Genomic DNA, 72,089 nt, shown 5'->3' with positions numbered 1-72,089 from the left:
CTATTGAGGGTCTAGAGACCCGAGTGGACCTATTGTTGCTTTGTATGGTAGACTTCGATGTGATATTGGCCATGGATTGGTTATCTCCGTGTTGTGCTATTTTGGACTGTCATGCTAAGACAGTGACATTGGCTATGTCGGGTGTGCCACAGATTGAGTGGCGAGATTCGACAGATTTTGTCCCGAGTAGGGTGATTTCGTTCTTGAAGGCCCGACGGATGGTTGGGAAGGGTTGTATTTCATACTTAGCCTTTGTGAGGGATGTCGGTGAAGAGACTCCTAGTATTGATTCTGTTCCTATTGTAAGGGATTTTCTCGAAGTGTTTCCTACAGACCTGCTGGGCATGCCACCAGACAGGGATATTGACTTTGGTATTGATCTGATGCCGGACACTCAGTCCATTTCTATTCCATCATATCGTATGGCACCGACAAAGTTGAAGGAGTTGAAGGAACAGCTTTAGGAACTCCTTGATAAGGGGTTTATTTGGCCTAGTGTATCGCATTGGGGTGTGCATGTTCTATTTGTGAAGAAGAAAGATGGCACGATGAGGATGTGCATTGATTACAGGTAGTTGAACAAAGTAACAATCAAGAACAAGTATCCTTTGCCTCGTATCGATGATTTATTTGACCAGCTTTAGGGAGCAAGATTGATCTCCGTTCAGGTTATCACCAGTTGAAGATCAGGGACTTGGATATCCTTAAGACACCTTTCAGGACCCAATATGATCATTATAAGTTCCTGGTGATATCTTTCAGTTGAATAATGCCCCAGCAGCATTCATGTATTTGAAGAGAAACGTGTTTTGGCCTTATCTCGACTCATTTGTCATAGTGTTCATTGATGATATTCTGGTGTATTCGCATAGTCAGGAGGAGCACGAGGAGCATTTGAGAGTTGTGTTGCAGAGATTGAGGGAGGAGAAACTTTATGCAAAGTTCTCCAAATATGAGTTTTGGCTTAGTTCAGTGGCTTTCTTGGGGCACGTGGTGTGCAGTGAGGGTATTCAGGTTGATCCGAAGAAGATAGAGGCGGTTTAGAGTTGGCCCAGACCGTCCTCAGCCATAGAGATTCGCAGCTTTCTTGGTTTGGCAGGTTATTACCGTCGGTTTGTGCAGGGATTTCATCTATCACATCACTTTTGACCAAGTTAACTCAAAAGTGTGCTCCATTCAGATGGCCGGATGAGTGTGAGGAGAGCTTTCAGAAGCTCAAGACTGCCTTGACCACAACTCTAATTTTTAGTTTTGCCATCAGCTTCAGGTTCATATACAGTGTATTGTGATGCTTTGAGAGTTGGTATTAGATATGTGTTGATGTAGGAGGGTAGAGTTATTGCTTATGCTTTTTGTCAATTGAAGCCCCATGAGAAGAACTACCCTGTTCATGATTTGGAGTTGGCTACCATTGTTCACGCGTTGAAGATTTGGAGGCATTATTTGTATAGTGTGTCCTGTGAGGTGTTTACTGATCATCGTAGCCTCCAGCACTTGTTCAAGCAGAAGGATCTCAATTTGAGGTAGCGAAGGTGGTTGGAGCTGCTAAAGGACTATGGTATCACTATTTTGTACCATCCGAGGAAGGCCAATGTGGTGGCTGATGCCTTGAGTAGGAAGGAGGTGAGTATGGGAAGCTTGGCGTATATTCTTGTTAGGGAGAGACCTCTTGCAATTGATGTTCAGGCCTTGGCCAATCAATTCGCGAGGTTGGATATTTCAGAGCCCAATCGGATATTGGCTTGTGTGGTTTCTCGGTCTTCCTTAATAGATCGCATCAGAGAGGGCCAGTATGATTATCCTTATTTGCTTGTCCTTAAGGACAGAGTTCAGCACGACGATGCCAGAGATATGACTATTGGTGATGATGGAGTGTTGAGGATGCAGAGGCGGATATGTGTGCCTAATGTAGATGGGCTTCGGGAGTTAATTCTAGAAGAGGCCCATAGCTCGCAGTATTCCATTCATTTGGGTGATGTGAAGATGTATAAGGATCTGAGACAGCATTATTGGTGGAGGAGAATGAAGAAGGACATTGTGGGATTTGTAACTCGGTATCTCAATTGTCAGCAGGTGAAATATGAGCATCAGAGACCGGGTGGCTTGCTTCAGCAGATGGATATCCCAGAGTGGAAGTGGGAGCAGATCACCATGGACTTTGTAGTTGGGCTCCCACAGACTTTGAAGAAGTTCGATTCTATTTGGGTGATTGTGGATCGGCTGACCGAGTCCGCGCACTTCGTTCCTATGTGTACTACTTATTCTTCAAAGTGGTTGGCAGAGATCTATATCTGGGAGATTGTTCGTTTGCATAGTGTCCCAATTTCCATCATCTCAGATAGAGGTACTCAGTTTACTTCACAGTTTTGGAGAGCCGTGCAGAGGGAGTTGGGTACTCAGGTTGAGTTGACCACAACTTTTCACTCTCAGATGGATGGGCAGTCCGAGTGCACTATTCAGATATTGGATGACATGTTGCGCGCTTGTGTCATTGATTTTGGAGGGTTATGGGATCAGTTTCTACCGCTCGCAGAGTTTGCTTATAACAATAGTTATCAGTCGAGTATTCAGATGACTCCATATGAGGCTTTGTATGAGAGACAGTGTAGATCTACGGTCGGTCTGTTTGAGCTGGGTGAGGCTAGGTTTTTGGGTACAGACTTGGTGCAGGATGCTTTAGACAAGGTGAAGGTGATCCAGGAGTGGCTTCGTACAGCGCAGTCGAGACAAAAGAGTGATGCTGACAGAAAGGTTCGAGATGTATCCTACATGGTTGGGGAGAAGGTTCTATTGAAGGTTTCACCCATGAAGGGTGTTATGAGATTTGGAAAGAAGGGTAAATTAAGTCCTCGGTTCATTGAACCTTTTAAGGTGCTTCGGAGGATTGGGGAGGTGGCTTATGAGCTTGCTTTGCCACCCATCTTATCGAGTGTGCATCCGATATTTCATGTTTCTATGCTCCGGAAGTATATTGGCGATTCGTCTCATGTTTTGGATTTCAGCACAGTTCATTTAGATGGTGATTGACTTATGATGTGGAGCCAGTTGCTATTTTGGAGCGTCAGGTTCGAAAGTTAAAGTCAAAGGATATAACTTTAGTGAAAATGCAGTGGAGAGGTTGGCACGTGGAGGAGACTACCTGGGAGACCGAGCGGGAGATGCGGAGCAGATATCCTCACCTGTTTGAGACTTCAGGTATGTTTCTTGACCCGTTCGAGAACGAAAGTTTGTTTAAGAGGGGAAGGATGTAACGACCCGGCCGGTCGTTTCATGAGTTACCACTCTGTTTCCCCCATTTCTGCTTCTTATTGTCTTGTTCAGCTGTATTATATGATATCGAGTTGGTTGGTTCGGGTTCAGAGAGGTTTTGGAAAGGAATGAGACACTTAGTCTTTTTTTAGTAAGCTTAGGTTAGAATTGTCAGCCGGATATTAACTTATGTGAAAAAGGGCCGAATGTGAATTCTAATAGTTTGGATAGCTTTGGGAGGTGATTTGGGACTTAGAAGCGTGATCAAAATGTGTTTTGGAGGTCCGGAGTAGATTTAGGTTTGAATTGGCGAAATTGGAATTTTGTCATTTTTTAGTTGATTGGGGAGATTTTGATATAGGGGTCGGAATGGAATTTCAGAAGTTGCAGTAGGTCCGCTGTGTCATATGTGATATGTGTGCAAATTTTCAGGTCATTCGGATGAGGTTTGAGAGACTTTTTGATCAAAGCAGAATTTGGAAGTTTTTGGAAACCTTAGGCTTGAATCCGATGTTATTTTGTTGATTCGATGTTGTTTTAGGTGTCTTGAAGGTTGGTATAATTTTGGATGGTGGTATATGACTTGTTCGTACTTTTGGTTGAGTCCCGGGGGCCTCTGGGTGATTTCGGATAGTTGACGGGAAGTTTGGAGTTGGAAATTTGCAGTTGAAGCTGCTGAATTACTGTCATAACCACACCTGCGGATTGGGGACCGCAGGTGCGGGCCCGCAGAAACGGAAGAGTGGATGCAGATGCAGAATTGGGCGAGATGGTCTAGAGGCGCAAGTGCGGAAGTTTCAGCGCACCTGCAAGACCGCAGGTGCGGAAGGTTATGCGCAAGTGCGGTTCCAGGGGTTTAAGTGAAAACCGCATGAGCAGTTTGGTTGACTGCAGAAGCGGCTTCGCATATGTGGAAAAGGTACTGCAGGTGCGAAAACCCTGGGCCAGAAAATATATAAACCCTCTTTCGCTATTTTTGAGTTGTTCTTCACCATTTTCATTCGGGTTTGAGCTTGAGGGGGCAATTTGAAGAGGGATTTCAAGGGGATTTCGTGGAGTAAGATTTTTGGACCCTAAACTTGTTTCTATGATGGTTTTTGACTAATTATGCTTGAAATCTATGGAAATTAGTAGCTAATATCAGGGGTTTAGGGCTTGAAAATTAAAGACTTTAATCTAGGGATTTGAGGGGCTATTTATGGTCGGATTTTGGTATTCTTGATATTTATGAACTCGTGAGAGTGTAAGGATTCTAGTTTTGTAAATTTTATCGGAATCTGAGACATGGGCCCGGGGGTCGAGTTTGACCAATTTCGGGGTTTTTGGATGTAAATTGTATATTTTCGAGTGGGCTTTGTTCCCTTCACATATTTTGATGGTATAAATCTATTTTTGGTTAGATTGGAGCATCCGGAGGCCGCATTGAGAGGCAAAGACATTGCGGGCTAGAGTTTGGATCGGATAGAGGTAAGTAATGATTGTAAATGTTGTCCTGAGGGTATGAAACCCTGGATTTCACATCATTGTGCTGCTTTGAGGTGACGCACACGCTAGATGACGAGCGTGGGGTTGTGCACCATTGGGGATTATTACTTAGTCCGTCCTGTATGACTGTTAAATCGCGTATTTGATTGAAAACTATTTGATATCATTGTGTTTTTGGAAAGTATTACCTTGTTTTGGGCCGAATGTCATATTTGGGCCTCTTGCCAACTGTTTTGGACCCTTAGGGGGATTTTTACTACTATTCCTCACTATTTTGACTTCATATTTGTACTCAGTCATGTTGTATTCTATTGTTTTCATAACTCCGCTATATTTACTCTGTTTTGATATTTTAAATGATATTCTGGGCTGAGCATCATGTTTTACTGTTGCCCGAGTGGCTTGAGATATTTCTGATTGAGTGGGGCTGAGGGCCTGTGTTGTGAGGATATTTTGGGATCGGGTTGTGCACCATAACAGTGTTGTACTGATTCATGGTTATGAGGCCGGGGGCTAATTTGTTACGCCACGAGGTGACTTGTTATGAGGTCGAGGGCCAGTTTGATTATGCCACGAGATGGCTTGTTATAGCGCTTGGGCTGTAAGAGCTCCTTCGGAGTCTGCACACCCCTAGTGAGCGCGGGTACCCAGTGTGAGATGTGATATTGCCCCAGGGGCTATTGTTGTTTCATGTTATTGATCGAGGGGCTGATACGAGTGATTGTGAGGTAGCCTGAGGGGCTGGTTCTGCTGATGTTATAACTGATAGGCGGTTGTGGTATATGTTTTGCCCGAAGGGCTATTTATGATTCTATCTTTTTTCTCACTATTTTCATCACTCGTTTAAACTACTGAAAGATGTTTTAAAAAGGTTTTTACTGAACTGAGATGTTTTTACGAGTTTTACCGCTTTACTGCATCTATTCTGGACTCATACTATTTTGTTGTAGCATTTTGCTGTAGTTTACGTGTTTTCTTACTGCTTAACTGCCTTTACTTTTATTACTTACTGAGTTGGCATACTCACATTACTCCCTGCACTCTGTGTGCAGATTCAAGAGTCTCGGATCATGCTAGCGAGTGCTGATTGTCTTCCAGCAGGCTTTTGGAGTTGACTAGGTAGTTGCTTGGCGTTCGCAGCCCAGTGCTTCTCCTTCCTATCTTTATTCTGTTTTTTATTAGCTTGATTCAGACTATGTTGCCTTTTTATATTTCTAGACGAGTCGTAGTTGCTCATGACTGGTGACACCCCGATGTCGGGCTGTGTTTTGTTTTCGCACTGTTTTATCCTACCTTATACTATGGGATTTTAGCTTATTAATGTCTTTAAATGACTTATTATAATGTTTTGGTTGGTTTTGAGGGTTTGTGTCGGCTGACCTAGTTTCACGATAGACGACATCATGACCAGGTCCGTTTTGGGGTCGTGATAGTGAAAATGTTCGTACTTGCTTTCCTTCCCACAAGTCGTGTAAGCAGAAGGAAAAGGGGGTTAATTTAGCCGGTATAAACGTACAAGAAAAAAAAAGGGGGGGACACTGGAAGTTTATAGAACAAAACATATTGCCTTGGCTACATGTAATTGCTCAAGAGAAGAGTAAGGCAACTCTTTTCTTTAATAATTTTCATGGCTAACACACCCATGGTGGGTGATTTTCAAGATACCACATCTATTATAACTAATAAATATTGAAAGCAATTTTTACACGACTTGAAGATATCAGTCAATGTGCATACATTTCATCATGCAGTTTTTACTTTTAATTTTGTCTTTGTCTTTGTTCTTTTGCATATTCGAATTTTAGTATACATTATCATGAAAATTGTTAATAGGATTTGATTTCTTAGTTGCTATGTAAAGTAAATCTACATTAGAATTTATTCTATATATTTCTAAAGGGAAGATGGTCGACCAAGGATAGGAGAGTCATTTCGTTCAACCATAAAAGTGTTTACCTGTTGTAACTATGTTATTGAGCTTTTCAGCCAACCCCAATCTTCATATTCTTTTCTTACCTGCTTTTCAGTTCTCTTCATATTCTTTTCGTACCTATTTTTCAGTTCTATTTTCTCTTAAGTGTGGTGCTAGATTTTCAGGTTAGCTATTCTTTTAATTTTTGCCCAAATCTTCCTCTTTTTTTCAAATCTATATAAGGTTTTTAAAAAATCTTATAGTATGACTCTTCGTAGGAAATAATGGTAAACTTCACATTATGGGTTTTGAAAAATAATTTTTTGGCGAAATCTTAACTCATTTTTCCTTCAATCTGTCAAATTCTTTATGCTTATCATATCTGATTTAAATTTTGTCTTTTTTTAAGTTTCGATTGGGATTTGAAAGTAAGGCATGAGGGAGAAGAACTCCCTCAATTTGTTTGATGCTCTGTCTGTTTAAGTGAATACAATCTAATCTTCAATTGGCTTTCATGGGAGAAATGCAATTTACTACGAAGAAACCTATCTACTTTGGTTATAATAAGTTATAGTGACAATTCATTTTTGTCTCATTACCGAACTTCCCACTATTCAATTTCTTATGAGAGGCATATTCAGAAGGTGAGTATTTAATTTACTTCAATAACATTACATTATTGGCGTAGTATTATTGTTGTGCTTAGAAAGATTGAAAAAGCATATGTTTTGTCTCCTGACACAACCCAAGGTAAGCAAGAAATAATACCTCTCTTTTTTATGTCTCAACTGCATGTCCATTACTGCTTTATTTGGTGATGTAAAATTTCGCCTTCTTCCGACTTTTTGTTTGGGAATGTCTATTACTGATGTTTTTATTACTTTGTTTTGTTTCCTCTTGTTTACTTTAGCCTTTTGCTCTTTGTTGTGGTGGTTGTACGTTTGTTTGTCTGTTTAGCATTTCGGAGCCCGACAAATATTGTTCTTTTATTGGCTTTCATTTTTTCTTAGTTTCTTCATATTGAGGAGTCAAAATGATTCTGTTTGTATATTTGTATGTATGATTATGTCATGCTTATATAATAGGTACTACATGTCTTATGTTATCTATTAAAAGACCAAATATCTATTTTCTTTACATACTAAAGTGCAATAAATTGCAGATATTGTGACAAAGTTCATTGAGGGACTTATCGAGACCTATTCCAGGTTGCAATATCATAATGATTTCTCCGAGGTGATCTATCTTTAGTTGCTTCATTCACTTTTTTTGTTCACATATAACTCTGTTGAGATAATAAGAGTTCTAAGGTTTAATTCTAATATGTTATCTTTTGTGTTGAACGTTAGGTTAAGGTTGTCTTGAGTGCTAATATTTTTGGTGAAAAAGTATACCAAGATAGTGTTAATATCAAGTCTTCCATTTGAACTATGTCCCATCTGTCTATTTCAACACTTGAATTTTCTTTTCATTAGTAGCACTAACAACTGTGTATTCAAAGCTCCATACATAAGTTGGAAATGATTGAAGCTTGATAGATTAGTTTAATTTGTATATTGATGAAACTAGAAAGCTTCTTATAATGAGTTACACTACACTACGGGTCTCTTCTGCGTAGCTTGCTTACCTCTTTCGAAAGAAAATAATAATTTTTATGAGATCCTCTGCAGTTTTGCGCCTAAAACTAAATACAATTTTTAGTAGTTCTTTAATATGCGATGACTAATCATTTTTATTTGATAGAGATGGAAAATTGTCAGTATAGAAGCAGCATACAAAAGTACTATAGAGCCTTAAAAAATTGGATCTCTACAAATAACACCCAAATATCTATATTGATCAAGTCCTAATAAGTGCACCAAAATTTCACTAGATATAAAAAACATGCCCTCATATGCACAAAATTATTGTCCACAACTTCAAGGCTTTCTTATTCATTTTCCTTCAAAGTACGCACATAATACTCAAGGAATTACATCCAATGGAGCAAGACTTTAGGTTTCATGTCTTTTATCTAATGCTTAGGTTTGAAGATCTATATTTGAGGTTCAAAATGAACGATAATATTTATTTTTTGGTATAGTCAGTCTTCTTGAAGATTGCACTTTTGAAAGATGTAGCTTTATTCAGTTGAATCAAAATTGAGTGAACTGCTAAAAGGAACCTTCTTGATAAAAATAGATGCATGGGGATGAAAGATTTATATGTCAGTTTTATCTTAGTTATATTTTATTATTTTTAGTTCGCAGGATGCTAAACCTTAGAAACCAAAATAGTCAGAACAAATCGATTGCATGAAACTGACACATTATGCTTAACATCGTGTCTGTCTGAGACATGTTGCTTACAGCTTATTCAAGGATATAGAATATAACCTTGATCTTAAATATCTATATGATTTTTTGCCGAAAGGTGCAGGACTAAATATCAAAGGACGAAAAGCCTGAAATTTTTTCTTTTGATCATCTTGGTCTAGCTTTAGCTTAAATGTTCGTGTTTGTCCCTCAATGTGTAAATTCTCTTCCTTCCCACCCGGAGTGGGAGAGGTGGGAGGACCATGACCCAAAAAATTAATCCTGGAATTATGATATCCTTATTATCAATATTTTCCAACTCATAGAAACTTTCGTCTTATGCACTAGAATATAGCGCGAAGCTTTGTTGTGATGACCCAAAAGATCATCGCTCGTTTTAAAAGTAAATTCTGTGTTCCGAGGCCTTCAAAATCTCTTTTTGTCTCACCTCGATTTGTGTGTGCAGTCCGGGCGCGTTTCCAGAAAGCTTTTATGTGAAAACTAAGTAAAATAAGGAAATTGACTTTTAAAATTGAATAAAGTTGACTTTGGTCAACATTCTTGGTAAATGGATCTGGACCCGTGATCCGACAGTCTCATAGGGTCAGTGGTAAAATATGGGACTTGGGCGTATGTCCGAAATCGAATTCCGTGGTCTCAAGCCCGAGAAATGAATTTTTAAAGAAAATTATTTTCTAGAAAATATAAAGGTTTTTAGAAGTGAATTGATGTATTTTCTTGATGGTTTCGGGCCCGTATCTTAGTTCCGAAGCCCAGTACAGGTTTGAAATAATAATTAAGTTGAATTTGTAAAATTTGGTAAAGATCGAAATTGGTTTGGTATAAAACGGACCTATAGTTGAGAAAATAGTAATTTTGATGTTCTTAGTGATTTCATGAATTTGAGATTTAATTCATAGTTGTTGATATTATTTTGATGATTTGATTGCACGAGCAAGTCCATATGGTATTTTTGGACTTGCGTGCATGTTTGGTTTGGAGCCCCGAGGGCTCGGGTGAGTTTTGGATAGGCCACGAAGTGAAATTGGACTTAAGAAAACTACTGTTGTGTTGCAGGTCTGCAGGCTTTGTAATTGCGAAGCATGGCTCGCAAATGCGAGCTCGCATTTGCGAAGAAACATCGCAATTGCGATGATGGGCTAGGGCAGGGAAACTTCGCTTTGCGAGGCTTATGTTGCAAATGAGACCTTAGCAGGCACCGCAATTGCGAACAGTTGTTCGCATTTGCGAAGAAAGCAGAGGCATGTCTTCCTTTGCAATTGCGAAGCTTCGGCCGCAATTTGCGAGTTCCCATTTGCAAACATGACTTCGCAAATGCGATATTTGCGCCTGTGCAAATTAGAACTTAGCCGAAAATTCTTTATTTTTCAAATTCCCTCAAACCCTAAGCTCTCTTGGGCGATTTTTCAAAGAAAAATTCTTCTCTAAATTGATTATAAGTCATTTCTAACTTATTTTCTTTAATATATAACATCTTTTCACATGATTTCAATTCAAAATCAAGGGTTTTCATGAGGGAAATTGGGTGTTTTGGGTAGAACTTAGGATTTTTAAATTTTGGGGTCCGATTTCAAAACAAATTATATATTTGAGTTCGTGGGGGAATGGATAATCGGGTTTTGGTTCGAATCTCGGGTTTTGACCATGTGGGTCCGGGGTCGATTTTTTACTTTTTGGGGAAATCTTTAGAAAACCTATTTTCATGCATTAGAATTGATTCATTTAGCATTTATTGATGTCGTTAAGTAAATTATGGCTAGATACAAGCAAATTGATGGTGGAAATAAGAGGTAAAGTGATAGTTGGGGCTTGAATTGTATTCATGGCATTGAGGTAAGTGTTTGATCCAACCTTAGCTTGAGGGATTAGGAGTTGTATCCTATTTGCTATGTGTTAATTGTTGAGTATGACGTATAGGTGTGGTGATGAGAATCTATACGTCAGTGTCAAGCATGCCCGTGAGTCTTATACTATGATTAACGTGACTCTGTTTCGTATTGTTCATGCTTTATATGATAATTTCTACTGTTGAATAAGGCTTGTGGAAGTATTATTGGTAATTGAACATTGTAGAGTGTTGGCTCAAGTTAAGAATTGAGTTGTGAAGTAATTGTGGAAAAGAGAAGAGGTTTATGATATTGTCTCCCTTGCCGGGATGTTATTGTTTTTGATGTTATCTCTCTTGCCGGGATGTTATTACTCATGATATTGTTTCCCTTACCGGGATATTGTTGTTATGTTATTGTTCCCTTGCCGGGATTTTATTGTGATATTATTGATTCTCTTGCCCAAATTGCTTTGTGATTGTTGCTTGGGTGAGGAAGAGTGTAAAGCACGAAAGGTGATTCCGTGCATGATTTTGAGAGTGTTAATGCACGAATGGTGATGTCATGCCAATATTGTGAGGTAAAAGCATGAAGGGTGATGCCGTGACGCACGATGTACAATGACATGCCATGATATGAGTGATAATGCACGAAGGATCATTTCGTGCCATGATTATGTGAGGTAAAAGCACGAAGGGTGATGCCGTGCCGATTGTATTGATTCTTATGGTGAGTACGAGAGTAAAAACACGAAGGGTGATGTCGTGCACTTGTCTTTGATTTCCTTATTCTTGCTTACAGTTGAATTTTTGTATTCCTTTCACTTCTTTACTAAGATTTGGTTGTACATGATGTTCCCCGCAACATGTTTTCCCTCCCCATCTTTAACTGCTAGTTTCTGTCATTATTACTTGTTTTATATGATATAATTGCACAGGTTTATTTGGTAGTCTTGTCCTAACCTCGTCACTACTTCGCCGAAGTTAGGCTAGGCACTTTCCAGCACATGGAGTCGGTTATGCTGATACTACACTCTGCACTGTGTGCAGATCCCGGTGCTGCAGCTTTTGAACCACAGCGAGGTTGCTGCCTTTAATCCATCAGGTGACCCGAGGTAGTCCTGCAGGAGTCCGCAGGCCTTGGCGTCCCCTTCCTATCTAGTTTTCTTTTGTTCTTTACTATTTTAGAGATAGGCATATATCTATTTTGTTCAGACCCTGTTTGTAGTATTCTTAGATAGTCTGTGAGATTGTGACACCAGTTCTAAGTAGCTTGTGTTTATGGATTGGTATCGGTATTATTATTAAATTGTTACATTTTATTCTTTCGCTTTATTATTTCCGATGTTTATATAATTTTAATTCACAACTGTTAAAGGATTAAAAATGGAAAAGGTAAAATATTTGGAATGATTAGTTTGCCTAGCTTTCACTAGTAGGCGTTATCACGACTTCCGAGGGTGAAAAATGCGGGTCGCGACATTTGTGATTTGAGGATTTACACTGCTAGAATACTTAGGTTGAACCCTCCACTAGAGCTTCGGTCTAGTTGCATTATTCAAAATGGGACATATACGAAACTATGTTACTCGTTTAGATATCTTAGATCAGAAATGCTTGAGATTTTTTCGGTAAGAAGATTTTAATGGTAACTAATTGAGATGTGAATTATTTTAATCAGTTCAACTTTGCAAAATTAGATATGTGCGTTCGTATTATTGGCAATTCATATCTTTGCTCACAGGGACAACTTACATTTCTTCAACTACACTCTAATATGCCTTATAAAATGGTCATGCTCAATAACTAACTAATATTAAGTTTATCCAAGAAATAGACAAAGTAATCTCCGCCAACTAGCTCAACCTTGCCAACCTGCAGTTTTAACCACACAACTCACTTACTTGATCTATTATTAATCTTTGGTAAAAGTGAGCAATTAATTAGGCGTTTAGACATAAAGAATTGTAAAATTCAAAAAAATTGTGAAAAAATTTTCAAGTGAAAATGGTATTTGAAATTTATAGTTATGTTTGGACATAAATTTCTATTTGGGTTGTTTTTGAAGTTTTGTGAGTGATTTGAGTGAAAATTTTGAAAAACAACTTTTTGCAGTTTTTCAAATTTTCGAAAATTTCCAAAATGTATCTTCAAGTGAAAATTGGAAATTTTATGAACAAACGCTGATTTCGAAACAAAATGAATTTTTTTTTTTTGGAAAAATCTTCCATCAAATTTTATGTCCAAACGGGCACTAACCATATTGACATAATCTTGTATCTCTCCGAACTTATGTTCATATGCTTATTGTTCTTCAATTAACATTCCAATCTGACATATGTCATCATCTATCGCAATGTCAATCTTGCTATGGATAAACAATGTTGAAGAAGCGATTTTGGTTTAAAAAAATAGTTTTTCTTCTCAATGTTTTCTAGAAAGGCTGGTTAGAAAGCTAATCACTTTGCTAAAAAGGTAAAATTGTACAAATCAGTATTTGAATAGAGTATGGAAAGAACACAATATTTGAATGAGGAAAAGTTGGTTTTCGCATTGATGCATAGCTCCTTTGCTTTTCTTTCCCCTACAAATATTCTCCATGCACAATTCATGTAAATGACAAAAAAAAAAAACAATGCTTTAATTTTCATAGCTAAACATTTAATGTGACACGAATAGACATTTGATGAGAAATTTACTATCCATATTGTAGTTCATAGTATTTCACTTAATTTATACATAAGTTGATAACTCTATAGCTTTTGTCAATTATTTACTGCCTATTTTATGTTGCATTATAGTGCACATATCATAATAAATATTCTGCCACCGGTGAAAACTTTTTTCCCCATTTAAATATTGATTTCGGATTGATTAAATTAGGAGAAGACTTGATATAGATCCTTTGTGGAATGAAAATTGGCCAATTTATGCTGGAATAATAGAACTTTTGAAGATGCTCTCCCTATTTTTAAAGGAAAAATTTCACATAAGAACAATTTGGCTCCCTACTTTTTAATTTTATAGCTCATATTTCAATCTACAACCAACTAGCCCAAAAATAATAGGCTAAGATTCAACATCCAACTCCAATAGGTTCTCAAAATTATTATTTAATTTTTAAAAAGGATTGCTCAAGCTTTTAAGTTAATTTTCGAATCAATAACTATGACCTAAATATTAGTTCAACAAACCAAATCCTTTTGGGTGGTAAAAATTAGATTTTTAACAAGCTTAAATATGTGGGTTTAAATTCCGAATTTGATTTTGTGAGAAATTTGGAGCGGGTGTTATTTAAACTTGTTAGAAATAACTAGTTTCTCGACACGTGCGTGCACGTGTATGTCAAGTCATACAGTATACAATATTTTGTATAGGCTAAATAGATATGCGTGAAAAAAAGTATAGGTTATGTGGCTGACTTGTTTGTCGAGATCAAGATAATTGGTTACTGTCCAAACCTACAAAGATGAATAATCGAAGTTTAATTAGATAAATGTGATTTGTTTTTCTCATTTTATTTTTATGAGGTACAGACATATATACAATAAAATGCATCTAACCTAATACTTCCTTATAAATGACATTCCTAGTGTAAGTTCATGTCTTGATTGCGTTTTGTTTAATCGAGCAATACTTTGCTTCAAATAAACTATTAAAATCAATAGTTGATATCCAAATTTATGAAAATAATGAATCATCTAACTAAACAAATATAATAACATAGAATTGATCATTTCATTATACTTATAGTATGTATGACGTTGACGTCTTTTTTGAATGAATAATAATTTTTATATGAAAATATTGGTAGATTAAATATTTGTGAAAATCAATAGAGAATAAAAGCATTAGAATAATTATGGATCAAAATGATGAAAGGGATCGTTTTGTCTCAATCAATTAAGAATGTCTTAACCGGATAAATTCACTTATTTCACATTGTATCTAGAAAGCAAGAGTAAAAAATTAAATTTTGAGTACTATGCCAACTTAAGTTACTTTTATATGAGCAAAAATGCTAAAATTGATATTTAAATTGACACACAAATTATTAAATTAGATTCTAAGGCTAACATGATTATTAAATTAGACCTAGAAAAGGTCTTCGATGTCTGGAACAGTCATTTATTTATAGAACTCTTGTATACTTCAAATTCCCCCCAAAAATCACCAATCTTATTATGAATTGTATTACCACTAGTAACATTGCAATTCTCATCAACGGCACTAGCACAAACTATTTCAAGCCTACTAGAGGCATTCGTGAAGGAGACCCACTTTTCCCTTATATTTTCGTCCTTTGCATTGACATGTTATCCAAATATATAAATTACCAAGTTGATTGTGCTAATTGGGACCCCATTAAATTAAACCCAAAAGTTTCAAATCTATCTCATGTTTTCTTTGTAGACTACCTTACTTTGATGGCCAACGTTAATAACAAAACATGTGCCACGATCTCTAATACTCTCTCTACTTTTTGTAATTTATCGGGACAGAAAATCAACAACAAAAAATCAAAGATCCTTTTTTCAACAACTATCCTAAATATTTTCTAGAAAAAAATTTCAAAATTCTTAACATTTCAATAAGCAATAATTTTGGTAAATACTTATATTTTTCAATTATTGATAAATCTCCTAAGCCTAAGGACTTCCTTTATATTCTTGATAACATGAGAACAAAGCTTGCAAACTGAAAAATTAATTGCCTAAACCTTGTTGGGTGAACAATTTTAATATAATCCACTCTTAGTAATATTTCAAATCACGTCATGCAATACTTTCAACTACCCAAACAAACCCTTAAACACATCAAAGAAATTTCCTATGGGGCACTACTCAGGAAAGAAAAATTTCTTCACCTTATAAATTGGGATACTGTTGCCACTCCTAAGTAGAAAGGGGGAATTGGTTTAGTCAAAGCTAACATAAAAAAACAAACACTATTAGCTAGCCTTACATGGCGCCTTTATAGTAATATAATGGCCCCGGAGCTAAGGTTCTTATTAACCAATACTCCACTAAAACAACCCAAGGAATTCATCTTTTATATGAAAAAATATTGTGCATGGATGGAGCCTATGCAGCAAAGGTCTTGCATGGAATATAGGTAAAGGAGATCTTATTAACCTTTGGAACAATAGATGGATCCCTAACCTCCCCCCTCTGAGAACTCTAATCCAAGGCTCCCTTCCCATTAAAGAAGAAAACATGCTAGTAAGGAATATCCTTGTCCACCACAACTGGAAATTTGATGATCTTTCCTTTTCCATCCCTAGTGATATCAAGGATGCTATACAAAACATTCATATAAATAATTCTATCCTCACCAATGATAAGCCATACTGGTTTCTCACGAATAGCGGAATTTTTAGCATAAAATCAGCCATAAGCCTTATCACCCTTCTAAGGATCCCATCCTAAATATCTCATGGATTTGGAAGCTAAAAATCCCTAGGAAAATAAGTTTCTTCCTTGCCTTTGCTATCATAATAAGCTTCCCACTAGGTCATATCTTCTTCGCATAGGCCTTAACATTGATGACCTATGCCCAGCCTGTAGAAAAGATAAGGAAGATATCACCCACATCTTCAAAACATGCCCCATAACTGTGAGATTTTGGGAAAACTTAGGTATCTCCCTACTAAACTCAACTAATTTCTCGATTCTATTAAGCTCATGCAACCAACAAAATCTTTTCCCTCGCTAGATTGGGAGGATATTTATCCTTATGGTCTTTGGCATCTTTGGTTCAATCGTAATAGCAATAACCTTAACAATGACTCTAAAGATGTCTCAGTCTCCCAAACTCTTAATAGAGATGCCGAGTTTAAGTACCTTACTGGTGCCCAACACCCCTCCTCAAATGTCATAAATATCACCATCACTTGGCAAAAACCTAGCATGGACTCTTACAAACTTAATTGTGACAGTGCTTATAATATCAATAAGAGCATTGGTGGTTTGGGGAGGGGGGGGGGGTCATACGCAACAATCATGGCCAATGGATTGTTAGTTTTCAAAGGCTATCTAACGCCATTAGCAACACTCAAGCAGAGCTCCTTGCGCTGGAAACAGGTCTAAGAGTTGATGTACAGTTTAAGCTCCATCTTCTTGAAATCGAAACGGACTCAACAGAGGTAATAAATCTTCTCAATACTGATCATCAAATTTATAACCACATTATCTCTTCATGCAGGTGGTCAATGGCCCAGTTGGGGATTCCGCTACCCAGACATAACTTCTGAGAAGTAAATTCAATGGCAAACCTCTTGGCAAAAGACAGTACCAAGCTTAGGAATATGAATAAAACAATCATCCATCATGCACCTACGCCAATGGTGGAGGCTGTTGGGAAATCCTACCTTAGATCTATATCGGAAGAATCTTGTATTAAGCTAGCTAGTATGGGTAATATCGATGTAATGAATAGCTCTAATTTTTTTGTAACATTTCTCAGTTTCGATCCCAATGGAATGACTGTGAATGATATATAGTATCTAATAAAATTTCCTGTTTACAACAACAAAAGAAAAAGAAAATTGGCCAGTTTTCTCATTCTGTTTTTGCTTTAGAAAAGGTAAAACTTTGCAGAGAGAATATTGGATAAAACCTTTACATTTTATTAGTTGTTCATCTATCCTAAATTCACTAATTTATGAATAGTCACATGTAATTATTGTTAAGTTGTTTGATAATGTAAATTTTTTGGTATATATAATTTAAATCCATAAAATAAATATTTGACATTCCAAAATATTTTACAAATTAGTTGCTCGGGTACAATGGCAAAAAACCAGGAAAACGATAAAAAGAGGTCCCGCAGCTCCAATTAATAAACCCTAAAACCCTTCCCTCACCTTTGATTACTTGCCGTACTTGCGTTGAAGTTCACTTTTCCGGCAGACAACATGGCAGAGATGGATTTGGACTTCGACGGCCCAAGTAAAGCTCCAACTAGGCCATCCCGTTTTGCTCCCAAAAGCTCTAAATTGAAGCCCCAACCCCAACAAGTAACCAAACCCAAACCTGAAACACCGTTATCATCTTCTGATCCTCCTATTCCAACTAAAAAGGAAGAATTAGTTTCAAAACCCTCAGTAAAAGATCATCCAGCCGAAAATGGAGCCGCAATGGTTAAAGATGACGTTCCATTGGATGAAAACACTACGGGAGACGACGTGGCAGAAGAAGAACAAGTCACCATGGATACTGATAGCGTTGAAGATGAAGTTGTTCGTGAAATTGATGTGTTTTTTACCCCTTCCTCTGATCCTAACTCTCAGGTATATTTATCTTTTATTTAATTAGCTGGTTTATTTGTTGAATTTGCAAAATTTTCTATTTGCTAAGTATTAATTTCTCTATTTTCGTCAGCTATATGTGTTCCAATATCCGTTGAGGTCCGTATGGCGTCCCTATGAATTGGAGGAAAGATGTCAAGAGGTGAGTTACAAAAATTGCTTTTCGTGTTTCTTACTCAAAATAAATCAGTAGTATCAATCATTAGATAGAAAATGCTGGTTTTAAATGACCAGTTTGTACGTCTGAATCAGATTTTATATATTTGCAGGTGAGATTGAGACCTTCAACTGCACAAATGGAGGTTGATTTGGCAGTAGATTTTGATTCTAAAAATTTTGACCGAGACTCTGTTCATGCAGTAAAGATGGAAAAGCAGGTTCGTTCGATTTATCCTCTAAATTAAAAGAGTAACTCTTTGAGCTAATTTCCTGCGTTATTTGCTTCCATGCATCTGTTAACCTTGAGCCTAGGGTCTATCGGAAAACAGCTAAGGTCTTCATACACACTACCCTCCCTGACCCTACTTGTGGGATTATAATGGGTATGTTGTTGCTGTTGTTGTTGCATCTATTAACCTTCAATGTTGGTCTCTATATATTTTTTGCTTTCCATGTTCATGAAACTGCTCGACTTCCTCTAATATCTGATCTTCCTTATTATGTGTCTATCCATTGCTCCACCTTATATTCCGTTTAATACCATTTGTTTTGGACATACTCCTTGCTATTCATGGACATGTATTATATATCTTCCAGCTTCATGGTTGCATCTGTGCTGTTAGGTGAAGGATAAGGAGGTTGACATCTAGATTCTGGAAACTCTGCACTTGATATTTGTTCCCTTAGCAGAAATTACAGTTCTAATTGTTTTACCAATAATCTGATTATTTCTCATTTTTCAGACCCTTTCTACATCATGGATGCCATTATCAACTTGCACCTCTGGATATGCTGTTGGGGTCCTCATTGGTGATAAGGTAAACCATTTGTTATTGATGTGCATCTCTGACTTCTAGATTTATAGAGTTCTGATTGACAGAAAATTAGTTTTCCGCAGGTTGTGTATGTGCTTATACATCTCCAGCTTTTGCCCTTTTCCAAAAACTAATTTGGACAATAACAATGTTACTCTTTCAAGTTCAAGTTTAATCAAGTTAATTCTGTGTCAGCTTCAAGTTGAAGCAAATTTTCCGCTGTCAAATCTGACACTACCTTAAGTATGCAGTGGGGAACTGCTGTAATGCTTCTGGCTCTCATATTTACCCAAGATCTGCTACTTAGTATTAGAAAATTGTCAAGTTTGTTTAATTATATTCTTCCGTTTCTTATACACTTCAGCATGAGAAACTTCCACTAAAATTTCTTAGTTTGCTGATAGCAATTGGAAGCTCATTTCTGTGTTGAAAGGAAAAAAATTAACGCTTATTAATGTTCTCCATAGTTACGCTCTTGCTTCCTGTTTGTTATGCAGTTGCACCTCAATCCTATTCATGCAGTTGTACAGCTCCGACCATCACAGCAGCATCTTAAGGAAAGTGAGTTGAAGAAGAAGAACATTGCCACCGGCAGTGATGGAAAAACTGTTGAAAACAAAGAAGTCGAGGAAAAAAAGCCTGCGGGTCCATCAAAGAAGCAGGTTCATTTCATGATTTGCTCTTTGATGCCCAGCTCCTAAGCAATTTGAATGGACCTTGTTTATGACTAATCTTCATGTGATATTATTGTACAAATTAGTGGCTAGCACTTAAGATATTTTATTTGGAGGACTATTTGGTTCCGGACTAGGTTTGCCACATTTTCGGGTAAATATGATAAGGCAATGCCTAAAGATTGATCTTCTTTTGTTAATCATTCTGCTACTTTCAAGACTAAGCTTTTTCCTAGTATTGTGAGCTCCACACCCAAACCCCTACCCTGGAGCCCAATACCTGCTTTTCCATTTTGCTCACTTGGTGTCTCAAGTCAACCCCAACCTTATTGTTGGAGGTGGAGGGTCTTTGCCACTAGGCTATCCCTCCCTCAATGCTGCTTAAAGCTTTACCATTCTTCGATTTATTCTTATAACATATACCTTTTGTGCAGAACAAACCACCTGGGAATGTCAAGGATATTGAAGAGGTATGATAAAAGTGACCATGTACTGACAAAATTTCCAGTTTTCGATATTAGCTAATAACTCTCCATAGTTCTTTAGCTTGAGTGGCTGCTGATTTTGCATCTACTATGATTTGGATTGACATTTCTGTTCGTAGTGTTTCTATTTATAATCTGGTCAAGAGCAGTTAGCTTTTTTCATCCAGTCGCAAATATCATTTCAAACGGTTTCGTTAATTCAGATCTTTGTGAGAAGTTATTGGTATCTTCTTCATTTCCTGTTTTAGCATTGGGTACATCTAAAATACCATGGAGCTAGGAGTGACATTTCAGCCAGATATCTACAGGAAATGGCCATGGAGGAAGGCTCTCCAGTATCATTTTCAATGAGCCCGTATGTGTCCCCTAATATGGTTGATTTTTTCCGTTTGAGAAACTGCTCTGTTCAGGACAATTAATAAGAAGCTTTTTTTCTCAAAGCATACATTCATCCACCGTCTTATTCTAATACCAGTTTTCTGTTCTGTTAATTTGATACACAGGATTGATTATCTGAACGCTGTGTGTCCTGGCAGACCAACTGATACTGACAGATTAAAAATTCTTCGAACAAGGTACTGCAGCTTCTCTAATTGATCCTTCTCTTCGTCGATTATTTTGACATCGAAAGGTTTTGGAGGTGCTGCTAAGGACAACACCAAAGTTTTTATTTGCATTTATGATCATAGAGCTGTCTTCTCTAGTATTGCCACAATTCTTTAGCATATACCTGAGGTTGAAATTGCAAATTAATCACCTCGTTGGGGCTTGACAATGTAGTTTGACATAAATATGCAGCTCATGACTTGAATTGCTTCCATTTGTGATTCTTCTATTATCTTTCTCTAGCCAGATATTTGCTATTTCTTTTTATCAATACCCAGCCATGTGAATAGTAGATAGCTGTTCTTGAAATGCCGTATTTCTCAACTATCTTAAATTAAACATTTTCCCCAGTCATTTAATGCCTCCTAACTTCTAAATTGTCAAATGTTTGGTTTTCAGGTTGTCTCAATTACCTCTTGAAGAACGCATTAGAACTTGGCTTCTTGAGGTTAATATCCACTATTTGAATTATGCGCTACTTGTATATTTTTATGCCTGCAACAAAGTTTGTTTACAAGGTCTCATGATCTTGATAACTCATAAAGGCAGCATATTTCTAAATCTGGGTTCTTTTGGCAACAGGGGCCTCCAATTCATCGTTTTGATGCTCTAAAGCACCTGGCTCTGGATGATCCTGTTGATGAAATTTTGAGAGTCCTCCAAAGATACGCACAATTAGTTCAAGGATTATGGGTTCCAAAAAGTTCATTAATCTATGGAAAGAATGATGGACTGGAAGTTTTAGCAAGGAATTTTATTCTCTTTGAGTTTAGCAAGAGTACCATTATTAAGCAGAAAGTTTTTGCCAGGAGGTTGGATTTCCTTAAAGCTGCGAAACCAACACTAAAATCATTAGCTGTTGAGAGGCTTGACCTGAATGATTGGAAGCTCAAAGAGCATCCTGACAAGAAATTTGAAGTTCTTTATGGTGATGTTGTGAAAGAGCAGCAAGCTACCTGGGAATGCATGGGGAAACAGATCAATGGTATTTTGTCCGGAGGAAGAAACAAGCCTCCTATGAAGAATTTAAATTCAAATGCCAACATTCCTGCACTTCCAGGTGGCGGTAAACCCGCTCCTGGGTCACTTTCGCGAACATCTATGTCAGAAAAGACTCGAGAAGCTTTACCAAAGGCGCTTCAAAAAGTTTTTAGAATCTATAAGGCTTGCAGGTGAGATCTCTGAGATTTGTGAACTTTTCTGCCCTTTGTTGTTTACCATTCAGTGATTTTGGGTATTCATCTTAGTCACACAAATTGTTACAGCCTGAGAAAAAATGCAGAAACCTTTGTAAATAGGTTGTTTGTTGACCTTGGTTTGATTGCTCTGCAACTTTACAATCATTTCCGTGCTTGGCTTTTTTGAACTGCTTGAAGCTCCTTGCTCCAACTTCTGCCACCTGTTGGAGTTCCTTTGTGTTTGGTTCAAGAACTCTGTTTCTCGCTCACTCACTCTCTCCCCCCCTCTCTCTCTCATAATCTTGTTCTGCTAGCTGTTGCACCTTTTATGGCTTTTGATATTATCTTTCGGATCTTAAGGATTGTGTAAATAGGCGATTGTTTCATCCTGAATATGACTTCTAAAAGGATGAGATGGTCTAGTTATAGGACATTTTTCTTTGCTTTGGCATCATCTCAGAACCTTACTTTGAGCAGTGGTAATCCATTGTCCTTCAAAGTCCTGTTTATGTTGACTTGTTAGTTGAGGTGAGTTGTGCAAGTACTTAGGTCGAAATTGTCCATCACAAAATTTATGCTGTCTTCCTGTTATGTTATACTATACTTTTCTAGAATGGTAATGGATCATAACATAGAAGAAAACTCTATTTTCCATTGTCTTTACTCCATTGCGCCTCGCCTGTCTGATATTTAGATTTAATAGAGTTGTTTGCTGTTCATGGAAAAACTGTATATGACTTTCTTAAATTAAAAAAAAAAAACGATTTCCTCCATCTAAATTTGTGACCCCCTGACAGATCGGAAATCCATTGTTTAATTTTGCCAGTTTCCAGCAAATCCGCCAACGTCTGCGAGATGTGGCAGTTTCTGAGTCTCAAAAGGGAGATGCAAAGAAGGCCATAACTGCAGCCAATTCTGTGGATGATGCACCTCCCGAGGAGATACAGGCAGTGATTAATCAGGTTGCTGTAAACATCCATGGTGTCTATGTTTTAAAGTCATCACCAGATAATCCACAATATGACGCATTGAGGTTAGTAAGTGTTGCTATTATAACTAAAACTACTTGATAATTACCTAGGCCCGTGGCTAATACATAGTTTTGGTTCTCAGGAAAGTTGTAATTGACCTTCTTATGGCTGAAGGGCCGAGTGCAAAGCTAAAGAAAGCCTCTATAGTTGAAGCTGCCAAGTTGCAACTGAATAGGGATATTACCGATATTGAGTTTAAAAAGGTGAGTAGTTCTTTTCTTACTTGTCAAGAGAATTAAGGAATGTCTTCTTTGAGTTTATTGTATGGAGTTTCACATGGCTGCTGAAGTCAAGATCAGAACAGTTATTATCATAGTTGATGTAGTGTCAATTAGTCAACCTATTGAAAATAGTAAGATGTGTAAGTGTCTAGGTTTATATGTCTTTTTAGTTACCCTAGGTGCATGACCTTTTATATTATCTAAGTATGGCTTTATGTTATTGTGGTTAAGTTCATAGTGTGTGTGAAATCATTTATTATGTATGAGTCTAGAAGTTTCCCTTGTCACCTATAAAAGCACCCATTGTATCTCCCTCTTCCTTCCTCTTTGTGCCTTATGATATTATCAAGGGCCCATCTTTATATTCCAACAAGTAGTATCAGAACGGTGGTTCGATTCTGGTAGGTGTAAAGGCGAAATTCAGTAATTCAACAGAAGGTGCTTCTCCATATTTGAGGACCTGTTGAGAGGCCGGCAATTTTCAAAGAGAAAACTGATTATTTCGGGGTTTTGAAGAATAAAGCACCATCGAGAAGGTGCAAGTCTTGAAGGACTTAACAAGACGGGAAAAAAAGACAGAAAAGTCTTCCATGAGTGTATTTGCAATAGCCAAAAGTTAGAAGGAGATTGAATGAATTCCCTATAGTTGAAACTTCTCTGCTTTGATGGAAAATTTGAAATTATGAGAAAAGTTTTATCCAGATGACCTACCTAGATGCGTGCAAGGATACTGTTTGAAGGCAAATTTAGAAGGCATAAACAAAGAGGTTGTTGAAAATGATGCTGAAATTATCAAGAGTAAATGAAGAGTAGGAAAAGACATTTAAGTTTAAGGGGATGTTGAAAATAGTAAACTTAAATGTTTAAGCTCTAGATTCATGTGTTTTTAGTTGTCCTAGGTGCATAACCTTTAAAATTATTGTGGTTAAGTTCATAGTGTTTGTGAAATCATTTGTTAGGTATGAGTCTTAGAATTTCTCTCGACACCAATAAAAGCACCCCTTGTAATGTTGTTATGTAAAAGTGGTCTCTTTGAGAATATTACTATTGTGTTTCATGTGTATCTCCCTCTTCCATCCTCTTTATGCTTTATGATATAATCAAGAGTTCTCCCTTTTATACCAACACTATCAATCAAATGTGCCTAAACCCAAACTAGTCTGGGTTGTTTGTATGAATCATTTAGATGTTTCACTCCAAAGGTGAATGAAGGGTTCTCTAAAAGTAGTTGTTCTGTAAATTTTACAATTATCCATACAGAAGAAACAAAAACAACAAAAGAAATATAGTGCAGAAGAAACAAAAACTGCAAAGCTAACATTAACATTTGGCAGGATCCATTTTTGTTCTCTTCTATGACGTGGAAAGTTTGTATCTTGGGCTTTAGGTTTTTCTACTAGACTGCTGTCAGGGTTCTTATTTTGCACTTCTTATATGTAATTTGGATCTTAGCAATACTGTGGTAATGCTGCCATGATCCTGCGCGTGTGCTGACCGACGTGATCTATGATGGTTATTGGGCTTCAAATGAGCTTGAACCTACATGCTATTACACGAAGTCAATGTATTCCAGCACAAGCAGATGTACGACAGATGTTTACAGTATCCTGTTTCTGATCCTCTTACCCCATTTCTTTCCATTTTTCCTCCTTTTGGTATTTCTCCTTCTCTTCTTAGGCTTAACAATCAACATCAGTGATAGGATATAAAATGTAACAGTTACCAAATTCCATGTTAAGTGATACTATTGAGATACTGCATTGTTGTGGTCTAGGATCCTTCATGTTGCTTTGAATTTTGTATTGTGAATGAGCTGCTTCGATGGTAGTGTGAAATGTTGTCAGTCCGTCAGATTGCAATACAAGCTTTTGTCCTATCCGTGTTAGATTATAGAAAAGCTTTTGTTGACTTGCCGGGATGCTAAATATTTTTCTATGCTTCTGCAGGTTATGCAGGAATTATGTGAATCAAAAAATTCAGCATGGGTTTTGAGAAGTGGTGATGGCAGTTCATCATAGTCTGCGGTTTTTAATTCAAGTTGTACAGGTCACCCGAAATACATGTTAGTAGTTGGAAATTCTCAACGATGAGAAGCTGCAAATTGGACGTTTCCCTTTACTCTTAAGAAGTATAATTGTTTAGTTTTTTGGGTTATACGATGTCTCAGCCTGTTGGTGGGAAGCCCTTTGCGTTGCAACTATATGCAGCTCCTCTGTGAGAAAGTCTAGGAGATATCTCTATATCAGAAATATGTTGGACAAGATGTAGATCTTCCATTTAATCAAACTCTTTCTCACTGAAGAAGTCCAAGTTGGTACTAGTTTTATGATCGCCTACTGCATTTAAACAATGATGAAACAGTTACTGCATTTAAAATTGAACGTTTCCCTTTACTCTTAAGAAGTATAACAGTTACTGCATTTTAACAATGATATATAGCATTGTTGTGCCGCTTTTGTGTTGAGAATAGGATATTTCATTGTGCCTGCTTCAGATGTTTCTACTTGTTTTCTTATCACTCACCACTACCACTACCAGGGCTCTGTGCAGTTGTCAAAAATCTGCAGGCTAAAAGGTAGTCAACAGGACTAGTAGATAAAAGAGATGCAAGTAGATCTCTGAGCATCCATGTTTGTATATATGTTACATGAGCTTCTCTTAAGGGGTAACTCAAATATGAAGACTTATTTTGAATGGTAAGACTGCCAATTTATCCTGACTACTAAGACTGCCAATTTATCCTGACTACTAATTTTGTGCGTGATAAAGATCAGGGTTATTTTAGAACCTATAATATGGAATAGCAAGCGCATGCAAACGAAAATTACGGGTTTGCTTTTGCAATTGCATAGCCAATTGAAAAGGGATTTTTATATACCTATACACTATTAAAAATTTTATTATCCTAAATGTCCATGTTTAGTTAATTATCCGGCATAACTAAATTGTGTTTACAAAATATATACAATCCACCTTAAAAGGTTTCCAATTCATTATTTGTGTTAGCTGAAACGTAAAAGAAAGAACACAAGATTTAACGTGGTTCAGATCAAAATAATCTTACGTTCACCAGAGAACAATTGCCCTTTTAATATTAACAAAGGAAGGGGAGATTTCCCAATTACACTTAAGAGAATTTCTCTCTTAACTCTTTACTCACTACAATGTATTGTATTATTTTGGGATGATTTTTACAAGTGAAGGAGTGCATCTATTTATAGAGGTAAAGACCTCCTCTTGATGTCATTGGTGACATCAAACTACCTCCTCTTGATGTCATGGGTGACATCAAAGGAGGAAGCTTCCTCCTAGCATCCACACCAACTCTTTCCACCAACTCTTCCAATTGGCATGCCATTGTTGACTAAACATAAACCAACATTTTCAGCATGCCATTGTTGACTAAACATAAACCAACATTTTCAATCTCCACCTTGGTTTGCGTTTCGAGCGTGTGAACAACTCTGGCCAAAACTTCTAAGCTTACTGGGCAACCCCGTTGTAAGAAACAAGAAGAATCAAACCATTGTTGAACATACCACCTCCACCTAGCAATTGTTCTCTTCGGAGTTGCATCAGTTGATGCACACCCCCGCCAAGTCCTTGCAGTGTGCAAACTTAGCGAGCGGGACTATCTTGGTCAACATGTCTGCAGCATTATCGTCTGTGATAACCTTCACGACCTTGATAGTTCCCTCATCAATAACATCTCGAATAAAATGAAATCTGACATCAATGTGTTTAGTGCGCTCATGAAATCTCTGATTTTTCATTAGATGAATAACACTCTGACTATCACATCTAAGAGTTGATTCCAGCTGAACCAAACTCAATTCCGCTACTAAACTTTTCAACCAGATAGCTTCCTTTACCGCCTCCGCTGCTGCCATGTATTCTGCTTCTGTTGTAGACAAAGCGACAATTGACTGCAGAGTCGACTTCCAACTGACGGCACTGCCAACGAGGGTAAAGATGTATCCAGTTGTGGACCTTCTTCTGTCAAGATCTCCTGCATAGTCAGAATCCACATAACCGAGAATTGAAATACCTGTACCACTTTTTCGAAAAGTAAGACCAACATCAGAAGCTCCTTTGAGATATCTCAATATCCACTTGACAACTTCCCAATGCCTCTTTCCTGGGTTGGACATGTATCTACTTACCACACTTACAGATTGAGCAATATCTGGACGTGTGCATACCATAACATACATAATACTACCAACTGCACTGGCATAAGGAATCTTTGACATATTCTCCACCTCATCCTCGAACTGAGGCATTTGTGACTCTGAAAGTTTAAAATGAGGAGCTAATGGTGTACTTACAGGCTTGCACGTTTGCATATTGAATCTCTTGAGAACCCTTTCAATATACCTCTTCTGAGAAAGATGTACAACATCGTCTTCTCTTGAAATCTCCATACCAAGGATTTTCTTTGCAGCTCCTAAATCCTTCATGTCAAATTCCTTACTCAACAGTTTCTTCAAAGCATTTATCTCAGACATCTTCTTGTGATACACACAGCTATCAAATGCACTCCTTGAGAATTCATGTGTAGTCATGAATGCATCAAACCTCTTGTACCACTGTCTAGGGGATTGCTTCAAACCATACAAAGACTTCTTTAGTTGACATACGTGATCTTCTTTTCCCTCAGCTAGGAAACCTTCAGGTTGATCCATATAGATTGTCTCTTCTAGATCACCGTGTAAGAAAACAGTTTTGACATCAAGCTGTTGAAGCTCCAAGTCAAATTGTGCAACCAATGCTAGTAGCACGCGAATTGAGCTATGCTTCACGACCGGAGAGAAAATCTCATTGTAGTCAATTCCCTCATTTTGGCTGAAACCTTTTGCAACTAATCTCGCCTTGAACCTAGCATCTTCCACTTCAGGAATTCCTCTTTCTTTCGGTAGACCCACTTGCATCCAACTGTCCTCTTCCCCTTTTGTCTTTTCACTAAGACCCATGTCTGATTCTTGTGAAGAGACTCCATCTCTTCAGTCATGGCTAACCGCCATTGTGCGGCATCCTTGCAAGAAGTTGCTTCAATATACAAGGAGGGCTCCAGATCTTTAATCTCTTCTTGTGCAGCTACGAACGCATATGCAATCAAGTTTGCTTGATTTATAAGGCGTTCCAGTTCTCGTGTCTGCCTCTTCTCCCTCCCCTTCGCAATTGTGTATGGTTCATTGACAGCAAGTTCTTCAAGGCCTACATCTTCTGACTCATCTTTAACCTGAGTCTCTTGATCCTTTTCCTTGGCAAGCTCCACCGGAAGCTCCACCTGCTCGTTGTTCTTGTTTCCTGAAAACTCCACGGAAACTTTACGAGGATCAAGTATAGAGGATTCATCGAAGGTGACATCTCTACTAACTATAAATTTGAGTAAAGACAAACACCAAAGTTTGTACCCTTTTACTCCATCCACATACCCTACGAATATGGCCTTCTTAGCCCTTGGTTCAAGCTTTCCTTCATTAACGTGATAATAAGCTGGACACCCAAATACTCGTAAGTATGAATAGTTAGAGGGTTCACCTGACCATACCTCATTCGGAGTCTTAAAGTCAATTGCCGATGCTGGAGATCGATTGACAATATGAGCAGCAATGTGAACTGCTTCAGCCCAAAATACTTTGGACATTTTGGCTTGTAGGAGCATACAACGAGCCTTTTCAAGAAGAGTTCTGTTCATTCTCTCGGCAACTCCATTCTGCTGTGGGGTATGCCTGACAGTCCTATGTCTTGAGATCCCATGAACCTTGCAGAATTCATTAAATTCTTCATTGCAAAACTCCAAGCCATTGTCTGTGCGAAGATACTTGATTTTCCGCTCCATTTGATTTTCAACCAAAATCTTCCACTCTTTAAATGCTTCAAAAGCATCACTTTTTGCCTTCAAAAAATACACCCAAACCTTTCGTGAGAAATCATCAATAAAAATAAGAAGATACCTCTTTCCGCCCTTCGATGGAAGTTTAGAAGGACCTCATAAATCTGAATGGATGTAGTCTAGCACTCCTCTTGTCTTGTGTTTGCCAGTGCTGAAGCTGACCTTCTTCTGCTTCCCTAGAACGCAGTGCTCACAGAAGTCAAGCGTGCTGATCTTCCCACCTTCCAAAAGTTTACGATTGCTCAACATCTCCAGTCCACGTGCGCTCATATGACCCAGTCTCATGTGCCATAGTCTTGCCTTGTCATCATTAGATAACTGCACAGTAGAAGTATTTGCAGAGCCAACAATGGTGCTTCCGGCCAATGTGTAAAGGCCGTTCTCCAGCTTGCCTTTCAGCATGACTAAAGAACCTTTAGTCACCTTCATAGTTCCTGCTTCGCTCATGTACCTATAGCCTTGTTCATCCAGAGTACCCAAGGAGATCAAATTCTTCTTCAGATCAGGAACATGACGGACTTGTGTAATAGTCCTCACGATTCCATCATGGCAGCGAACCCGAACTGAGCCAATGCCAACTATTGCACAAGTTGCATTATTGCCCATTACTACGGTTCCTCCACTTTTCTCGTAGTTGCTAAACCAGTCTTTTCGGAACGTCATATGCAGAGTACAAGCAGAGTCTAACACCCATTTGTTTTCATAACTACTATTATTATTACACGATGTTGTTAGTACATAATCATTATCAAAATTATGTACCTGTTCAACTGTAGATGCACTCACCTTTTCCTTGGACTTTGACATTAGACAATCTCGTTCAAAGTGCCCCTTCTTGCCACAACCCCAACACTCTGTATTCTTCTTGTTCACACGAGACTTTGATCTGTGCTTTGATTTGCTCTTTCCCTGTTGGTTAGTCTGGCCTCTTACAAAGAGGCCACTTGCCTGGTCATCTCTATCTCCTTCAATGTGCCTCCGCACATCACTAGAGTTAAGTGCCTGCCGCACTTGCTCAAGCTTGATAGGCTCCTTGCTATACATCATTGAATTCTCAATATCACGATATCCTGAAGTCAATGAAAATAGCAAAGCACATGCAAGCGTCTCCTCCTCCTTTATAATTCCTGCAATCTGTAAGTCCATGACAAGTTTATTAAATGCATCTAAATGATCTTGTAACGAAGTACCTGACCCCATCTTAAATGTGTGAAGACGCCGTTGTAACAACATTCTTGTTGTCACTGATCGGTCTTGGTATAGCCCTTCTAGCTTTTCCCACAACTGTTTGGCCGTCTCTTCGGTACCCGTACTCACTTCACAAAGCACGTTAGGTGCAAGGGATAGTTGGATTGCACTCAATGCATCCCCTTCAATCTTCTCCTTGTCGGGAGCTGATATATCCGTAGGATACTTTCCGTCAATAGCATGGATTGAACCTTCCCTCCGCAGTAACGCCATCATCTGGATCTTCCAGATATTGAAGTTGTTGCGTCCATTGAATCTATCAATTTCAAAATTCATGGAACTCATATTTGCTTGTTCTTCCTCCTTGGATCGTTAAAGAATCCTGTCGCTCTGATACCAATTGTTAGCTGAAACGTAAAAGAAAGAACACAAGATTTAACGTGGTTCGGATCAAAATAATCCTACGTCCACCAGAGAACAATTGCCCTTTTAATATTAACAAAGGAAGGGGAGATTTCCCAATTACACTTAAGAGAATTTCTCTCTTAACTCTCTACTCACCACAATGTATTGTATTATTTTGGGATGATTTCTACAAGTGAAAGAGTGCATCTATTTATAGAGGTAAAAACCTCCTCTTGATGTCATGGGTGACATCAAAGGAGGAAGCTTCCTCCTAGCATCCACACCAACTCTTTCCACCAACTCTTCCAATTGGCATGCCATTGTTGACTAAACATAAACCAACATTTTCAGCATGCCATTGTTGACTAAACATAAACCAACATTTTCAATCTCCACCTTGGTTTGCGTTTCGAGCGTGTGAACAACTCTGGCCAAAACTTCTAAGCTTACTGGGCAACCCCGTTGTAAGAAACAAGAAGAATCAAACCATTGTTGAACATACCACCTCCACCTAGCAACTGTTCTCTTCGGAGTTGCATCAGCTACCCATTCCTCCAGAAATGCCTGGTAATTGGTTACAACTAAAAAGCTTCCTCAATAAGTTAAGTAGCGAAATATATAGAATATTGAGGAGCAATCCTATTCCTTTGTGTCACACATGTCAATATAAGATAATATAAAAAGCTTAATTACTTGCATATTAAATTAGTAACGAGAAAGAGAATTATGGTAATTGTAAGAATTAAGAAGTGCAATCACAAAGAGTATTCTGGTCAGGAAAGTCAGTATGTGAACGAACACCAAATTCTGTTCCCCTCCCACCACCCGATTACTGCCTTTCCGACAATTCTAGGTTCTTACCCAGTAGAAGTTGTGGTTTGGTTGTTGCTCAATTTGGAATAACAAGAAGTTTGTACAATTTTTATATAATATGTCTTTTGTATATTTTGTATCTGATTTATACATAGTAAAAACAAATTTCATACAACTTATTAATAACTTATCTACAATTTTCATATATTATTTCTACTCATTTTTATACAACTACAATATCATACAATTTAAGTACAATTTTTATACAATATTGTTCAACTTTCATTCAATAGCTATATATATATATATATATATATATATATATATATATATAAACAACAAAATATAATTTTTCTACAATTTTACTACAACTATACAAATGAATTCAAAGCTTCAAAACTTTTTAATGGTTGTCAATGGTTGAATTGCTGCTCTCTTTTCCTTTGCTTTACATTACTGGAATTAGGGATTGAGAGATGGAGAGAGACGTAGAGAGAATTACCAATTGTTTGCAACAACCCCCAATTCAAACAAATAATATTTTTTGAAAACCCAAATTCGAATTCAAAGCTTTTAAATGGCTATCACTGGTGGAATTGCTGCTCTCTTTTCCTTTGCTCTAAATTACTTAAATTAGAGATTGAGAGATAAAGAGAGACGTAAAGAGAGAGAGAGAGAGTGCGCAGGGGGGAGAGAGAGAGAGAGAGAGAGAGGGAGAGAGAGAGAGAGCATGAGGGAGAAAGAATAAGGACGAGAAATAATTGATTCCTAATATAAAGGGATATAAATGTATATAATTGGTAAATTTGTATATAGGAGATAATTAACTTGAAACTTGAGTAAGGAGGGTAACAAAGTTTCCAATAGTGTATAGGTATGTAAAAATCCCAATTGAAAATTTCTCGTTGTTATGTTAACTTTTGTATTAGATTACTAAGGTTGTGGTGGACTAGTAAGTATTTCTTTATCCTTAATCAGAAGTTTCTTTTGCAAGTCTTAGTATAGAGTCGTCTTTGTTAGAGAGCCCAATGTAGGATTTTTTTCATCACTAATCCGGATTTAATCGGGCCCTAGGTATTGGGGTGGGAACAAAGAAAACCTTTGTATTATATTTGTCTTTGTTACGGTTCTGCAATTTCAGTCTCGACTCAAATAATGTGGGTAAAATTAATTAAGCTAATGATGATAAGGAGAAAGTTCAATAAAAACATACAAAGATACAGTAATTAGGACGACTAAATGGTCCGATCTACCGACTTATTATGTATTAGATGTTGTAACTTATTTATTTTGCAGAATCCACTGAATTTTCATTTTCATATCATTGGTATGGTGCGTGTTACAATTACTAAAATATTAGTTCAACTTTTCTACTCTCTTCACATGGCAGACATTGTTTGAGCTGAATATTATAATTTTCGTAATTCCATAAAGTTTTGCATACAATATGCTAAAGAGTTAGGTTTAATTTGTTAAAATCCATTTTCCGTCCTACAAGAACTTTGTGGTAAAACAAATAATCAAAGAGAAGCATCATTTGTAAAGTTATTACTAACCCGAAGTTATTAAACCTCTCTATTTACAATTATTGAGACGTTATTGAGACTTTGCAAGTTGCATTTAGGGAAAATGACACTGAATAACCGCTCTCAAAATATATATATATATACACACATTATGTGTGTTATATACAAAAATTATACACCTTTTCGACTATCAAATATAAATAGTTTCTGGTTGGGCTAAACATAATAATACCCCTTAGCTTGCATTTACTACCATTTCGCTTGGCATAGAAATTCTAAACTCTAATTCAAAATTATTCCAAGTAAGTGAAACATTTACTTTTATTCCAGTATATAATATTTTTTTAAAAACCTCCTTAATTTTATTGTACAATCATTACTAAAACTTCAAAAAAGGATTAATGATTTGTGTCGTAGACATTAGTTTTTCTTACACACTTACATATTATATATACATCGATCTTTCTTTTTGGTTTGAATTGACATGATATTAAATTATCAAAATATAATAATATTTTGTATGCTTTGAAAAAAATTGGGGAAAAATATTAGAACTAAACCGACAAAATCAAAATACATATTTTGTAACTTTATAAGTACCCATTAACTTGATTACCCAATGGTTCAAGTGTTCAATATCTCCAAAAATTTCTTAGTGTTTTTTGAAAATGAAGAAAGTGGTAAGGAAATACAGTACAAAAGAATTATATTAATTAACATTTCCATTAATCTTATTCTTCTTCTTCTTTATTGAATTCGTACATCAATTTTTTTTAGTTTTTAGCACACAAAATTCTTTTTGACTTAGTGATCAAAAACATTATATTAATAAATTTGATTTTCTTTTAAGCAAAAATCAAAATCCCAATTCGGTAAAGTGGACTGGATATACAATTGTACCCTTTACGAAAATCCCAATTGGACGACTATTCCCAATTACAGAAACGGTGAACGGGTGAAACTCTTTTCTAGCCCTAGTTTTGTGTTACTTTTTCTCAAGGCGAGGAAGAGAGAGCAAGTAAAAATTAGAGTGTAACGATGCAGGACTATGAAGGCAATGGAGTATATATAGACAATAATGGCGCCTCTCCTTACAGTCAGGTACTCTCTCTATTTCTATTGGATCAATTTAAAGCTTTTATTTTTTAAATTGGATTTGAACTTGTAATGGTGATGAATTAATCCACAGAGATGTTTTGGGCTACTAAGATATTTTTGATTGATTGATGGTCGATAACTTTGAAAACATGAGTATAAAAACATCAACTTTTTGGTGTAAAATCAGAGTTCTTTTGGAATTAAATTACATCTTTAGAGAATTACACTCAATGGTGGTCCTGATAATCCCCAAGTTGTGACTTAGCCAATACCAAAGCTTTATGATAGCACTCAATAGTTCCAATTAGACTTGTTATTCATTCCTTAATGTTTTGAGCTGAAATTACATCCTTAGAAATTACACAAAAGTAATGTAAGTCACCATTTACATGGTCTAAAGTATTTGGAAATGTTTGAAAAACGGCACTTTGAATAGTGATAGTGTTATTTAACAGGGATACGGGAGTAGTTATACTGTAAGTAACATGTTGGATGTTGGGTATCTGAAATATTTTTCCTGATTCATGCTCTTTATTTTTCTTTTTTTGTCTCAAATTATTAATACGGGCTTCTAGTGCTCTAAAGTTTTCAATTTGTTCAGTTTCAAGTATTAGATTATGATGGTTTCCCATCCTTAGATTTGTTCTTTTATGTCATAATAATCTAAGATTTTGTTTCAATATGTAAAATTTGTAATTTTCATCACACACTAACCTTTTCTGCTACCAATTTGCCTCTTCCAGCATATTTCTCGTGACCATGAGAATGAAAGGGACTCATCAAGAAGCAGGGATAAGGAGAGGGACAAAGGGCGTGATAAGGACAGGGACAGGGATAGGAATAGAGATAGAGACAGGGACAGAGTGAAGGAAAGGGACAAAGATAGGCATAGGGACAGAGATGGGGAGAAGGACCGTGATCGTCATCACAGAGATCGTCATAGGGATCGGAGTGATAGGAGGGAGAGGGAGAGGACCAGAGATAGAGATGAAGATGATCTTCATCGAAGTCGAGATTATGATAGGTAAGTTCTGTTAGTTGGATTAATAATGTGTACTTCCTTTCAGTTTTTTTTTTTGTGTGATGGTATTAGTGATATTTATATTTTGAGAATCATTTCCTTTGATTTTTAACTTCAAATTCTGTTGGTTTTCATGTCATTGTTTGCTATACTCTATATACTTTAGCCTGAGCTTCATATGAGATTCAAGCAATTGATGCTTTTTGATTTAATATTCTACCAAATTTCCGAGTTTTCCTGTATCTTGATGTGATTGTTCATTCGTCCTTGCAGGCGAAGAGACAATGACAAAGATAGAGAGGATCGACGTAGACATAGACCTATCTCAAGGGGTAGATCTGAGCATAGATCAAAATCTCGATCACGGTCGCCATCCAAGAGGTTTACAGCTGCTCCTATATCTTCTTATCGGAGCATTGAGATATTATATTTTTGTTAATTTTGAAGTCCTAATGCTCTTTCATGAATGTTTTCTGTCTTGACATTTTAGTTACGTTAGGCTTTTCCTTTACATGAAGTAAATAGTTATTTGCGGGAATGCAGGTGAGACTGGTCATTGTACTCTTTGATCTGTCAAATTGGAAAGGGAATAATGAGTGCTAGAGTTATAGATGGAATTGGATTAAAGACAGTACTTGAAAATTTTGTTATTTGGCCTTGTGAGTTGGTGATTTGGTATTTGGCTACAGAAAATCTTTGTTATTGCAAAAGGTTAAAGCTGCTATGATGACTTTGATATCCTCGCTCTTTTTACTGAAAATGTATTCGATACTGACTGTTTGTCCTTTTTAATGCTTGTGATTTCTCGGTCTTGCCCCTTGTATTGTATTTCTTTTACGAGCGTCTTTTTCTCCTTTTGATTTGTAGTCATGCCCTTCTATTGCATATGTTTATCTGGTTGAAACCTTTCTGGTGTTACATATGTCCCAGTGAGCTGCTAACATCCATATAGATCATCGAAAGTTAAAATTTGCTACCAATTTATGACTTTGCTACTGGTACTAACGATGTTTCTTTTCAGCAAAAGGATAAGTGGTTTTGATATGGCACCTCCTACCACTGCGTTGTTACCAGGCGCTACTGATGCTGCAGGTACACGTCCCATCAGTTTTCTTACAATTAAAAGTATCTTGAAATCTGTCATGTTTTTTCTTGGACATAGTGTGGAAGTTCGTATCAAAATGCATGGTTACATTTTGGTAAGCTTTTTGGTTCTTTGACTTCCACCTATATCGGTAGAGAGTTCTGGTATAGATTAGCTCTTTTGGTTTTCTTTACTTTTTACTTGGTGAAATAATTCCGAGACTGAGAGTGTTTTGGTTTCTTGTTGTGTTTGGTGTTTGTTTGTTTGTTTTGTATTGTCTTATGTTCTAAGAAGGCAATGTTGGGCTACTTGCCCCACTGTGCTGACAATGGGCGTGAGCCGACTTCTGTAGCTTATATGTACAAGGAAGAATCGATACAGGTCTTGTTCATCTTCAACAAGGAATTGCTATCTTGGTAGTTTACAATTATATTCCCTAGTAATGAATACACTGTAAAAATCTCCATCCCTTCAATTGTTTTATTTCGATTGGATTACAAAGTCTTATTTTTTCAACAATATTGAAAGAAGAAAAATATTATGTATAAATATTCACTTGCTCTTAGAATTTGAAGTATATACTTATTTTCATTTTATAAGATGCTATTTCATTCATCTGTGCAGGTCAAGTTCCTGGGACTAACCCAGCAATTCCTGGACTGTTTTCTAACATGTTTCCTTTAGCATCAAGCCAGGTATTGTCATGGACCCTTCTTAATAAATGTCCAATGATTTATTGAGATTCTCATTTATTTGTTCTGTGGCTTCTCTCAGTTTGGAGCTCTCCCGATGATGCCAGTCCAGGCAATGACACAGCAGGTTTATAATTTGTTGGTCACTTCCTATTGTCTCTCTCTCTCTCTCTCTCTCTAATGGCATCTTCTTTTACCCTGAGTATATCCTCGAACGATGTTTTATCAGGCTACCAGACATGCTCGGCGAGTTTATGTTGGTGGACTTCCTCCTACTGCAAATGAACAGGTATTAGGCTTCCTCCTACTGTGGGGGCTGATAGTATACATATTTTTGTGACATTGCACATCTTCTCCAGTACGTTGCAATTACTTTTTGACATCAACACTGGCACTTTACATTGACTTACTGATGTCTGCAGAATGGGAACCTTCCGTAGTCATATCATTTTTTGGCTAGATTGTTATTCTTATGTAGATATAGTAACTAGAAACAACTCTAATGCAAATAAATGTAAATTTTTGGGAGAATATCCCTTCAGTTTACAATCCTTAGAGAGAACCTTTCTTGCATTAACTTGATAAAGAGAAAAAAAAGAGGAAATTTGCTTGTCCTATTAGAGTGAGATGTAGATCTTTTCTGATATCTGTGATTAATGGGTGACATTTCATTGTTCACTGTTAGCAATTATTTCGTACTATGATGGACAAATTAGGCTTTTTTATGTGTGTATGTGTAAGTAACAATCAAGTTTTCGCCCTCCAAGATTACAGATTATCATAGGGTTGAACTTACTAACTTTATGGTTTTAGGTAATTTATTACTCTCTGTTTGTGGCGTATCTTTGAGTACTTTTTATGTTGGCTCACTGTTGATCTACATGCAGTCTGTTGCTACCTTCTTTAGTCATGTCATGTATGCAATTGGAGGAAACACTGCTGGTCCAGGTTGGTTCGAGGATTAATGTGCTTTCCCTCGCTATTATCACTAAATTTACCTTTTTGATGCTCATAGTATTATTTGAAATTTTCAGGGGATGCTGTTGTCAATGTTTATATAAACCACGAGAAGAAGTTTGCTTTTGTTGAAATGAGATCTGTAGAGGAGGCTAGTAACGCGATGGCTTTGGATGGTGTCATTTTTGAGGTATTAAATGCCATATGACTTGAATAGGTGTTGTATGTTAGCTTTCTACTCATAGTTTATTGAAGAGAAAGCAAAGCAAGGAAAGATTTTAGTTTTCACAGGATTAGATTTTAGTTTTCACAGGATTCTAACCAACTCTCTGATCCTCCCAGTCTTGTTCAGCACAAGGAGAAGTTTCAAACTAACATCCCTTCGCCCCATCCCATTATATAAGCTGGAATCTGCAAACCCTGTTCTTTTTCGTTGGTTACTATTTATGTATTACTTATGGGGGGTTTCGGGTGTTCGATAACATATAACCAAAGCATCATGTTTTTTTGTGTCAAGCAAATGTCCTTAAATTTATTCCGACTCTGATTGCTATTTGCTCTTTTTGCACTGTATGTTTTGCTCAGGGCGGACCAGTTAAGGTTAGAAGACCCAGTGACTACAATCCTTCGCTGGCTGCTACTCTTGGTCCTAGCCAACCGAGCCCTAACCTCAACCTTGCAGCTGTTGGATTAACACCAGGTTCTTCGGGAGGGCTTGAAGGTCCTGATCGCATATTTGTTGGTGGTTTACCCTACTATTTTACAGAATCACAAATCAGGGAACTTTTAGAGTCTTTTGGTCAACTTCGAGGATTTGATCTGGTCAAAGATAGAGAAACTGGGAACTCAAAAGGCTATGCTTTTTGTGTGTACCAGGATGTGTCTGTTACTGATATTGCTTGTGCAGCGCTTAATGGAATTAAGATGGGCGATAAAACTCTTACTGTTAGGCGTGCTAACCAGGGCACAACCCAACCCAACCCTGAGCAAGAGAGTGTATTGTTGCATGCACAACAGCAGATAGCTTTGCAGGTGAGATATTTCTGTGCTCTTTCATTCAGTTTTCAGGTTCTTAGGCTATATGCTGATACAGGGACTGCGTAGCTCACTCTCACTGTCATGTTCTTTAATAGAGATTCATGTTACAACCTGGTGCATTAGCAACGAAGGTCTTGTGCTTGACTGAAGTGGTCACTGTGGATGAGCTCAATGATGATGATGACTATCAAGATATTTTGGAAGATATGAGGACTGAATGTGAGAAATTCGGTGAGTAGTAATATCAAGTGTTCTGTTTCCTATATTCAGCATAGCTTATGGCTGGAATTTGAGTTTGGAATCTTAACCTGTATATGCTTTTTTGTACGGCTACTTTGCAGGAGCTCTAGTAAATGTTGTCATTCCACGTCCAAATCCTAATGGTGTGCCTACACCTGGACTAGGAAAGGTACCTGTCTGCTGATCTCTTAAACCATAATCAAGATTAATTATGTTTATAATCTGATTATTGTCCTGTATATGTTGGAAATAAGGAGATTCAGCTTGTATCTTACTTTCATTATAGCGACCTGCCGAAAAATGACTATTATTTGGTGTTTTTCACTTCTGTTATTTATTATTGCTTCCTTAAGTATTGCCTGACTTGGAACATTGCAAGAGGGCTTCAATACGTTTGTACTGTTTTTTCTCTTGGTGTTAGTGGTTTGTACTTCTGAATGTATAATTGCTAAACTAGTTTCCGGGTTGTTTTTTCAGGTATTTTTGGAGTATGCAGATGTCGACAGTTCCAGCAAAGCTCGGCAAGGACTGAATGGAAGAAAATTCGGTGGTAACCAAGTTGTAGCTGTCTTCTACCCGGAGAACAAGTTCTCTGAGGGAGACTATGAGGCTTAGCTCTAACCACTATAGTTATGATAGATAACCTCCAGAGTGTTACTATATGGGGAGCTATTGCATGGCTTTAGAAATTATCACCTCTTGGAATGAGGGATTATAGTCGCCTTGTTACCTTTCCTTTTTCTTTTTCCTTTTTGGGCTACGTTGTTCTGGTTTTGAAGTTTGTTTGTGTGGTCAAAGCTGGTGTAAAATATCAAACAGGAATAATTATTGGCTTGTTTGTATGTTTTTATAATTATGTTAGTATAGACCCAGGTTGTCATGTACTTCATTGTTCCCTAGCCAAGAAGAACAATTTTGTTTGTTAGTGTAATGTATTGTTTTTACTTCTTCTAGTGCCGCTTAAATAACATTTTGTCTATTTGGATGATATGCTATATGGATTTTACAGAGTGAAATTGTTGTGATGATAAATGAGAGAGCAGTAACAAATTGTCGATTCAGGTTAATGATTCCCCACTATAGGGAAATTTAAAGTAGACTACATCTTCTATTACTGCTCATGTACTGGCCTGTTCCAACCACTGTTTTATGGGCGGCGTTTTTACTTATTATCGGAGCAAGGCGTTAGGTTCGGATCGTCGGAAAACCTTTTTCTTTTAATAGACTTAAACTTCGTATAAAATTGAAATGATATTAAACATTATGTTAGTAGAGTTTTTCTACATACGTAACCATCAATTTTATGAATTACAAATTTTGTTGTCTTCTCCGGAGAGGCATTCAGTTTTAAATGGCGGCAGGAAGGAAGATTCAACCATTACAGGCCAGCGAATTTGAGTCCGACTCCAAAAAAGTATAAAACCAAAAATCATCAATTATTTTGTTTGAATCTCTGTATAGAATGAATTGGGTTCAGCGGAAAGTGTATGTGTACAATGTCACTTTTGGTCTGTACATGCTTGACTTGTGGGAACGTTGTCTCTTCAGTATTCTTACATTTTCAATTTAGATCTGATTCTCCTTTTGCTTTCTATCAGTTTCTGTTATTCGTTATGTCTACCTATTGATTCCTCCAACTGCTGAGTGTTTAATGGATCTGATTTATTCGATTTGGATTTTTCTTGATCAATCTTAGATACATTGGTCCTTGTATTATTGTGGTTTATTAGCTATAACGGGCTTCGATGTGCTTCCGATTTCTTCAAACGGTAAGCCTTCTTAGTATTTTTTTTCCTCCTTGATGATGTTGTTTCTTACGCTCTCTAATTCAGCTATTTGCATTATTTTAAATGTCACAAATTCGATGCAAATCTAGTATCTATATGTTCGGTCTGGAAAATGGATATGTCTCAAGGTGTAATAAAATCATATGCAGTTGTATTGAAGAATTTTTGTTGTAAAAATGAGAGTTGGAGGAAACTTTCGATGACCCAAGAAGGTTGGTAATTTTATTGGTGCTGTTGTCAGAATTCTTCAATTGTTTATTTATACAAGATAAACTGGCTGTTGATATTTTTCAGACCATCATTTTTAGATAGATATAGTTTATGTTACTACTTGAATTTGCATATACAAGCAGCTCAACCTTCACTTTATTGAGCCATCCGTTATATATATTCAATCAAACATTGATTTATATATTTTGTGAGTAGAGGGTTATTGAGGTGAGATTGTCTGTTTTTGTTTCATGGTCATTGTATTACTTCTTAAAATTTAGTCAAGCTCTTGTACCATTTACCAATATTCTTAACAGCTTTCCGATTCTTTTGGTTGTTCTCAGGCAGATGTGGTGAAGTTCATGAGCTTCACAAGTTTGTTCTTAATTGTTACTAGAGAATGTGTGGTCTTTTGGCGTTTAATCTTTAAGAGCAGTAACTTGTTTGCTGTCTGTGGACATGAATGATGAATATTCTTTTCAAATAGTTTCTTCCTTTTGTATGTGTACCAACATGTATATGATGAAGCAGATTGAGGAATGCTTTGAAACTAGTCATTCAATTTGGGGTAGGGGTTAGTGGCAAGCTTCTTTGGTCCCCTATTCTGTTAAATGGAACAGATGTCGGGGTTAGCAGATTTCTTGTACTTGTATTTTTCAAAGGAAAATGAGTTTAGACAGATGGTAATATCCAGTCATGTATTGCTTCAACTGCAAGATTTAATCTCCTTGTCCTGATTTCTTTGGGGATGCAATGCTAATAGGTTTCAGTACCTTTTGAGTTGCGTGTGGTGAAACTATGGCTAATTTATTCTTGAAGACTTCATAATGGGGCCTTAAATGTGTGTGCTGAAGACTATTTAGAGCCTTAGATGTGTTTGCGTGTTGTCACTGGTTTATTGTCTTATTGCATTTTTTTGTGCTGAAGATTTATCAGGAACCACCTCTCTATCCCCCAGGGTCTATCTCTCAGGGTAAAGGTAAGGTTTACGTACACTCTACCCTCCCCATACCCCACTTATAAGATTATAGTGGATTGTTGTTGTAGTAGATATGTTTGCGTGGTAGTAGGGTTTGGAACGCAAGTAGAGGAGATGACATAAATGAGTTTCTTTAGACAAAGGAATACCTACTACATACAATGTCATAATTAACTACTCCCTCCAGTCTCAAGTATAACTCGTTTGGCAAACTGAATTTGTCACAAAAACATCATGGATTGCACATCTGATCCAGAGGTAGAAATAGGAGTTCATTTCCCAAAAGTCATCATACTTTGTACATTGTAACTCAAAGTCACTCAATATATTTAGGGCATATTAAATATTATTTTTCATATTCTTTTTTTAACTCAATCATTTAAACAATAAAAAACATCTATTTAAACCGTGACTCAACTCGCTCTTTGATCCGACCCACTTTCTCTTATTTTTCTTACAAAGAACGTAAATATTACTTTGCTGTTAATGCTGTTAATTATCTTGGTTTTCAACATACTGGTTTAAGCAAAGTATTAAATCCGTTCGACTAGAAATGGTCTTCTAGTAACATTATATTTACTATAAGCAATGCGCGTTCTTGTTCTAAAATATCGAGGATACTGTCTTTTAATTTACTCTTATATTACTATTTCTTGGTCAAAATTTCAAGCATATATAACTTTTTTTCATTTTTCCTTCCTCATTTTTATTTTATTCCACTTCAACGCTGCTAATTTTCTTGTTTCACTTTCAAATTTAACTCCTCTAGTTTGTTAAGATTAATTTCTGATTCTCTATTTAATACTTTGCTTAAACCAATGTATACATTTAGTATAACTATATTGAGAACCAATGTAAGACACTATAACAAAGTAATATTTGCGTTTGTTATAATAGAAATAAGAGAAAATGGGTGCGGGTCATGGAACGGTCGAGTCATGGTTTAAATAGATTTTTTGACTTTTTAAATGTTTGGGCTGAAAAGAAATATGAAAAATAATGTTTAATAATGCCCAAAAAGTGATGAGTGACTTTTGAGTTATAATGTGCAAAGTATAATAACTTTCTAGTTACAAAACAAAGCAAAGTGACTTTCATAGATAATTTCTATTAGTTAAGTGACCATACTAGAAATGGACTCGTAGAAATAGTATAACCGTAATTGCAGAAAAAACATGTTCTCGACAAATTCATCTCTAACTTTGATTTTCTTTGCATCATTAGAGCTTCATAACGAAGAGTGGAGGTACATCCATCCTACGATGGCATGAAGAATGGAAATTTTCACTAGTATGTTTGAGTTTTTAGGCCTAAAATTGGGGCTAGTGAAGTTGCCACTTTGTCTTTTCAATGAAAGTAGATACGAAGTTGCGTCAGCTACGAATATAGACTAGGCTATGGGATAGACTTCATCTCTACTGTTTTCTTCCGTTACACCTTACACTTCAGCTCATTGAGGCATTTTGTGAAGTGTTCTCCTACCCCTCTCCTGAGATAAAGTCATATTGACTCTCTGCTTGTGCAATTTGTAAGCAGCATTATTTTAAACCATCAATTTAAGATCAAAAAAGAAAAAATGTAAAAAAGGAAATAAAACTTTGTGGGGTGGTCCATACCACTTCCCGGCATAATAAAGAGTTTGAAACTAAAAAAAGTAGATGCATTCAAGTCAATGAAAACATTAATAAAGTGTTGGACAAAAGATATGCTGGCTTTGTGGTTGTATGTTTAGATCTTTTCAACTTTGTATATGTTTTACTGGACATATACTTTTTAAGTTATTTAACAATATAATCATAAGATAAAGTGATTAATATACAAACAGTAGCGGCTCGATGGGGTAAGGGGACTAAAGCTAAACCGTTATTAGAGGCCTTTGGAGGCAAATATTGTTAATACTATTTCTGAAAAATAGCATAATGTTTGGAATTATGCCATAATGATTATTGACATAGCAAATGGTTGATCACATGATTTTCTTATCATTATAAAGAATTATAGAAGTAATTATGTAAAATATACTTATCTTATATATAATATGAGTAAAATTTGGGCCCTATATTTTTGGGGGCCTAAAGCCTTGGCTTTAGTTGCCTTGGGTTGAGCCGCCTCTGTATACAAATCAAAGGAAGCTCACGTGCAACTTCGTATACAACTCAACTTTGATAAAAGGGAGTACTGCATTTTAGATGCACTATGCTGTTTAGGGCAGACAAGAGGAGTTGTTCTGATGGTAAGCAACCCCAACTTCCAACCGAGAGGTTGTGAGTTCGAGTCTTCCCAAGAGCAAGGTGGGAAGTTCTTGGAGGGAAGGATGCCGATGGTCTATTTGGAAACAGTCTCTCTACCCTAGGGTAGGGGTAAGGTCTGCGTACACACTACCCTCCCCAGACCTCACTAAGTGGGATTATACTGGGTTGTTGTTGTTGTTGTTGTTGTTGTTGTATGCTGTTTAGGGCAACCATATGACATTTCATCTTCATTAATTGTGATTAGTCGTCAATAGGGGCGTATGCAGGAATTTTTGTAAGCGGTGTCGAAATTTATAAAAGAACTGGAATGTTACTTTGATTATCATACTTTTAGACAAGAAATAACCTTAGTTTATTGGTTTTGTTGAGTCTTAAGTTAAAAAAGATTTTGAATTCAATTCTACTTCATCACAATTTTTAACTACAAAGGCTCTCTCAAATATTTACAAAAGAAAAATGTACTAGTTGAGGTTTGAACCTTTGACCTCTTAGAGCAAAATCAAGCACAAAACCAACACACCAAGGCACAATTTATGTCAAGTGGTGTCATTTTTTCTTACTTATCCGTTTCCGTACAGTATTAATATATATATTTAGTAAAATTTTCCGACGAAGCGGTGTCGCATGACACCGCTTGAGGAAACGTGCATCCGCCCCTGATCGTCAAATGTAAAGGCTATTCAACAATAAACTTAGCATTTTTACCTATTGATGGTAGGCTAGAATCACGTGTTTTAGTCATAGTTTGCACTCTAATTACTGTATTTTACTTGTGTTTGAGCTTAAATATTAGTGTATTGCACTTATTATATGTTTTATGCATTGTAAAAAGTGATTCCAAGTTAAAAAGATAATTTGGAACTAAATCAAAGAATGTGGAGCTTTAAAGTCTGAGTAAATGCCGAAGAAATTAAATCGGGATCACGTTCGGAGGTCGAGGATCAAGTCTGGATGTCAAAAACAAAATTACTCTAAGAAAATTGCACTACCGCTCCATGCCATACGTAGCGGGGCGCTAGTGTAAAATTCCTACAGAGTGAAAAAAATTAACTCTCTGAAAATCCTCACTAATGTGGCGCATGGGGTGCCGCGCCAGTGTATTTTCGCGGTTCAATTGTCCCACTTCGGCTTGGAACGGGTAGTTTCATCCGGGCACGTTCCTACATAGTATAAATACACCAAAACATAATTTTTAGACGAACTTTGACCTTGGAAGCATTAGGAGAGCATTGGAGCCTACAAGACACGAGATTCCATCATCTTTCCATCAATTCAATACGAGAGTTTGGATTGTAAAGTCAGATTGATGCTTTATTATTCTTCAATTGCAATTGTGATGACTTCCTCCATGATTATGGAGTAGTTTACCTTAGAGTTTGACGGGTATAGTATTTTGATAAATATTTGTGGATTTTAACTCTAGTTCGTGTATGAATTCGTTTATGGAGTTTTGAATTGTTGCAATGTTATTCGCTAGGTTATTTAATCGAAAGAGGAATTTCTTGGTGATTATATTTTCATTATTTTGTTTGATTTAATTCATTGATTCTCTTAAGTAATCAAAAGAGCTTGTTGAATTGTTGATTAAATCAAGTTAGGAGAATATTCGAGAGACGTTTTCCTAAGGATCAATCCATTAACGCATGCTTGCACACTTCACAGTGCTTATATTAGTTCACCTCATAGAGTTAACATTTAATCGAGAGAGGAGTCTTGACTATACATTTGAACTAATCATCAAGTGAATTTGTGAGAATTATTAGAACATTAGAGTGAATTAAACTAGAGTTAAATCCTAAATAGCTATCTTGCACCTATCCTATCAAATTCTTATTTCTCACATTGATAAGAAACCAACTCTGCGAATCTCTAACTCCTTGTTGTCAATTGTCAGTTGCTTTATTTAGTAGTTAAACTTAGTGTATAATCATTTATCTCAAGTATTGATCCTCCTGAGTAGCAATTAAACCAGAAATTAATCGAACAATGTTTAACCAATCTCTATGGAGATGATATTATACTATATTATCTTTGATTACCGAGCATCAATTACGTGTTGTGTTTTGTGCGCGACAAATTTTGGCGTCGTTGACAGGGATTGGCAATCAATAGCGTACAAAATAATTTTTGGTGCTAATTCAAGATTTTTTTTTCTATTCTTCACGGGTTTCCTCTTCTGTGTGCAGGCAACAAATTGACGTCTCTGGTGTATGACTCGATCTTCTTCAAAGGAATTGATTCTATACAATCCATAGGTAGAAAAGAGTCTCCGACGGATGAGGAAAAAAAAAGAGCTCACCAAAAAGTTCTTGGGGCAACCTTCAATCCAAGAACATATGGCTAATAACGGTGAAGATGAGGTGCAATTAGCTACAAGAGAGGCAGCACAGTAGCGAGAAGAAGCTGCAAGGATAGCAGCTGATGTAGCCCGTAGAGCTGCTGAGGAGATCGTCGAAGATAATGGGGGTTGAAGATTGAATCTAAATCAACCCTTGATTGAAGACCAGTTCGAGAATGCGGTACTCAGGCCTGGTAGAGCATTGGGCGATTATGCCAAACCAGTCTACAATCAGGGATTATCTAGTTTCAGACCTCTACCAGTAGCATCAAATAATTTCGAGTCGAAGCAAGGATTTCTTCAAACTATTCAGAACAACTGTATTTTTAGAGAGAAGGTGAATGAAGATTCTAACACTCACTTGATGGATTTTGAGAAAATCATGAATACCTTTCACTACAATGGAGTGTCAAAAGATGCAGTCTACTCAAGGGCATTCCCCTTTTCACTAAAGGATGACGTGAAGCACTAGCTTCGTAGCTTACCAACGGGGTCAATCAGGACATGGGAAGATATGACTAGAAAGTTTCTTGACAAATACTTCTTAGCTGCAAAAATAGTGAAGTTCAGAAGGGAAATTCACAACTTCTGCCATGCGGACATTGAAATAGTCTTCGAGGCTTGGGAAAGATTCAAAGAGATAGTGAGAAAGTGTTAGCATATTGGGATTGAATTTTGGATGCAACTCTGGGACTTTCGGGATGGACTGACACCCCCCTCATGACGAACTCTAAACACTGCAGTTGGAGGTTCTTTAATGAAGAAGACTCCTAAGGAGATTGTGGCAATTCTTGATGAGCTCTCTGAAGACGCTAACCAGTGGATTATTGAGAGTAATGATAGAAGAAAATCAGTTGGGGTTCATCAAGTAGATTCTAACATAGCAGTGCAAGCCCAACTAGATGACATGGCCAAAGAAATAAGAAGTTGACCTTAGCCAAGGTCCAGAGCCAACCATCACCAATTTGTGATTTCTGTGGAATGGGTCATCTGACGCATGAGTGTCAGGCCTTAGCTGCAAATGAAGTGGTGAATATTGTGGGAAGCTTTAATAGAGACAACTACCAAAGTGGTAATAATTTCAATCCTATGGGACAGAGGCACCCAGGTTTTTCTTGGAATTCACCAAATGGTAGTATGAACTCATGGTAGTAGAATAACTCCAACCCTAGGGACATGGAGCGCAAGGTTTTCAAAATCAGTAGAGGCAACAATATCATCCTCCATAGTCCAATCAGTCTAGTATGTAAGATCTAATGAAAGCCTTTATTATTAACATAGATGAGAGACTTGAAGCCCATAGCTCAGCTATACGAGAACATGGTGTACCTATCAAAAAACTGGACACAACCTTTTGAAATCTGAAAAGACAGGTTGGGCACCTAGCTACTCTATTGTCTGAGAGGGTTCCAGGAATGCTCTCTGCCGATACTGAAAGAAATCCAAAGGAGACAATAAATGCAGTGTCTTTGAGGAGTGAGCACAAGTTAGAGGATCCCATAGCAAAGCAAAAGGATGAGCTGGTTGAAAGATAGGTGGAGATTGTGGAGGAACAGAAAATCAACAACATTCAAGAAGGTGAAGTGAGGGTAGATAAAGATTTGAAGAATAAGGGGAAGATTAAAGCTCAGAAAAAGAAGAAAAATAATAATTCAACAAATAATGAGACTGAAGAGAGCAAATACATGCTAGCTCTACCTTTTCCCTGAGAAGCAAAAAAGAGAGAAGTTGGACAAACAATTCGAGCGCTTTCTAGAAGTGTTCACGTGGGTGCATGTGAATATACCTTTCACATAGGTGCTTTCACAGATGCCAGCTTATGCTAAATTCATGAAGGAGATATTGTTCAAGAAGCGGAAAGTGGAAGAGGCATCGGTTGTCAAAATTGCCATATTGCAAAATAAGCTCCCTAAAAAATGTGGAGATCCAGGGAGTTTTACTATACCTTGCTCTTTAGGAAGTACTAAATTTAAAAAATCTTTATGTGATTCAGGTGCTTCCATTAATCTTATGCCTTTGTCTATTTTTAGGAAACTGGAGGGAGTGTTTGGAGAGATCAGGTCGATACCTGTGTCCTTGCAGCTAACAGATCATACCACAATCATATCTGAAGGAATAGTGGTAGACGTGCTGGTTCAGGTAGACAAATTTGTGTTCCCCATGGACTTCATTGTAGTGAGATGGAGGAAAATAGGGAGGTCCCGCTGATTTTAGGAAGACCCTTCTTGGTTATGGGCAGAGCAATTCTATACATTAAGCAAAGGCAACTCATGCTCAGAGTGGGGGATGAAAGATTAATTTCAAAATGGAAGGAGAAAAGGGGGACCTGAAAGAGCAAATTGGAAAAAGTGAAACTGATAAGTGTGGGATGTACCCAAAGAACGTTGAAAAGAAGCTCTCAGCATGGATGTGTGCACTGGGTGGGGCGTGCAAAGGAGATCCCGACTTCGATTCAGACCCAACCAGATGAATCAGGAAAGTTTCCTTTATCTCTTGCTTTTTATTTATGTGTCATGGGAACATACTACAATTTAAAGTGTGGGGTGGGAATGTAAATATGTATATGTGTATTTGAAATCGTTTCTTTTGATTGAATTTTTTTGTGACTTTTTCCGATGATGGATTTCCTCGACTGTCTTCTTGAGGGATCAAAGTCGAAGAAAAAAATATTTTATTTTCTTAGATAGTGTAACAATTGCCCCTTGATTTTTCTTTGTACCGCAGTTCTTTTTTAAGAGTTTTGCTTGAACTGAGTGTAGTTAGTTTTTCTTTTGATAGGAGTAGTAAAGTCTTGTGCTAGGTGTTAAAGGGAGATGACTTTTCTTGACTTTATTGTGCCTTGAGAGCAATGAGTTCCTGATTTGTGACGCTTAGGCTCAGTTCTTGACTCGGAAATAAGTACCTTAAATTATATGATTGTAAATTTGCATAAATGCTTTGACTAAAGAGTCGGGATAGATCTGATCCTAAGTGAGTTATGTGCCAATATGTGTGTGAGGTTTTATGATATTTTGTGCATGCCGGTTGATGTCTAGAACTTGCCCCGTGTGTTTGCAAAACGAAATAATAGTCTTGTTCAGTCTAGGAAGTGATATAGACATTTCTTTGTTGAGCCAGATATATGTCTTTACCCACCTAAATGTGATGTACTTTGAGCTTGTAATCCTATTTCTTTGGCAACCACACTATAAGCTTGAGCCTTTATTTGAATTGTCTATCTGTTTGAACCTTTTACATCTCTTGAGCACTTGATTTTATTATGAGCATGTAAAATTTAAGTGAGGTATGGTCGGGTTTTGAGTAGAATTATAGAAAAAAGAGAAAAGTGCACTGTTTGAAAAATTATGAGAGCCACTTGTAGAGAATTAAAAAAAAGAGTTTGATTGAAAAAGAAAGAAAAAAATTAAAACTTAGAAAAAAATTTGAATTCTTGCTAGTGGTAAATTTTGTCTTATTTGTGCTTAACGATATTGGGAGGTTGAGGCTATTATGAATGAAGGTTGGGGTTTGGTTCAACATAAGTGTGGGGTTTGAATTTAAAGTATATGTATTAAAGTGCTTAGGGAGGTGATAAGTGAGAATTTTGACTACTTATTAGCGCCTTTTTACTTTCGTTTTAGTCCAAAAGTGCTTAATTTTTTTCCCGAAAATTGGTGAAATGTGCTTAAATGTAGGAGCATTGGGAAATGAGCCAAAAAAATAAAATCCAACTCAAAAAGGAGTAAAATGAACTCAAGTACAAAAAGCAAGCAAAAGGCTAAATGTGCAGAGCGCAGAATTCCTTCTGCGGCCGCAAAATACAAAGAGAATCTAACAGAGGTCGAATGTAATGTGCGATCGCAGAAGACATCAAAGATTTCAAGTTCAGAGAAGTCCCAGTGATGAGGCCAATATGTATTAGAATTTCCTTCTCGTACTCTGTCAAATTCTAATATAGTTTAAGATATCGTCCCACAGAGACTGGATAATCTATGCTACAGACTTGTAATATTTTAACTACTATTTGAGAAAATCAAATTGATAAAAAGTGAGTGAGGTATAAAACTTGTTAATTACTTAAACAAAACAAAATATTTTTGGAAGATTTATAATTTAAAAAGGAGTTGGGAATCATTGAATTCACTTGATAATATTACTATAATAAAATCTCAATTTCTACATTTATTTCTCTAAAGAATAATTGCTTATTTCTAATACAATTATATTTTGCTCACTGAGAAATAATCAATTAATAACACTCTGTGAGAATTATATTAATTAATCAATTTAAGACTAGTGACGTTTAAACCAAAATATTTTTCTTGCTTGAATTGTGCTAAAAGAAAGTAAAAAATTTGTGAGAATATTTTTACCAAGGATCAATAATCTTGCCTACAACAATTCCTCCGTGAGAATAAAAACTGAGGCAAGCAAGATTACTGATTTGAAATAATAGTTTACTGAAAAATTACTTTCACACTACTATTTTATTCATCAGTTATTATATATTAATTTTGCTCCGCGAGAATTATAAAATTAATATATGAATAACTTAGAGATAAAATATGTATATGTGATGATAGAGTAATTAAAAACCATTATTTCAGCATAGTATGAAATGTACATAAAAAGTTTCAAGCCAAGAATATATAAAAACTAAGATAATATAATAGAATATATCAAGCTTCATCAACTATCCCAAAAAAAGAAATTACTCCATTATGGAGTAACAAAAGCTAAAAAAGATATTTAGAAGACTAGAAATATTTAAAAGACTAAGGAAATATTTTTACTACAAAGAAAGAAGATCAAGACTAGTTCTTGTCTTAGAAAAATTGGATATCCTTATACAAAGAGAGCTTGATATTTATAGGAAAAGATGAGTAGCTTTTGTCATGTTCCACTTTTGCGAATGTGAAATCCATGTATGCGAAGTGACCTTTGTGTACGTAGATTCTATATATGCAACTATGGCACTTGTGCTTCACTTTTGACTTCATGAGTTAGTCTTGCAAATGTAGCTTCCATGTATGCAAAGTGACCTTTGTGTAGGTAGATTCAATATATGCAAATGTGGCACTTGTGCTTCACTCTTGACTTCATGAGTTAGTTTTGCATATGTATGTTCCATGTGTGCGAATGTGACCTTTGCACATATAGATTCCACGCATGCATCTATAACTTTTTTGCTCCCATTCTTGACTTCATGACATAGACTTGCAAATGTAGGTTTTGCGAATGTGACCTTTGCAAATATAGATTTCACATATGCAACTATACTCCTTTTCATCTCTAATTGTCTCTTTCCATAAGCCCATATGTATATTCCACATTTGCGAATATGACGATGATGTGTGCAACTGTGGCTTTTTCTTTTTCATAATTTCTTTTTCCGACAAGAATTGTTAGAAAATATGCGAGGATAGGATATAATTATTCATATTTTATTTTAAAAACTTATTTTTTACACATGAAATTACATGAATAATTTATATCCATCAAATACCACCATACTTGAACTTTTGCTTGTTCTCGAGGAAAAAGAATACTTTAAAAATATATTTTCCAAAATCCATGACTATTGTATGATAGAAAATTTATACAAAATAAATATCCTCCAATATGGTCAATGCAATTAACCCTTTTAAAATTCACCAAATCTTTTACCTTATTTCTGAATTCTGCTTTGATCAACAAGAACTTGCAATCTTCTTCCCTTAAATCTTTCAGAATTGATAGATTTATGATCACTTATTCAGTTAATATCATACTCTTGTTCATAGGTGTGACGACCCGACCAGTCGTCTCATGAGTTACCACTCCGTTTCCCCTATTTTTGCTTCTTATTACTTTATCTATCAGTTCTATATGCGATAAGGTTGGTTGGCTCGGGTTCGGAAAGGAATTGGTAAGGTTTGAGACACTTAGTTGTCACACCTTCTTTTTCTACCCCCGGAAGGGTATATAGGAGAGTTTTTTCCAATTTAAGCGACAATCGAAACAGGATTATTTATTAAAATTCAGATTCTCCACTTGGGATGATTTATGGTGTCCCAAGTCACCGGTTTAAATCCCGAATCAAGGAAAGATTGACTCTATTTACGGTCTGCAAACATAGAAATCTGGGTAAGGAATTCTGTTAACCTGGGAGAAGGTATTAGGCATTCTCGGGTTCCGTGGTTTTAGCACGGTCGCTCAACTGTTATTATTAGCCTATTATCCAATTTTAATACATGTTTTAGCCTATGGTATATTTTAACTTATTAACTGCTTTTAATCATTTTTAAGAAGATTCAACGTTATTTAAAACACGCCTTGAACCGCGCCACATGAAATGCACCCACAATCCACGACACATTTTATTTAACGTTGTTGAGAATTAGAGTTAGGTCACATGAAATGCACACCCGAGTTAAGGAAGTTAATTTAAATAGCGCGCCTAAAGCAACTACGTATTCTCAAGTTTATGAGGGCCATGGAAAATTCAACTAATGGCACACCTCGATTCTAATTTTAAAGGATGTTTGAACTAAACTCTCGAGGGCCATAAACTATATCCTACTTAATATGGCATGCCTCAAATCTAATGGTTCAAATGATTTCTTATTTATAATTATGAGGGCCATAGACTATTGGTGTTATTTATTATAGCACGCCTCAGCTTAGTAAAAGAATTATTTTAAACAAGAAGAAAAAAAAACACAATTTGGAGTTATTGTTTGCACAATCACTGAAATCATGCTGGTTCCCAACCCTTTGGGCCACGCCTGTCATAGGCACGATGGGCCACAACACTTAAATTAACTATTGGGCCCAAAGGTAGCCCAAATTGATTTAAGACAATGCGGAAGAATCAGAGACTCGAGATCGAGTCCTTCCACAGTCAAGCGGTCAATATTCGAACCTCAAAATTCCAGCCAAGCTCAACTACATTCATCAGTATGCAATAACAGGCTAAAAGGGTTATGGGCATTACTATACTAGATTACATTTTTTAAAAGAGAACATTGTTTGATTCAAGGGTATTAGTGACATACAAACACAAACCATACAACATTCAATTTAACTTCAATCCCAAACTAACTTAAGAACAATGATATGAAAATCAAAAACCTCGATTAAACCTTTTAACACACCATATCAACAATATTTGGCGAGATTGACATTAAATAGCCATGATTTTAAATATCAAGTCCTATTAGCACTACTGAAAGCCATGAGGCCTCAGGTCGAACCCCTAACAGAGCCAAACCCAGCAGTAGCAATCATGTATGCTACTGGATCCGAGAAGCAGGCCCAAACAACACATGGTAAGGCAACTCCCACTTTGTAAACAGCCCTAAGTCCAGGCCCAAAGAGCCTAAACCTTGCAAAGCTAAGGCTGAAGAGAAAAACTTAAGATCGAGTCCACACTCACACAAAACATGCCATTCACACCCAACAATACCAGATAAGCTTGATAGACTTCATCAATACACAGCAGCAATTTAATTTCAAGCCAACTCACAAATACACTATGAAATTTAATTTAAACTAGGTTATTTTCTTAATACCACAAGTCTCAGAACCCAGGATGTTCACATATCATTTACTTGAATCCAAAATCACACCCAAACTCTTAAATTGACTCATTTTACAACACATTAGTGACATGAGAAAGCTAAAATAACATGTCTAGTATTGGATTTACTACAAAATACTAATAAAATGAAAAAACATAAGGAATAAAACTCAAGTACAACTTTGTACTCAATCAGGTTTCAACTCGAAACACATGCTCACATTCACTTGTTATGCATAGTTTGGAGAATACCTGGATTGCAAATAAAAGATAAGGAGTTAACAGCAGCAGAATGTCAGCAACACCAACACAAGCTAAACAACCAAGAAATTCAGTCCTTTCAAGCCATTCCGAGCCCAGAATGAATCAAAGATTACTTCAAACTTTAAAACCCAAAGAATTACACAAAAAGCTTCAATGTAACAGTATTTTGTGATTTGTTTTTGTATTTTTCTTCTGATTCTTCAAACTTTTTTAGTGTTGGTATTTTCTCAGTCGTTTCTAATTTCTAGGGTCTGATATTTTTTTAATTCTATTGAAGGCAAGCCTTATATAGATGGCTTTAGGGCAACAAAAGTGATTTTGCTAATTTACTAGTTACCCCTCCCCCAATTTTCATTAATTCCCTTCAGACCCCCAATTTAAAACCTGTTTTGTTAAGTCAATCCCTTCCCCAATTTTCTGGAAGCTACCTAGTTAGTTAGACCAGATTCCCCTTATTAAATTTCCCCAAATACCCCTAAAAGACTCACTAATTACTTTCACGCTAAAACTTTGAACCAAATTGCCCAAATGCCTTTGGCCCCCCTGTAACAACGAGCTTCAACAGCTCTTTGGGCTTCTTGCATTTAGCGATCCCAAGTTCAGTTTTAGGCCAATGAATTCTCAATCAAACCAAGAAAACCAAAATTATTCCATTTCTAAATTTTAGACACAAAACATTTACACGAAGCAGAACTAATAAAAGGAAAAAAATAGAAAGAAAACTAGCAAATACCAATCAGAGAGCTTAATCTAAATATTATACACTGAAATGAGTCGATCCTATTTATGCAATTATAACGACTTTAGAGTAGTAAAACAAGAAAGAAAAGAGAGGAATCAGAAGGAGATGAGGACAAGAACAAAACAAAAGATGGAGAAAAGAACAGAAATACCTAAATGGTCACACGGATAGGGCTTGACAAACCTTAGGCGACTTCGATTTGACCCAAAATTGGCATCAGTCGCATGTTCTCGTCGAGAATAGACGATCAATACCGATTTCAGCCCTAATCGTTAACTCGAAGACTTGGGGAGATTTTCCTTTTCTTCTTCTTCTTCTTCTTCTTCTTCTTCTTTTTTTAGATCTGAAACTGACCCGATTTGATGGGGATTTTGAGGATATGTGGTGGTGGATTGGTACTCAGGGATGAGTGGTGGTTGTGTGGTTAGATTTTGGTGGTAGTTTGAGATCCGCCGCCGGCCGGAGATGGTGAAGAAATTCAGGGCGGCGGGTCTAGGGTTAGAGATGAGAGAGATTGAGGAGATGAAGTGCAGAGATACGAGGTAATGAGTAATGAGTGAAGAAATGAAGCGGGGGGGGGGGGGGCGTTCCTTGGTCGTTGGATTGAAAGAGATCAACAACTCAGATCTTTCATTTCACGGAACAATGCCGTGTGGTGGGGGTTGGACCGGGTATTGGGGTGGAGCGTGGGCCGGCCTGAACGGGTTTGGAAGGAGAAATCATTTGGGATGCGATATCAGTGGCCCAAAATCAATCAACCCTTTTATTTTAATTTCCTTTCTTTTTAATTCAATTGTTTTTCTTCTTCTTCTTTTTTACTTTTCCTTTTTTAAATTAAACTAAAATAACTCTTAAATTAAAATAACGTACCAAATTAAACTAATCACTCAACATAGTATTTTCAATAATTAATTAAATCCTAAATTAAAAGAAAAACTATAAAATTCAAAATTAAAACTTACACATGCAAAAAGAGTTATTTTTTTTATTTTAATCATTTTTATAAGACAACTAAATTGCTAATTAACCTAAAAATGTAAAATTAAATCCTAAATGCAAATTCAATGTTTTTTGTATTTTCATGAATTAAGTAAAATTAAACATGCACAAATAAATGCAAACAATTAAAAAAAATCGACAAAAATCTACGAAATTGCAAATAATGGGAAAAATTTATTTTTCTTGAATTTATGGGAGTAATTAACATAAGGCAAAAATCACGCGCTCACATTAGTCTCTTTTGAGGAAGCTTAAGTTGGAAAAGTCAACCGGATGTTGACTTATGTGTTAGAAGGCTCGAATGTGAGTTTCGATGATTCGTATAGCTTCGGGAGGTGATTTGAGACTTAGGAATGTGATTGAAATGAATTTTGGAGGCCCGGAGTAGATTTAGGCTTGAATTGGCGAAGTTAAGATTTTGGCGATTTCCGGTTAGTAGGCGAAATTTTGATATAGGGCTCAGAATGGAATTTCGAGAGTTGCAATAGTTCCGTTGTGCCATTTGGGATGTGTGCGCAAAATTTTAGGTCATTTGGACATGGTTTGGTTGGGTTTTTGATCAAAAGAGGAATTCGGAAGATTTTTGGAAACTTAGGCTTGAATCCGATGTTTTTTGGTTGATTTGATGTTGTTTAAGGTGTTTTGAAGATTTGTACAAGTTTGAATAAGGTTATGCGTTATGTTTGTGCTTTTGGTTGGGGTCCCGGGGGCCTTGGGGTGATTTTGGATGGTTGACGGAGAAGTTTGAGATTTTGTGCAGTTGCAGATTTTTCTGCTTCTGGTATTTCCGCACCTGTGGATTGGGGACCGCAGGAGTGATGTCGCATATGCGGAAGATTGGGTCACAGAAGCGGGAGCTGGTAAGGCTGGCAGGAACCGCAGAAATAGTTGTGGGACCGCATCTGCGAAGGCGCAGGTGCAGATATTTTATCGCAAATGCGGAGTTGGGCATTTTAAGTGATTTTCGCAGAAGCGGTTCAAGGACCGCAAATGCGGTACCGCAGAAGCGGTAAATTGGCCGCAGGTGCCAAAATGCCTGGGCCAGAAGGTATAAATTGTGTCCTTCGCGATTTTTGAGCTATTTCACCATTTTGAGTCGGTTTTAGAGCTCTTTGGACAATTTTGAAGAGGGATTTCAAGGGAACTTCATTGAGGTAGGAATTTTGGACCTAAAACTCGTTCCTAGGGTATTATTTCACAGATTAGAGCTATAATTAATTGAATCTAAGATTAAAAATTGGGGAAACTAGGGCTTGGTATTGGAGACCTAGACTTGAGGATTTTAGGGACCTATTGTGGTTGGATTTTGGTACTTTTGGTATGTATGAACTCATGGGAAGATAAGGAATCCATTGATGTAAAAATTATCGAATTCCAAGACGTGGACCTAAGGGTCGGGTTTTGGTAATTTTGGAATTTGTGTTGTAAATTGATTATCTTCGTTTGGGCTTCATTCCCTTAGCATATTTTGATGCTGTGATTCTGATTTTTGATAGATTCGATGCGAGTGGATGCCGATTCGAAGGGCAAAGGCTTCGCGGGCTAGAGATTTGGCCGAATTGAGTTGAGTAATAATTGTAAATGATGTTCTGAGGGTATGAAACCCCGGATTGCACATCGTTGTGCTATATTGATGTTACACACATGCTAGATGACGAGCGCGAGGTCGTGCAGTGTTGGGGATTGTGACTTAGTCCGTCCCAAATGACTATTTTGCCGCGTATTTGACTAATATCTATTTACTATCATCATTATTTGGGCTGAATGTCATATTTGGGCTTCGTGCCAACTATTTGAACCCTTAGGAGACTTTTATTGATATTTTCTCATTGTTTTGACTTAATACTTGAGCTCAGTCATGTTATATTTTATTGTTTTCGTACTCAACCATTTTTACTCTGTTTTAACACTTAAATGATATTTTAAATGATATTTTGGGTTGAGAATCATGTTTTACTATTGCCCGAGTGGCTTGTGAGGATTTTGACTGAGTAAGGCCGAGGGCCTATGTTGTGAGGAAACATTTGATATTGATTATGAGGCTGAGAGACTGAGATACGAGGTGGCTTGTTGATATGAGGCCGAGGGCTTAATGATAATTCCACGAGATGACTTGATATTACGCTTGGTCCGTAAGGGGCCTCTCTAGGAGTCTGCACACCCCAGTGAGCACGGGTACCCATTGTAATGTGAGAGATAGCCCGAGGGGCTGGTATTGTTGACATTGTGCCCGAGGGGCAAAAACCTTTATGTGCTTATCTGTCTTATTTGTCTGTCATTTATCTGTTTAATTGTTAAAAATGTATTTCCTGAAGTTTAAACTGAACTTATATGATAATTTATATCTTTACTGATTCACTGTTTTAATGGTTTTACTGCTTCATTATAGCATGCAATGTGCCTTACATGATTTCCTGCTTTCAGTCTTTATTTATGATTAGTACTCACTGAGTTGGAGTACTCACTTTACTCCCTGCACCCCGTGTGCAGATTCAGGCGCATCTGGTCCCGCTCCTGAGTGCTGATCTTCCCAGCTCAGGCGGATCCGAGGAGTCTCTAGGTAGCTTCTTCCCTATCTTATTTCTCCGTGTTCTTAGTTATTGTATTAAACTCTGTAGATTTCTTTGAGTATTCCGTGTAGACATGTGATTTTTGACCCTCCCAGGATTTTTCATATTTTAGCACGTAAATATTTAGTTTAGGCCTAATATAGCTATTTCAACAGTTTCATTTTAGGTTTATCTTTAATAGTTTATTTTAATTAATTAGGAGTAGTCTTACATTTTTATAAATGCTTTATACTATTTTAAATAAGGAAAACTTAGTCTCTTAGTTAATGAAATCCAGATTTTCTAAGAAGCCCAATTGTTAGTTAATTCAAAACAATTTTAGCTCAACTTTAGACAAGAAGATGGCCCAATTTCGGACTAGCCCTACAGCCCAAACCCCCATTGCCCCAAAATTAACCCTTAGCCCGACAACCCTTCCCTTTAATTGAACCCTAGACATATACACATAAGGCTATCAACTAAAGAATAAAAAAGGAAGAAAGAGCTAACGCCTCAGAGACTGAAGCAGCACCACTGGAACACAAGAGAAGAACCCCCCCTTAAAAGCTTTGTCTTCTTCACAACCCCCCCCTTTGGAACTTCATCTTCTTTAGCCAATAAAAACCCCAAGAACCTAATTTGAAATGGATGGCGGCTCTTTCTTTGGCTTCAAGCGAACAGCCACAACGCACAAACTGTGACAAAACCGAGCAGCTAATTAAGAGGAACAGGCAACACCCATCCTAATTCCTCTTAAAACAGACGAAAACCAGCAGCTATGTCACAGAAAAGAGCAGTAACCTTTCCTATGTTCAAGATATTCCTCGCTCAGATTCGTTTAATATTTCCCAGCGACTCTTTCCCTCCCATTTGTGATTAAAAACAGTGACAAGATGGAAAGATCAGCGAGGCAGTCCGGTCAGAGCTCATGAGTTTTCCGGTGAGATTTTCCGACTTAGATTTTGTTTGCAGTCCTGTTCGTTCCGTCGATTAGCATTTTCAGATTGTGAGTCATTTAAATTTCAGGTTTACTTGAGGTTTATTTCTCCTTCTCTTACTATCTTAGCTTAATTTCATGCTTCTATAATTTGTAAATCTATTTTGATCTAGTATTTTGAGCCTTCTATTTGTGATGTTTGTTTGTTTACCTGTTGAATCAAATATGAAGTTTTAAGTGTCTGTTTGGTTCCGTTACTTGAAAATTGTTATTTCCTTAAGGACTCGGCAGTGTTGAAGTTTACGTGGCCAGTTTGTTTGAGTTCACAATACTCCATGTTGCTTTGCCTACCTCGTCGTATTGAAATGAAGGCTTACTAGTGCGACTAAGTTTAAACTAAATTGCACAGACCAATTTTAAACTAAATTCACTTGTTGAATGAAAAGGCACAAGAACTTGGTTCATATCATTATATCTATTGAAGACGTGTGGTGTATTTGTTTGTTCTACTTAAAAAGGATCTGATTCAATAAACTTGTTCTACAGATTCCATTTTTATCGTTAATGTTTAGTCTTTATTGAGTTTAAAGTATGGCATCAGTTTTGTTTTGTGATGGGCAAAATCAAAAGGAAGTTTCATGTTTGCTGTTTGTACATACAATACAGATTAGAGGTTGTTGTGTTAAACTGGTTTCACTTCCTTTAAAGGAAAAAAATGAAGATGGGTAGCACTACACATAGCCAATCGTTCATCACAATTTCTGCTAAAATGAACGAAGGAAGAAGGCCGGAGAGTAGGAGCATGGATGAAATTCTTAGATTGATAAGATGAGGCCATTTTAATATTGTCAATAAAAATTACACTCTTATTGATGGTACTATAGGTTACAGAGAGTCATTGATATGATACTAGAAAGTGTGCATTAAGATATTGATAGTCTGCTCGTACTATTCATTAGCTTGGATCCGCGAAAATGTAATGTCTATGGAGTTCATTTGTAAATCTAATTATTGTGATTGTGTACACGTTCGCATGACATAATTACGATTCTAAAATTAATTCGGAGTATGCGTTCGCACAACTTCGACCAACTTCCTCAATAATAATAATTTGTCATTAATTTAGTCCTCTTTAATTAAATTTAGTCCATATAGTTCGAGGTGCGCCATCCATAATTTAATCATTCATGGCCCTTGTATTAATTTCATAACTTAGATATAAAAATGACAAATGCTCGTAGTTGTTCTAGGCCCGTTTAATATATCATTGTGATTGTGGACACGTTCGCGTGACATGATTACGATTTCTAAAAACAAAATTGGAGTATGCGTTCACGCAATTTTTTTAAATATTAATAAAGCGTTATTAATTGTGGACACGTACGTATGACATGATTTTTTACGCGCCAAATGGAATGAGTACACGTACGCGTGACTCGTTTTAGGATAATTTCTTAATTAAAATAGGTGAATGCGCATGGGTTTAAAATAAGTAATTAGACGATTTAATAAGCCAAGTATGATCAAAGCGACCGTGCTAGAACCACAGAACTCGGGAGTATCTAACACCTTCTCCCGGGTTAACAGAATTCCTTACCTGGATTTCTGTGTTCGCAGACCGTAAATAAGAGTCATACTTCCTCGATTCGGGATTTTAAAACCGGTGACTTGGGACACCATAAATTATCCCAAGTGGAAACTCTGAATTTAAATAAATAATCCCGTTTCGATTGTCACTTAAATTGGAAAAAAACTCCCTTATACCCCTTCCAGGGGGATAGTAAAAGGAGGTGTGGCATTTCAGATTGTTTAGTTGCTCATGACTAGTGACACTCCGATATCGGGATGTGTTGAGTTGTATTCCACAAATCATGCTATTATCTGCTACTTTGATATTCTATTTATTATGCTTTAGACTTATTTCTTATGGTTTATCTGTTAAAAATTGAAATGGGAAGTGTCGGCTGGCCTTGTTTTCACGAGAGGCGCCATCATGACTGGGTCCGAGTTTAGGGTCGTGACAATAGGCTTGCTCCTTATGTTTTTCTCCACTAATATAGGTTCAACACTGATTTTTAGAATCTTTCTAGGACTTTTCTGGGCTTGTAATGTTAGGCTTCAGGCTGGTAGAATAAGGATATTTTTAGAGAGACTTATTTCCCCAGCTTGGAGAAAACATTTCTTGGTGCTCGACATTTCCTCCCTTTGATAACCTTTTTTTTTTGTAATCTCAAATATTTTATATTCACATAAATTTTTCTTTTTCTTTTTCCATCCTTTTTTTTAAATATATACACCAATCTCTGCTCATTTTTAGTTGGAAGATCTCATGAATATATATGTATATATATATAATTACTCATTTTTTTTCTTTTTCTTTTTCTTCTTCTTTATAAGAGATCAAAATGTTGAAAAAAATGGGATAAAGGCTCAAATAAGGGTTCTAATGGAATATTTATATGTATTTGGTTAGAAAATAAGAAGGCTAGAAAATGGTAAATCAAAGAAAGCCTAATTTCATTTTCCAAAAATCAGTGTCACCTATTATTTCGCCCTATGAAACATTTAGAGCAAGTTCTAGCCAAGTTTATTGATTCTACCTGTTTTGCGATCATAATTGTTCTCAATTCCAATGATTTTCGGAGATAAAGATGCTTACTCCTGCCTTCACAAAATCAAAATCATATATATGGAATTTACATGGTGAAGATGAAAAGAATTAATCATTGGACATATAGTAAAGAATTTATTTTGTCAATTAAACACCTACAAATAGGATAGAGGAGAGAAAAATAATTATATATAAAGATATAAAGAAAATAGAACTTCATATAAACATATATATATATATATATCTATTAATTAGATTCATATATAACATATACTAGAAATTCATCAGAATATACCCCCTCCACACTTGAACTGTTTCATCCTCCTGGCTAAAACACGTGATAAGAGATATACATATATAATTATTAATTTAAGGAAAATAAAAAATTAAGACAAATATTTATAAAATAAAATAAAAAATCTATTTGGCTTTCAAATTTACAATCACAGAAGAAAGCTTGAAAGAAACTGTGACTATACATGTTCTATGCGTAATAGACTGACTAATTTAAGACCTTATCAGTCATTTGGTCCTGGTTTAAATATAAACCAAAAATTACCTGAGCCAACATTCGAATTGAATCATTAAATGATTAACCAACCAGTTACTTAGGCATACCGATCACCATGGAGTTGCTCATGTGTAGGTGACTCTATTTTTGTAGAGGCCTTCATGAGATGCTCTCGTTATACAGTAACCTGAATATTGACCAGATTAATTGGTTAAGCATTTAATTATCAAACCTATGTTGGACTTATAAGGCTCCATTGCTTCATCCTCAATGGCTACGAGTATGTTACTATAGTTCTGAGTTTAACGTCGTCAGCTCAACTTATTACCTGTGGAATTCATCAGTCTATCAAAGTGACTGATGAATGTTGCTCAAAATGTCCCCCAAAGTACAATTTTAGTCTTTGACAATTTACCTTAAACTTGTCACCTCCATTGTTCTGTTGGATTTCAATTGCTCCATATGGAGTAACATTTATTACATAGTAAGGACCTGTCCACCTTGATTTTAATTTTCCTGGGAATAGCCTGAGTCGACTATTGTAAAGAAGCACTTGATCTCCAATTTTAAAATTTTTTATTCAGATCAAATTGTCATGCCATTTTTTTTATTTTTTCTTTAAAAAGTTTTGCATTTTCATAGGCTTCCAACCTCATTTCATCCAACTCATTAACCTGAAAAAATCTATTTTTACCATCAGAGGCTAATTCAATGTTTAATGCTTTTAGTGCCCAAAAAGCTTTGTGTTCTAATTCAACTAGCAAATGACAAGCTTTCCGAAAGACTAATCTATATGGGGATGTTCCAATTGGCGTTTTGAACGTCATTCGGTATGTCCATAGTGCATCATCTAATTTTAAAGCCCAGTCTCTTGAGATTCCAACCGTCTTTTCAAGAATTCTTTTTAACTCACGGTTGGAAACTTCAACTTGCCCTTGAGTTTGAGCATGATATGGTGTTACTGTTTTATGAGTCACACCATATTTTGTCAGCAAAGCAGAAAATTGTCTATTCATAAAATGAGTTCCCTGGTCACTAATGAGACTCATGGTGTGCCAAATCTGGTAAAAATATTTTTTTGAGAAATTGCACACAGTTCGAGCATTATTTTTCCTTGTGGGGATGGCTTCAACCCATCTTGACACATAATCCACAGCTACAAGGATATATTCAAAAGAATGAGAGGAAGGAAAATGACCCATGAAATCTATTCCCCAAACATCAAATATTTCACATACCAGTATTGATTGCAATGGCATCTCATCTCTCTTAGTGATGTTACCTGTTCTTTGACACATGTCACATTGTGCAACATATGCTCGGGCATCTTTAAAGAGAGTCAGCCAGAAAAATCCAGCTTCTAAAACTTTAAAGGCTATTCGATTTGCTGCATAATGACCTCCAATTGTTCCATCATGACAGTGATATAAAATTTTGTACATCTCTTCCTCAGGCACACATCTTTTAATGATATTATCTACACAATTTTTAAACAAGTAAGGTTCATTCCATAAATAATACTTTGCATCAGATATAAGATTTTTTCTTTGCTAGTAAGAGAGATCTTGGGGTATCCACTTTCCAACCAAGTAGTTTGCAATTTCTGCAAACCAGGGTGGTTGAGTCACAATTGAGTTAACTGAGAAAATATGTTCATCAGGAAATTCTTCCTTTATTTTGCTAAACTCAAGGGGGAAATTTTCTAATCTAGACAAATGGCCAGCGACTTGATTCTCTGTTCCTTTTTTATCTTTTATCTCAAGGTTAAATTCTTGTAGAAGTAAAATCCATCTTAACAATCTAGGTCGAGCATCTTTCTTTGCTAAGATGTATTTTAAAGCTGCATGATCAGTAAAAACAGTGACCTTGGTTCCTATCAAATAAGATCGAAACTTATCAAAAGCAAATACTACTGCTAGTAAATCTTTTTCTGTTGTGGCATAATTTAGTTGAGCCTCATTCATTGTTCTACTAGCATAGTAAATGGGACGAAAGATCTTATCCTTTCTCTGGCCTAAAACAGCTCCAACTGCTGTATCACTAGCATCACACATGACCTCAAAAGGTTGATTACAGTCTGGGGACACAACTACAGGGGCGGTTGATAACTTTTCCTTAAGGGTCTCAAATGCTTTCAAACAATCACCTGAAAAAACAAACTTAATATCTTTCATCAAAAAGTTAGTCAACGGTTTTGAAATCTTTGAAAAGTCTTTTATGAACCGTCTGTAAAAACCTGCATGACCTAGAAAGCTTCTAATGCCTTTCACAGTTGTGGGAGGGAGTAATCCTGCTATGGGATCAATTTTAGCCTTATCAACTTCTATCCCTTTAGCAGTGATTTTATGTCCTAAAACAATTCCCTCAGTAACCATAAAATGACATTTTTCCCAATTAAGAATCAAATTTGTCTCTTCACATCTCTTAAGAACTAAGGTCAAGTGGTGAAGACAATCCTCAAATGTTTTGCCAAAGAGTGTAAAATCATCCATAAAAATTTCAAGAAATTTTTCGGTCATGTTAGAAAAAATTGCTGACATGCAATGCTGAAATGTAGCAGGGGCGTTGCATAGACCAAATGGCATTCTCCCATAGGCATATGTTCCATGAGGACATGTGAAAGTTGTTTTGTCCTGATCTTTAGGTGCAATTGGTATTTGGTTATACCCTGAATAACCATCAAGAAAACAGTAAAAACCATATCCTGCAATTCTTTCTAACATTTGATCAATAAATGGTAAAGGACTAGTGTCATCATTTAGACGTCTGTAATCAATACAGATTCTCCATCCTGTGACAGTTCTGGTAGGTATAAATTCATTACATTCATTTTTTATAACCGCCATACCTCCTTTCTTTGGTACTACCTGAACAGGGCTTACCCAAGGGCTGTCTGAAACAAGATAAATAATACCTGCCGCCAAAAGCTTTACGATTTCCTTTTTTACTACTTCATGCATTGCTGGATTCAATCTCCTTTGGGGCTGGACTATTGGCATGTAGATATCCTCCATGAGAATTCTGTGCGTACAAATAGCTGGATTAATCCCTTTGATATCTTCTATAATCCATCCCAAGGCTCCTTTGTGTGCTTTCAACACTTCAATCAGTTTTTCTTCTTGTCCTGCAGTAAGAGAAGATGAAATAATTACTGGAAATAATTCTTCCTCAAGATAAACATATTTTAAATGAGATGGGAGAACTTTGAGTTCAATTTTTGGTTGAACTTGTTCTGGTTGCATCTCCTCCTCTTCAGAATCTTTTTCTAGTATTTCGGCTTCTCTTCTGATGATAGGATCATCATCTTGTATGGTGCCAGATTTGGCCAAACATCTTTCCATTGAATCTGGAATCAACTGATCATCTTTGAATTCGTCTGTAAGATAATTAAGCATGTCAATCGAAAAACATGAAGATGATGTTTCATCTCCTGAAAATCTTAATATCTTTTGCATATAAAAAATGACTCTTTCTTCATCAACTCTCAAAATCAGTTGTCCTTAAGGGTGTATTGTGGGCTGGGCCCAGCCCGAGACCGGCCCGGGCCCGTGTGCCAAACGGGTCAAACGGGCCAAATGGGCCGGTTCAAACGGGCTGGTCTTTAGTGGTGCAAAAGCCCATAGCGGGCCGGTCCTTCCCAAAAGTCTGTGAGCCGGGAACCGGTAGGCGGGCCTGGGCCGGTTCAACCGGGCCAACCGAGCCCAACAGCTATTTTTTAAAAAAAAATTTCATAAAAATGTGCAACGGTCAGATTTTTAAAATCTACCCGTTGGCATTCACTTTTAGCCATTTGGCACTTTAAAAAATAGCCATTTGGCCCCCAAATTTTGTTTTAACCCCAAACTTTTTATAATTACACTTTTTCCCTATTCTCAACTATAAATACCCCCTCATTCTTTCATTTTTACTCACAAATTCATTAATCTCTCTCAATCTCTCTCTAATTTTCTTCTATAATTGCTTACTTTATTAGTTTATTATTGTAATTTCGTGAAAAATTGTGAAGTTGGTGAATTGAAGTATTCAAGTTTTCAAGTCTTCAACGATATTCAATTTTTAAGAAGTTGTTCGTCAATTCGGTAAACTCGTTCCAACTCTTAAGTTTTAATATTATAGTTTTGTTTGTTTTATTTAGTATAATTATAATTAATATGGACTTTTCTTTGAAAAAAATATTTGGTGGTAAGGGTAAGGGAAAATCTAAAATTGGTGAATCTAGTCGCCAAGCTACTACTCTTCCCCCGGCTCCCCGACCCAAACTTGTTACCCGTCCTCCTCCACCTATTATTCTTGATAGTGATAACCCTTGTTTTCAATTTTCCGATAGTCAATTTTGACATGATGTTGCACCAGGTCAACAATTAAATGAATAAGTTATGAATGTTCTTTATCCTAATCAAACTATCTTTGAAAATGATGAGGATAATGATGATTTAGATGAAACGAAACCGGATTTAGATGATACACCTACTGTCACACCTCCTTTTTCCGTACCCGCGTGGCACAAAGAGTTTTTCCAATTAAAGGACAATCGAAACGGGATTGGTTTGTTTATTTCAGAGTCGCCACTTGGGAGATTTAGGGTGTCCCAAGTCACCAATTTTAATCCCGAATCGAGGAAAAGAATGACTCCATATTACAGTTTGCGTACCAGAAATCTGGATAAGGAATTCTGTTAACCTGGGAGAAGGTGTTAGGCATTCCCGAGTTCCGTGGTTCTAGCACGGTCGCTCAAACTGTCATATTCGGCTTGATTATCTGATTTAATACATGTTGAACCTATGTGCAAAATTTAACTTTTAACCGCTTTTATCATTTACTGTTATTCTTATCAAGAATTGCAACATCGTGGAAACACATCTCGAACCACGTCACATCAATGCACCCGTGGTTGTTGGCATATTTCAACTCTGTTGAGATTTGGATTTGGGTCACATAAATGTGCACCCGAGTTTAAGAAAATTAAATTATTAAAGACGCACCTAAAGCGGCTAGCGTATAATTTACTTTGGGAGGGCCGTGGAATTTTGCTAAACGGTCCATCCCGAAGTCTAAGCAATGTTAAAGCAAATATTTACTGAGGGCCCCGCAATTTTGTATTTTTATTCGGCGAGGCTCATCTCATTCTTATTTTTAAAAGGAATTTGCAACGTCATGGACATGCCTCTCGAACCACGTCACAATCAATGTACCCGTGATTAGAAATACATTTCGACTCCGTTGAGATTTGGATTTGGGTCACATAAATGCGCACCCGAGTTTAAGAAGGTAAGATTTATTAAGGCGCGTCCTAAAGAGATTAACGTATTGTTTTTTTAGGAAGAAGCCGTGAAGGTTCATTAAACGGCCGAATCCAAAGTCTAGTCAATGGTTATGTATTTGGTGAGGGCCTCAGCGATGTGTGATTTATTTGGCGAGGCTCGTCTCATTTTTATTTTTAAGGATAAACCTACAGTGGCTACATTTCTTCTAATAAGTTTGTCTCTAAAAATAAAAGAAATCCCTTAATTAATTATATGCTAAAAATTGAACCTATTAGTTATTAGCTCGCGGCTAATGCAAATGAAAATTGCAGTCGAATTGATACAAAGAGAGATTGCTACCGTTCTATATTCTATTATTTTAATAAAACTGGAACATGAGATTGACGCATAATAATATCGAAGCAGATTATCTATTTTTAGATGAAGAAATTAAACGTATGCAACCTTATTCATTGACGGGCACACATATGAGGTTCAATTAATTATTCCTACACACAAAGGCGAAAAGACTAAACTGACCTTATCTAACTTAGGTGGTATTACTACATGTTTTAAGCAACCTTTATCCAATAATATAACCTACACGATTTTGTTGTTTATACATATATTTTCCCAAATTGCCTAGCATGCTTTTGAAATATGCGTTATATACCGGTGAGCCAAGGTAAAACAAGCGTGATTACTACATTACCCTTCTTAATCGACCCTATACGAAACCATTTGTTGATCGAACATCGCAAATACACCACTAATTTTAATTATGATACACCGTCAAATTATTAGACCAAACTCTTATAGAATGAAAACTGATCCATTACACAGTATGGGGTCAAACTTTGCATGTAGGGTATACAGAATGCTTTAAACTGTAACAGTAGAAGATGAAAATCACTACACTAAGTTCAAACAATCATTCTCTTTAGACTCTTATTCATGCTCCAAGTTCATCATTACACCAGTGAAATTAGAATGTGTACCTGGATGCTGGACAATAAAAATGAGGAGAAGAAGAACGATATCAGCAACAATCGAACAGACAGCAGTAACACACCAGTATCACAGCAGGAACAAACAACAACAATACAACCACTAGTTCATGAACAACCAACAGCAGTTCCCACAATGATAAACCCACAAATGGTCGGGCATCAATCAACAAACCCAGAACAGAGTAGTAGACCAACAGAAAAACCCAGGATGTTTGATGCAATAATAAAAGCAGTTCACTAATCACAACAACTTGACCAATAACCAACAACAAACTCAATAGCAACAAAACCAGGCTCAAATCAGCAGCATACAGAAGCCCAGATTTCAGTAATAATCTCGCAAGGAAATCAGAATACCCTCTCAGCTGTTCCCAGAACCTTCAGCTGTTTTTTCAGAACTCTTTTCTGTTTTTCTTTTCTCCCCTCCTCCCTCTTTTTAGCTTTTTTCTCCTCTTTTTTCCTTCTCTTTTTTCCTTGTGTTCCCCCCTATTTATTCTAGCATCAGCCTATCCAAAACAGCTTGTTAGACCATTCAAACCCCCTCCCATGTTCTCCTGCTGTCTTTCCACTCAAAGATAAAAATAAACCCTTCCCATGAGATTCCTCTGACAAAACTATTAAAATGCCTTATTATTTATTAAACTAAAACCAAGCATGGGCAGTAGGAGTGTAATCTGACAGCACATGCTGTCCAATTATTTTAATTCCTTAAACAGCTGACCATACACATGCTGCCCAAAATCTAAACCAAGTGAACATGCTATCCATTTAAAACCAAAGTCTGAACTGCAACTATAACACCCCCTTAAATGTTTTTCGAATTCAAATTGAACAAATCACAGGCAACATACTCAGTTCCTAATTGAATTCAAACAAAATTTCAGCAGACAAACCAATGACAAGGATCAGATTATCACCATTCCAAGCTGAACTAATTGACGACGTATATCGACTCGACTATACTAATTGTAGTACATACAATCGAAGCTAATGATCAGAAATCCAAAAGCATCAACATGTGATTCAAATTGTACTGACTAAACAAAGTTGTACTGGGGACTAATTAATCAATCAAATTTAAATTCAGTTGATTGTACAACTTATAAACACACACAAAATGAAGAAAGGCTTGACCAAATACAGAAACCTTGGGCAAAGTGGACGGGGCAGTCAAAATTCAAAGGAAATCAACTAAAGACATTTAGCCATACAAACAGACCTTTAACTATAACAAAACACATGAACTGATAAAGAAAAAGGGAAAGCAAAAATACCTTAGAGTCTTGGAAAAATCAGCAAATCCTAACTCGGATTTGAATCGACATTTTTTGGGGTTGAACGGACTTTAATCGAAGTGTTCTCAACTGAGAACACTTCGATTAAGGTCCATTAGACCCTAATCATCTGGTTCAAACGGACACAGACCGGACATCAGGATTTCTAGGGTTCCTAAAGGCAGATTTGGGATTTATGTTTCCCTGGTTAGATTCGGACCAAACCAAGCCTGGTTTGGTCACGAGGGAGGTCAGGGGAGTGTCTGGTATGAACCTGGGGTAGATCGGTGTAGATCGGAGTTCTGCTCGAATCTTCAAATGAAGATTCGAGAACCTAGGGACTGATTCGAACTAAGCGGTTGATGGATTTGGATTCAGGGTGGTGAGGTGCATCTAGGGTGTTAAGGCGGTGGTCACCGGCGTCCTTGCCGCCGGCTTTACGGTAAAGGTGCACAGAGGCGGCTAGGGTTTGGGAGGTCCGTGTTTGGGACGATGAAGGGAAGGGGGGTCTGGCTTGGGGTGCAAGGGTGAGAGGAGGCTTTTATACGGGGTGGATGGTTGGGTCTTGGCCGTTAGATCACCCGAGATCAACGGCCTAGATTCAAAGGTTAATCCAAACGGTGTCGTTTGGTTTAGTATTAGGATCGGGTAGGTCCGGGGTTGAATGGGTCGGGTTCGTATGTGGGTACGAGGGATATAATCTTGGCCGTTGATCATTCTGAGATCAACGGTCTAGATTGAAAGCGGCTCAACGATGTCGTTTGGGACGGTTGTGTGGCCAGTTCAACTGGACCGGGTAAACAGGGCTTCTGGATTGGGTTGTTTGGTTTGGGCCTGTTCATTTTAGTTCAAATTGGCCCAATCCGAAGATCCTTTAATTTTCCAAAAAAAATGTCAAATAACACTATACAAACATCACAATTAACACACATTAACATTTAATTAAAATAACATCACTTAATGACAAAATAAAAACAAAAGATGTATTTTTGTGATTTTCCTTTTAATAACCGAATTATGGTTTAATTAATTCCTAAATGCACAATTAAATCGTAAATGCGCATGTGACGCCTATTTTTGTATTTTTCTTAATTAGAGTAAAAATAAACATGCACAGACAAATACAAATAATTACACAAAATTCAGAACAAATGCAAACTATCAAAAAAAATTGTTTTTTTTTGGAGTAATTCTTTCATAGGGCAAACACGTGCTTACAGCTGCCCCTCTTTGCCCGAAGACGCGAAGGGTCTTCGTGCAAAGATAAAGTGAGTGATTTTTTCTCATCCGAGTACTCCGTGTGAAGCATTTTTTCGAAAAAGATTTGACCGAACCTTTGCTTCAGAGGTTTCCTACATATCCTGGGCTGAACAGGAATCAGGTCAATGTAGTTCGGGAAGTTTTGGTAGCTGGGTCTACCGTGTGACTGTAATGTTTGCTGCTGTTGTGTGCCGTTACACGCTGCTGTATGCTGTTACATGCTGCTGTATGTTGTTATTGCTGCTCTAGCGGTCCCCTTATTACATTCGCTTAAAAAAAACAAGAAGCTAGACTAGACTGCAACTTGTTCCTTGTTGCCTTGCTTTCTTGTCGGCTTGTGCTTCCTCTGGTGCTTTTC

At 36.8% G+C, this 72,089-nt stretch overlaps 2 protein-coding genes and 1 long non-coding RNA gene across 4 annotated transcripts; all 3 read left to right on the top strand.

Moving 5' to 3' along the window:
• Window positions 1-17,556: 17,556 nt before the first annotated feature.
• LOC107829383 (uncharacterized) lies at window positions 17,557-25,731 on the top strand. Of its 2 annotated transcripts, none has more exons than XR_012707831.1 (13): window positions 17,557-18,077; window positions 18,169-18,237; window positions 18,365-18,472; window positions 18,998-19,072; window positions 19,567-19,731; window positions 20,178-20,213; window positions 20,477-20,583; window positions 20,732-20,803; window positions 21,234-21,282; window positions 21,417-22,006; window positions 22,810-23,045; window positions 23,126-23,246; window positions 25,211-25,731. XR_012707831.1 is itself a non-coding variant. In XM_016656851.2 (13 exons), exons 1-13 carry the CDS (start codon window positions 17,703-17,705, stop codon window positions 25,280-25,282), a joined length of 2,046 nt encoding a protein of 681 aa, XP_016512337.2. In that variant the 5' UTR covers window positions 17,557-17,702; the 3' UTR covers window positions 25,283-25,731. The 2 variants fall into 2 exon arrangements, 1 of the variants encoding a protein (XP_016512337.2); XM_016656851.2 differs by having other exon boundaries at window positions 22,839-23,045.
• An 8,247-nt stretch (window positions 25,732-33,978) lies between these two features.
• Window positions 33,979-40,178, top strand: LOC107829384 (splicing factor U2af large subunit A). Its single transcript, XM_016656854.2, has 13 exons — window positions 33,979-34,196; window positions 34,937-35,217; window positions 35,488-35,595; window positions 36,236-36,306; window positions 36,923-36,993; window positions 37,073-37,117; window positions 37,220-37,279; window positions 37,878-37,938; window positions 38,025-38,137; window positions 38,533-38,979; window positions 39,081-39,216; window positions 39,327-39,394; window positions 39,703-40,178. Exons 1-13 carry the CDS (start codon window positions 34,134-34,136, stop codon window positions 39,838-39,840), a joined length of 1,662 nt encoding a protein of 553 aa, XP_016512340.2. The 5' UTR covers window positions 33,979-34,133; the 3' UTR covers window positions 39,841-40,178.
• Window positions 40,179-59,359: 19,181 nt separating this feature from the next.
• Window positions 59,360-60,842, top strand: LOC142179499 (uncharacterized). The gene is made up of 2 exons (XR_012707830.1): window positions 59,360-59,825; window positions 60,531-60,842. It is a non-coding gene; the product is annotated as an uncharacterized LOC142179499 (long non-coding RNA).
• Window positions 60,843-72,089: the final 11,247 nt, after the last annotated feature.

Source organism: Nicotiana tabacum, chromosome 3, assembly GCF_000715075.1.
Source record: "Nicotiana tabacum cultivar K326 chromosome 3, ASM71507v2, whole genome shotgun sequence".
Lineage (NCBI taxonomy): Eukaryota > Viridiplantae > Streptophyta > Magnoliopsida > Solanales > Solanaceae > Nicotiana > Nicotiana tabacum.
Note: the sequence above shows the minus strand (reverse complement) of the source record. Positions and strands in the feature narration are given on the sequence as shown.

What these genes read in the sequence shown, in the direction of transcription:
- LOC107829383 (XM_016656851.2), top strand. Translation starts at nt 17,703, where the DNA reads ATGGCAGAGATGGATTTGGACTTCGACGGCCCAAGTAAAGCTCCAACT. An exon ending in ATGTCAAGGATATTGAAGAG is followed by an intron (nt 20,214 to 20,476) that starts GTATGATAAAAG and finishes TTCCTGTTTTAG; the next exon opens with CATTGGGTACATCTAAAATA. An exon ending in TTAGAACTTGGCTTCTTGAG is followed by an intron (nt 21,283 to 21,416) that starts GTTAATATCCAC and finishes TTTTGGCAACAG; the next exon opens with GGGCCTCCAATTCATCGTTT.
- LOC107829384 (XM_016656854.2), top strand. Translation starts at nt 34,134, where the DNA reads ATGCAGGACTATGAAGGCAATGGAGTATATATAGACAATAATGGCGCC. An exon ending in AGGCGCTACTGATGCTGCAG is followed by an intron (nt 36,307 to 36,922) that starts GTACACGTCCCA and finishes TCATCTGTGCAG; the next exon opens with GTCAAGTTCCTGGGACTAAC. An exon ending in GACTGAATGTGAGAAATTCG is followed by an intron (nt 39,217 to 39,326) that starts GTGAGTAGTAAT and finishes GCTACTTTGCAG; the next exon opens with GAGCTCTAGTAAATGTTGTC.